The 72089-nt window shown below is 34.7% G+C and overlaps 1 protein-coding gene across 1 annotated transcript; it reads left to right on the plus strand.

Annotated features, from left to right (window-relative positions):
• Positions 1-44723: 44723 nt before the first annotated feature.
• On the plus strand, positions 44724-57102 carry LOC131164888 (lysine-specific demethylase JMJ13). Its single transcript, XM_058122422.1, has 11 exons — positions 44724-45228; positions 46880-47264; positions 48762-48918; positions 49001-49220; positions 50871-50924; positions 51019-51098; positions 51187-51464; positions 51625-52020; positions 52134-52549; positions 52705-52983; positions 56220-57102. Exons 1-11 carry the CDS (start codon positions 45226-45228, stop codon positions 56553-56555), a joined length of 2604 nt encoding a protein of 867 aa, XP_057978405.1. The 5' UTR covers positions 44724-45225; the 3' UTR covers positions 56556-57102.
• Positions 57103-72089: the final 14987 nt, after the last annotated feature.

The following is a 72089-nucleotide window of genomic DNA, read 5'->3' on the forward strand; positions in this document are numbered from 1 at the left end:
GAAGACCACAGTTTCATGTCAGCTGCCTCAATCCGTTCAATGCCAACACCAATGACCTGAGTAGAAGTCAGTTCAACAGAGCAGAGTTGAAGATAGTGCAACTTGACAGACGTGAAGTTGAAGAGATCCTTGTAGATATAAAGTTCATATCCTCAAGGAAGAAGCGGCAGAAGTTCCTAGTGAAGTGGAAATGCCTTGATGACAAAGAAATCAACTGGATTTCTACGAAAGATCTTCAACCGTTCGTGGACAAATTTGAAGTGTACCTACTGCTAAAGTCTACGAGGAAGTCGACCGCATAAGTGGGGGAGAATGTCACGAGCTAAGCTTGTTCAAGGCATTATGCTTTCCTGTGACCACTTATCTCATATGCTTGAGATGGATTTCCATCATGTAAATACTAGTGTAGGGTTATTTTCTACTAGTAGTGTCTTTGTATACCAAATAAGGCAGTATGACTCCTCGATCACTTTGATGTTTCCTAGTACGAGGATGATAATTACATAAAAACATCTTTAGGGGAGGGTGAGTGTTCATCGGTCTTTGTAAAACTCACTAGCTATTGTCAACATGTTTAGCATACTTGCCTCCCTCGCTAAGCACACAATGTCAACGGAGGTGTTGTTAATGAATTACGTTTGTTTCAATGTTTACTGCTTGCTAGCCATGACTTTCATGAATGCTTACTATTTCCGTTGCCATTTGATTGAATACTAATGAAAGTGCTTTGTGGATGAATGCTGGTAGACGATAGGCTGGCTAGTTAAACAAGAGTGCTTTAGCTAGCGCCACACGGCCCTTCACAAGGGTGTGAAAATAGTCGGACCGTGACACCTTGCCATGCTCGTTATCTATATTTTAAAAAATAATAATAAAATAAAAGAATAAGTAGATCTCGATTGTCCATGATGGTCCACGTGTCATCATCACATGGTGAAATAGGGCAAGATCCTAGTCGTTTAGGCTAGGTCATTGTCACGTTAGCGATCCATATGAGGGAGAGACCAGCCAATAAGATAGCGCCATATGGCACTGCAACATAGCTCGATTGATGTCAGCATGACATCACGTGCCACGCGCCACATTTGGGTTTTATATTAAAAAAATCAATTACCAAAGTTTCGAGGTGACACATAGCAGATCCTTGGGCATTAGATCTATGTATGTTGTGGAGGTTGGATAGTTACCATGTCAACTCTTCTCGGGAAAATGGGTGCACCAATGAGGTGGCGCCACGTGATGCGAACTTAAGAATTTGGGTGAAGTCACATAGACATCACCTATTCCATACGTCACTCTCGAGCCGCCTCTCGCCTACCCTGCATTGATCGAGTTGACTTGATTTAATTTGACCCAAGCCAACACAGTTGACTCATTTGAGCGGTCAACTCGATTCATTGATTGGTTCAACTGATTTGAATCATTTCGACCAAAGTTGAAACGATTTTTCCTTTTTCTATTTTTATTCTATGTTATTTTATTTTTTAAAATTGATTTTTTATTTACATTAAATCATAAAAAATAATTTTATTAAAAATAGTAAAAAATATGTAAAAAATAGAAAAAAAATTCGTAAAAGTTAGAAATATTTTTAGGAATTTTTTTAGTAAAAAATTCAAAAAATATATTTAAAAATACAAAAATAAGAATAAAATTTGAGAAAATTCATTTAAAATCCTTAAAAATTGCAAAAAACAAAACAAAAAATTTCGGAAAATTTAGGAAAATTTTAGGACCTCACTTGCATGGCTTTTTGGCACTTCTTGGTGGGTTTTGACTTGTGGGTGACTATTAAAAGTGTGTTTCACTTAATGTGTGAGTGCATGGTTGTTCATTTTCTGTATGTGTGTGCTTGTATGCTTGTGTATGAGTGTGCACCCTTATAAGGAGAAACTTAATAAAATAGGATTGTATAATCCAAAATTATCTCCTGAGGGATGGATTATCTAGCGGTGGGTGACTATTAAAAGTGTGTTTCACTCAATGTGTGAGTGCATGGTTGTTCATTTTCTGCATGTGTGTGCTTGTATGCTTGTGTATGAGTGTGCACCCTTATAAGGAGAAACTTAATAAAATAGGATTGTATAATCCAAAATTATCTCCTGAGGGATGGATTATCTAGCGGAGTCACTTTGAGTTTGTTCAATGGTGATTCTATTAGACTTACTGAATTTAATTGCACAGATTTCATTCGATCTTACTTTTGTGGTTTGTTCATGTGCATGTTTAATCTATATTTCTTGTTCACTTCCACGTTTGGTGTAGTGTTTCTTTCGCTAGTTTGGTATGCTTCTCGTAGATTCTATTGAGTCTTTTGCATCTCATTTATGTGCCCCTTTTATTAGTATGCTTGTTTTTTATGTTGCATGTATTTATGTTTAAGTTAAGCAGGCGTGCTACTAGGTATTATTATTGCTTTTATTCTAGTTTTCACTGTTTGTTTGAAAATGAGATAAATTGGATAAAATAGGGTGAACTGAAGTATTAATTGATTAAATCTAATAATCAGGTGTTGTCTGCTGGACGATTGTGAAGGGGTGTTAGTACTTCCCTTCACATAATAACCATACTCCCAAACCTATCAGGGAATGTGGACCTCTAACTATTAGATTCCTTGGACCTAGGTGTAGCTTAAAGACCAATGAAGTAGTAGAATCTGAAGGTGTTCTAACCTTACAATATATTAGTGGCAACTCTATCGGACCATGTATGGACCCATTTCTCACCATATGTTTTCGCCCCTCATTTGATTTTGAGTCCGCCACCCGATCAAGGCGATTCAGAGATTTAAATCCCTTGTTTTAGGAGTTGACTCTTTGGGACATTATGACAATTTGGCAAATCCACTAGGGACCACGTATTGACCCATTTCTCATCATATGTATTCCCTCATTTGATTTCGATTTTTCCACTCAGTTGAGGCGATTCAAAGATTTGACCTCCTTGTTTCAAGAGTTCACCCTTCGGGATGTTGCGAGACAACTTGGCGACTCCCCTAGGGACCGTATATTGACCCATTTCTCACCATATGTATTCCCCCTTCATTTAATTTCGATGTTGCCATAACCCTGTGTCAACAAGACCTCTTTCTTTCCCTGCCAAGCATACCAAACTATAGTCGTCAAAATTTGTACGATCATACGCAACCTCAATCTTATGTAGAAAGATAAAAAAGAGTTTAGATTACCCAAGATATACTCCTCTGGGTCCCTCTGATGCTCAAGTCAATGATGGAAGAAGTAAGGATGGAATAGCAACATATTCAAAGGATGAAATGTAACGCCTTACTCTTTTAAAAACTCAACTTGTATAAACAAAATACCCCTAAAGCATTTAATGTTGAGTTTCTTTCATTTGAAAGGAATTATAAAGCTTAAATTCTAAATGGTTATATCCCTTTTATTTCCCCTCCATTATTGAGGAGTTATATTATTTTACAACCTCCCTTAATTAGGTTTTATGTTATACTTTAAGTTAGGGTAGGGTTTCACCTCAATTGCATAAAAAGTAGGTTTTCATAATTTTTTTTTCAAACTTTTTAAGTTCTGAAAGACAATTCCAAATCTAAAGTATGAACTTTAACTTGATTTTGATGCTTCACTTTTATGATTTTTCATTTTTAATATAAGCCTTAAATTTTTTTTAAAATATTTATTTGTGTAGACACCCCATTTTGTCTAGGGTCTAATAGAAATTTTTTAAAGTGTCCATTCATACATATATAAAATTAGTAATAAGTCCACACAAAAAGTAATGGTAGTCCATTTACACTAGTCTAAATTTACGTAAGCGAGAAAGGTTAGGGTTTGAATTAGGAAAAGAGTTTGGGTAGAATCGATCAGTGGCCACTAAGGAAAATTGAGGATTCTCTTTTCAAGGGTGAAGGTGACACATAATTAGAGCGAGCAAAGGATGGAATTGCTAGGGTTTGTGAAATGAAAAAGAGACGAGTGTGAATAGGGTTTCTCTTATTGGGCATCTTTTAGCTTATATAGGTGACCTATTGAACTAATCAACCACCAGTCTGGCTGGTTGATAGGGTGAAGAAGATTTTAAATAACTTTTTTGAATAAAAAGATAATAAAAATGAAATTAAAAGTGTTAAAATTAGGAAAAATTAGTAAAAATCTGCAAAAATGAAATTGGCTTAAAAGTTTCGATTCCATGATAAAAAGGTTATTCAAAAGTAGATATTAAAAAAAATACTAAAAGAAAATATAGAAAGCCAATAGAAAATTCAAAATACATCTTTGTTTCCAAATTTTTTTTTTTTTTAAAAAAAAAAATACTGTTAAAGGGTCGTGTCTTGAGCATACCCATGGTAAATTGAAATTGAAAAAGGCCTTCACCAAACTCTTGTTATTTTATAGATGATAATGGCGATTGGGGAACACAATTTAGAATGGACGGCAAGCATGGGACAGTATAGGATTAAGGGTGGCACCCCCACCAGGCCCCAACCCTGGCCCTCACTTTTGGGACTTTGGGCTGGACTCTTTCTCTCCTTCTCAAAATTTAAATAATAATAATAATAATAATAATAAAAATTTCATTAATTTGTAAAATGCCTATTTTTAAAAATAAAGTAATTTTCTAGATTAATTATAACTAGTTATACAAGAAATTATGTTATTACTATAAAACAAATAATAACGTGAAATATTTTGAGTCCATGATAAGGAATAGATCAAAAATAAATATTTTTAAATTTCATCATAAGATATCTATTCCTTTCTTATTGCATATTGAGTGAAATAATTAGAAATATACAAGAAATAACTAATTCCCACATAATTTAAAATATATTCTATCTTATTCCAATAAATAGTTATTTCAGTGAATCAAATGAGTTGCACAGTTAAAATTTAGGCTCTTATGCAGTAGGTTTCGATTCAAATCTTTGAAGCGGTATAGAAAGTATAAAACGGGAGAGATGGTTCACTTTTTGTTGTATATAGTGCATGCTTGACTTCTAATTAATTAAAAAAAAAAAGATAGTGGGATTGTAATAAAATCATAATATTTATTAATGTGCATTCAATCCTACATCATCTCTGTAAACAATTCCAAAGTCAGTATAAAATCCTCTTAACCCTCTCTTATTTATACCTAGATTTTGAGGATGAGCTTTCTAACATGGTATCAGAGCTAAACCTTTGACTGTTTGACTCTTCTGTGGGTTAGACTTCTCCTCGCTTCATTTCCCCCATGAGCTCGAGGGGAAGTATTAATGTGCGTCCAGTCCCATATCGTCTCTATGAGTAGTTCTAAAGTCAGTATAAGATCATTTTAGCCTTCTCTCCTTAATGCTTAGGTTTTGAGGATGAGTTTTCTAACAATATTTAAGCGAAAAATAATAGGAGGGTATGAAGGTTTGTTATTCAATGAATTAATCGGGTGTTAAGATAGACTCAAAAAATAATAATAATAATAATAATAATAATAATAAAAGAAGAAGATAACGATGATGATGAAGAAGAAATAGAAGTAAAAGGAATGTGAGTGGAAGAAGGGGTGAGGTGTGAGTTGATTTGATTTGAAAATAATTAAAACCAACCAAACGGACCCTAAAAAGGGGGGAATAAGATTATATATGATATATATATATTTATATATATAGCCAGCTGGTTTGCGCCATGATTCCATTTTCTATGAGCTACTAATCCAATTCCCATTACCATTCCCATTACCCCTCCAGTGGGAACCCTTGTTTTGGGGTGTGGGGGTTGGACCAAAAAGGAGCTTAGCTAGACAACATCATGCTGGTCTACACATTGAGAATTATATATATAAGATGAGTAATTGCCAAACTAGTCGGTCTCATCTGGATTACACAGAAAATAAGATCCTCATATCTTTCATTGTCAGAATTGCCATCTGCCATTAAAAGGATTTAACACTTGAAAATGAGATTGAGAATTTCATATTGAAAATATTGAATTTTAATCTTATAAAAATAATAATAAGATCATTAAGATGGATAAGAATATCACGGGGGCCAGAGAGGGTTGCTTCTCCTAAGCCTTGTAAATTCTCCTTTTGTATACTATTGAGCCATTATTTTTTCTGGTCTTTTCTTTAACTTAGATGCTTCTCTATAATTTTTTTATAAGAGAAATTTATAGCTTGTTCCTTTAATTTTTATCTTTTAATTTATATTTTAGTGAAAACTTTTGATGAAATATATATTTGCATATAAACATTGAGAGTCCATCATTGGAGTTGGAAAGTATATTAAAGTCGTGGTGCAATGTAATTGTATATTATATGGGGGCACAATATAGTATGTTAGAGTCATGGTGCAATACAACTGTATATCATATGAGGGTACGATATAACATATTAGAGTCATGATTTTAATACAACTGTATACTATATGAAGGTATTTTTAGGGTTTCATATGAGGCTATGTACGTAGCCGAGATTTGAAATCAAGGCCCAAAGGCAGCTTTTCATTAATAGTGAAAATTGTACAGGGACTCCGTGGACGTAAGCATATTGTCGAACCACATAAATTCATGTTCTTCTTCTTCCTTTGATTTTTCTCTCCTCAAGTATTTGCTGTGTGTGTGCAAGCATAATCTAGGGGCCTTGTTTCTCAACAAATGGTGTCAGAGCCAATGGTTCCTAACTCTATGCGAGCAACATCGTAAAAATTGAGGTGTGAAGTTAATTCTCATAACATGCTAATAGTTGGGGGACCAAGTTTATGACCGAAACCAATAAGGATCATCTAAACCTGATAAATAGATCCGAATAGGGTTAAGACGTTGGAGGTATGATTGATTCAAAGGCACGATCACGTGGAATCCAATCTGAGGCACGTAAGGCACAGGGTAAGGCCAACTTAAACAACTATTAGAGAATTGGGGTCAGGTGTTCATGCATGTGTTCTTGCGAATTTTGATCCTGTAGAAGAGGAGCGGTCTATCCTATGGAAGCAAATCTTGTAGATGAGTGGACTCATGGTTTCATGCTCTTTCCCATGGTTGAGTAATGGCTCCAAGTTGGTTGCATGATGATTCGTTACTCTAGGCAAGTGATATCATAAAAATCAAGGCGTGAAACTAATTTTCCTAACGTGCTAACAATTGGAGAATCAAGTGTCTGACTAGGACTAATAAGGATCATATAGGCCTAGAAGATGGATTCGAATAGGGTTAGAAGGTTTATAGGGCTTTGACAGGAGAGAAATCAGAGAAGATAAGGTCGGCATAGGATTCGAAGGCGGATGCAGATGCGGTCGTAGTGGTAGTCGCAAGATTTAGAGACGGTGGTAGTCGTAGGATTTGGAGGCAGACGCAAGTGCGGCGGCAGAGGCAGTGGTAGTACGCTAGGATTTGGAGGCGGGAGTGGACACAGCATCTATGGTGGTCATAGTCGAGCAACAGGCTACGACGGTGGTGGCCGTGGTAGAGTCATAGTCTATGATAGCAACGATGACGCTAATGACACGATTCATAGGCAGAGGTAGACGTTGTAGTGATAGTAGCCACAGGATTTAGAGGCAGGCATAGATGTGGCAAAGGTGGTTGTGGCTATAGTGGAGTCATAGGCTATGGTGATGGTGGCTGTGATAAAGCCATAGGCCATAGCAGCGGGGCAGAGGTTGTCACAAGATTCAAAGGATGATGCACACATGGTGACTGTGGTAGTCGAATGATTTGAAGGTAGATGTGGACATGGCGGCAGACGTGGATGCGGCGACAGACTTAGACGTGGAGGCAGTGGTAGCTGCAAGATTCAGAGGTGGAGGTGGAGGTGGATGTGAATGCGGCCGTGGTGGTAGTGGCCATAATGGAGCCATAGGCTATAGTAGTGGTGGCTATGGTAGAGCAATAGGTCGTGGAGACAACAGCGGTGGTAGCCGCAGGATATAGAGGCAAACACGAACATGGCAGCAATGGTAACCATAGGATCCGAAGGTGAAGGTAGATGCTAAGGCAATGGTAGCCACAGGATTTGGAGGCAGACGCAGACACAATGGCGGTGGTAGATGCAAGACTAGGAGGCAAATGCAGACGTAGTGATGATGGTAGTTGTTGTGCAAATTAATGCACAGCGAAAACAAAAAATCTTACAACGCAGTAACCAACAGTGAAATATATAGAAAACTGCAATCACGCAGATTATATGAAAGTAATAAAAACAATGATACAATGAATTACGTGGTTCGGCAATGCCTACATCCACGAGAGAAAACGACAGTGATTTTTCACTATCTTCTGTCAAAAGACATATGAATTACAACATACAACATGTATATATAATCCTCCCAAAGGTTCTCCCCCCCCCCCCCCCCCCCCCAAAGAAACCTAACCTATAAAACTTCCCAATTCAAAATTTGAAAACCAGCATTAAGTAACCGAGCAACACCATCAAAAGTTTCAGACATACCGTCGATGGTTTGAAGCCGAGACCAAATAGTCGATGTAACACTGCATAACAGTCTATGTAACACTGCATAACAGTCAAATGTTTCTTCTAAACCTGACAAAAATCGTCGACAGTTTGGTCCCACAAACCAGCATATCTATTTTCCACCATGTTTTCTCTTTGTATATGTGTTCCACTCAACATATGAGCCGCATGTTACAACAATCTCTACCTTGGCGAATATACACCCCTTAGGAGAAAATGGAAATCATAACCCGCTGCTCCACCTTGGATAATAGGTTGGGACCGCCGCTTGTCTAGCAATTGGAGACATAAACCAAATCCAAGCAATGCTTGAACTTGTCCGTAATAGTTTTGGCTACTACCATATACCTCGAATCAATTGTAGATAGTATAACTAGAGATTGTACCCTGAACTTTCAACAAATAGACCCTCCCACAAGGGTTAACACATACCCTAAGTAAACCTCCTATCATCGTGATCCTATGCATATTCTGCATCCACATATCTCACAACTGATAGATCACTCTGTTGCCAACCAAATATAATGCCATAGTCTAAAGTACCCGCATTGACAACTTGTTCCAAACCCGGTCTTGTACTAACCATATCATACACTAAACACCCCACTGCACTAGCATAAGGGACCTTTTACATGTTACGAATGTCATCGTCCGTCCTTGGACACTGAGTGGTAAAGAATTTAAAATGATTCGCCCGTTGTACACACCGGTTTTTCATTAGTCATGTTAAACCTCTCCAACACTTTCTCCACAAAACCACCCTGTAATAACCACAGTCCCCTTGTAGCTCTGTGTTGGAATTGGTGTATTCCCAAGAGGGGGGTGAATTGGGTTTAAAAACATTTTTCGACTAATCTTAACGTTTCGCCGATTCACCACATATCATATCCCATTTTCACGTGTGTATGTAAATTAATAAAATGATAAATGTAGACATACACGTGCAGCATATCTCATTTAAATAAAAGTGTACATGCAAGTAATTATAACTATGAATAAACAGGCATACACACGCTGAATTTAAATTGCATAAATTAAATGAGATAAGGAGAGAGCGATACACGATATTTGTTATCGAGGTTCGTCCAAACCAACCTACGTCCCCACCTTGGGCATACCCCCTAAGGAGCAGAAGCCGTTTACATCCTCTCCTTATGGGGTGAGAAAAATCCCAGTTCAATTTTTGGGTTGAACCGAAACGGTCTCTCTTATGGGGCTGAGAGAGTTCAATTTTCGAACTGAACCGAACCGGTCTCACTTATGGGGCTAAGACTCCCCAGTTCAATTAATGGGATGAACCCAACTAATATATGAAAAACATTTTTGTACATATAAACATGCTTCTCAAGACAAGCAGAGATGTACACAATAAAGCTCATAAAATATACACTCTCTAAAGATATGAAATAATGTTTAGTAGAGAAATTGTGTTTTTCTAAATAATATTTTCGAAATCTTTGAACAAAAATATATATAATAAATATTTGAAAGATTTAACATAAAATGAATATTTCTCCCAAAAATATTTTTCAATGGAATAATCGGAGAAAACTTCAAGCTTACTCTCAAAAATTGTTTTTAAGAAATCAAAGCATATGTGAGAGTAAGTAATCTAAAAATAAATGCCAAAAACAAATAATCTCTCTTTCAAAATAATTTTTGAAATGAATAAAAGGGAATAGAGTTTTGGAGAGTTAAAGATTTTCCCCAAGAAATAGTTTTTGCAATAAAAATTAAGTTGGGGGAACTTTGATTAAGTGAAAAATTAGAGAGAAAATATTTGTTAATGAAAATTGCAAATTAGTGTTTGGGAATTTTTCAACCGTTGGGAACACGCTGGGTACTATTTTAAAATTTTAATTAAATTATAAATTCATTTTAGCATTAAAAAAAACACCCCAATCCAAGAGTTTCGATCGACCAAGCTATAGGTTTGGTCTCCCAAACACTCACAAAACAAAAAGTGCGTTTTAAACATTTGGGTGCCTAAAAATATGTTCAGTTGGCTGAATTAGGCAATTTTCAGAATGTCCGAGATTCGGTCGCTCGGACTCAAGTTTGGTCTGCCGAACTTGTATGTTCGATCATCTGAGGTCAAAATGACCGTGGAGTTCGAGCGCCCTAGTTGTTGGAAAAAGTCAGGGTTAAGTATTCAGTCGACCGAGAATGCTAGGTTAATTTTGGTTCAGACGCCTGAAGTCAGGTCAACATCCTTACTTTTCATCTATTCAGTCGACCGAGACATTTTTAACATGCCTGGTTCGATCGCCCGAACCCCTTTCAATTTTCAACCTAGGTTATATTTTACCCTTGTTATTTTCCTTAAGTGAAGTGCAAGGTCGTAGAGTCTCTCTAAGGTCTAGGGATTTTAATTTACCCTAAAAATCTGGCGTCGGTTGACTGAGTCAGCCCTAAGGTCTAACTACAGTTTTATCTTAACACTAAGACATATCATGTAGGATGTATGCAGTTATTATACCAAAATAGAAAAATTAAATGCATATACAACTGAAAACATGTCTTCTTCTTCTTCTTCTTGTTTTGCTCTTCCGTCTTCATGGAATATACCAAATAATGTGTTCTTTGAGCTCCTTCTGGCTTCCATCTCAAATCTCTTATGTGTGTGTTGAATTATAACATGTTCAATCACTAAGTACACACATAAGAAACATGTGTTTTGTTAGCATCAAAACAGAAATCAAACTCAAAAAGTCAACACTCTGTCCCTATAAATCTTTAACTCAAGAATCTTCTTGGCCGCACCCAAAATCTTCATGTCAAATTCTTTTATCAATAGAGTCTCTACATGATTAACCTTAGTCAAAGTCTTCCCAGAAGTTAACATATCATAAAACAACAAAGAAATCACTCACTTGCATCATATCGCCCTCTTCCCTTCTGGAAGCTCCACCAATTCCCACGTCTGATTCTTATGCAATGACTTCATTTCCTCCACCATAACACCCATTGATCTACTTTTCACTTGACTGTGCACCGCCTCTTGAAAAATAGTAAGAACATTACTACTAGTAATGAATGCATAAAACAGCAGATCATCAAATTCATACATGGGTTGTGGCTAATAGTGCATCTGGGTCCATTGTGATCTTGTTGGTCTCCCAAGCTAGAAATTGCTGCATTATGAACAATGTCATCTCTTCCCTGAGTCTGTAACTCCTACTACATCACAATCTCATTTCTATTGCATTTTAAACTATGATATTGCTTGTCTTCCGAACTAGAACTCCTTGCATTATGAATGTCGGCCTTATAAGGTTTAAAATCTTGTTTTAATGATAACAAATAAGATAAACTTAACATATATGGTTAAGTGATGATATTTCAGGATTCAAGTATGCGAACACAAGGTCAAATGCTCAGAAAGATCATTCAAAGCTTATGTTCCAAATAAAATGGTCAAATGAAGCTTAAAGAGTCAAAGCATGGATTTAAAAATGATCTAATAAAACTTGAAGATTATGAGAACATGGATGTTAAAGATGACTTATTAAAAGCTTAAAGTATTTTAAAGCTTGAAGACAAGATGGATCCAAAGCAAGACAAAGCAAGAGAGCTCAAAGAAAGACAAGCATGAAGACTTGAGATGGATCCAATGTTTACCTCCCAATATAAATGTCCATATAACGACCTCCTCATACCACTGCCAACATTATATGACGGTTATACCAGGTACGATATAACGACCTCCTCATACCACTGTTAACGCTATATCGTAATTTACATGAACCACATTCCAAATCAACATCAGTCAAACAATCAACATTTCCATAATTCTACCACAGTATACACCACATCAGTATCCACAATCAATCGGTATGTTCAACCAGGCAGACTTCACAGTCAAACAAAATTCGCAGTCTCAATAATTCCTCATTCCACATTAATCACAATCATTTAATTACCAAAAATGGTTTCAACCACATGATTTTTCCCAATATAATTTATCTATCTAAAAACATTATTTTCAATACCAGTAAGGTTTAGAAAATTATACCTGTATGTATATAAAAATTCATACTCAAAACTAGTTGTTTAAAATTATATAAAAAAAAAAAAGTCATTATACAATATTTCCCCTTACCTGCTCGTCAAAATTCGACCCAAGATCAACAAAACGAGACCTTGAAAATTAAAAATTCCAAATTCCTCAAATGTTAGCAAGACACCCTTATAATACTTCCTAAGCTCCAAATGACCATATTCACTAAAGAAATTCCAAAATAACTCATTTACCTTGGTTTTGGGATGTTTCCCAAACTACTCAAATCAAATATCTACTCTGCCTATATTGTAGAGAATCTTCCCAGGAGTCTCATGGTAGCTTCTTATCGTCGAACCAAGCTGAATCCGGTCTGGAATCGAAGAGAGAAGGTGGAAGGGCCACAATTTCTAGAGAAAGAGAGAAGACATGCAAGAAATTTGCACTGAAATGAAAGAATTCCACTTTTTATACACAGGGATTCGTCGACGAGACACGTCGATTCGTCGACGAGTCCTGTACAAAATTTGGCGACGAGATAGTGAACTCGAAGAACGAATTTCAATTTGTGAAAAACCTCCCTCTCGGTAGTTCCTCATCAACGAGACACGTACCCTCGTCGACGAGCTAAGAAGAACATTTGTCGATGAGACCAATCCGTTCGTCGACGAACGATTGCTACCCCCCTTTTTCCCAACTTATTCTTCCTTCCCTTTTTATCTTCCTTATTATTTCAAATTATTTAAAATTTTCCGAGTTGTTACACTTGGTATTGAATCCATTGGTCTTGAGGCTTATTTATGGATGTAGAAAATCATTTAACTTGTTCCTTAAGTTTACTTGGAGTGGTGTCCAAGTTTTAACCAAGTGTGAGCCCCAAGCAATCTAATTTTTCAAAAATTTGTCCGTTATAAAATTTGAAATTTTCCATGTGGCAATAGCCTGATGAAATTTGGTTAGGTGCTTGTCAATAAAATATACAAGTATTTTTCACAGGCAGTAGGGTGGCAGTCGCCTGTCACCTTGTGGTTAGGCGCCTCTCATTGAAATTCTCAGTTTAAAAAAAACAGGCAGTAGGGTGACAGTAACCTAATGAAACCTAGATAGGCTTCTCAGATTACCTCATCAGGCGCCTATCAAGGTCCAGACAGTAGCCTGACGACCTTCTGTCTGTGTATTTTAAAAACCCTTAAGTTGGCAATCAACTGACAAGTTTAGTCAAGCTCCAGTCAAGACACAATTCTGGTTTTCAAAATATACTTGAACCAACTCCCTTTGCTCCTCATTTCTTGGAATGTTAATTTGTTTTCTTTAAAAAATATTTTCCAAGTTTAGAATAAGATCTCTAAGTTTCTTTTGCCTAATGAGCTTCAACAAAAATTTCATACGTGAAATATACTTGAAGTAGTTACAAAGCATTTCCTAATGACACATTTAACTCTTCATTGCTGCTTTGAATTCTCTTTGTTTATGAGCTTCAATGATTCTTGTTCTTTCAATATTGAATTTGATATGAGCTTTCAAATCTTTATTGTTTTAAATTCTTAGCTTCATTTATCCTTGAGCCTTCCATATTGATCTCCTGAATTTGATATGAGCTTTCAAATGATTCCTTGTGAAGTATGCTAGGCTTCAATATATGTTTTTCAAAGCATTTCTTAATGACACATTTGACTCTTCATTGCTGCTTTGAGTTCTCTTTATTTCTGAACTTCAATGATCCTTGATCTTTCAATATTGAATTTGCTATGAGCTTTCAAATCTTTATTGTTTTAAATTTTGAGCTTCATTTATCCTTGAGCTTTCCATATTGATCACCTAAATTTGATATGAACTTTCAAATGATTCCTTGTGAAGTATGCTAGGCTTCAATATATGTTTTTCCTGAAACACCACAACTTTGAAGCAAATTAAATAACCTTACTTTGTTATCATCAAAATTAAGAGTCGTAAGCCGTGTTTAGGCCAACAAATCACTTATTCTATATATATTTCTATATTTTTTTAATAATATTAATTAAAATTATTTTTATAATTTTAGTGGAGAAAAATTGTATTGTATATATTATATTGAATACTTTCAAAATAATTCCAATCATTTATGCTAATTTTAATGTATATAATGTATGTAAACAGAATATAACATAGCATATATATATATATATATATATATATATTTCTATCTTTTTGAATAATATAAATTAAAATTAATTCTATACTTTTAGTAGATGTAAATACAAACCAATGATAAAGAAAGTAGGAGCTAATAATTTAAATCATTTTTCTAATATAAAAGTATTGAAAAAGAAAGTGATGGAAAATTGTTTGGCTGAGATCATTTTCTTAAAAAAATTATTTATTGGAATTCATTCATGTTAGGATTTTTAAATTTTTTTCTAATTAAAAAATAATTTTTTTATCTAATAAAAAATTAATGATATAAATGTACAGAGAGAGAGAGAGAGAGAGAGAGAGAAGAGTTTAATAAATTAATTAAAAAAATTTAGTGGGGCCCACATAAGGCTAAAGAGAGAGAACTAATGTATTTAATGTCTATAATTTATGTAAACATAAATATAACATAGTATATATATTTCTATATTGTTGAATAATGTAAATTAAAATTAATTATATACTTTTGATAGATGTAAATACAAACCAATGATAAAGAAAGTAGGAACTAATAATTTAAATCATTTTCATAATATAAAAGAATTAAAAACAAATTGATGGAAAATTGTCGAGTTGAGATCATTTTCTAAAAAATTATTTAGTGGAATTCATTCATGTTGGGATTTTTAAATTTTGTCTAATGAAAAAAGAAATTTTTTTAAATAATAAAAAATGAATGGGATAAATGTACAGAGAGAGAGAGAGAGAGAGAGAGAGAGAGTGGAGTTTAATAAATAAATTTAAAAATTTTTAGTGAGGTCCACACGAGGCGAAAGAGAGAGAAGTTTAAAAATAAACTAGAAATTATTATTTATTTTTTTTAAATAGTGGGGCTTACATAGAGCCCCTCTGTTGTGAGAGAGAGTAGATGGAGAGAAAGGACAAAAACATAAAATAAAATAAAATAAGGATAAAGAAGAAAAAAAAAAATCCAGTGCTACATGTCAGCACTAGATTGACTCCATACTTCAGAATTTATATATAGTTTAGATATGTATGTTTGTACTATTAGAAGTTAGATTACACCTAAAAAGAGACATGTAACATTGATTTGTGTATACAAGATGAGAAATACTTATCATGAATGGTTCTTTCATATAAGATTTAGAATCCACTAATCATAAAATGTTATATTAATGATTGGACCTACAAAAGAATATTAATGTTATATCTTTTCAACAATGACGAAGAAGACTGTCATTTGCATACATATCGATATGGCATATGTGTGTTTGTATAATTAGTCATTCAGAGAACAATCAAAATATGATAATAATATGTTGTTTATTGGTTGTCAGATTACTCATGATAAAGTGACACATAACATTGATGTGTATAATGACCAAAAATACTTGTAATAAATGGTCCTTTCATTTAAGCTAAATTTAGAATCCCTAAATCATAAAATGTTATATAAATTGTTGGACCGGTAAAAGTAACGTGGAACCCATATCACTGAGATCCAGAACAACTCATAACTCTTACTTGTATAGGTTCGAAATATCAAATGTTAACGTGACTTTTTACAATTGATGAATTCCAAATCCTATGTGCAAAGGATATTCCTTATAAACCTTTCTCATAAATCACTTTTGCCGTATCGGAGAGTAATAGGTTAAATTAGTGAAGTTAGCTTATAAGTTATGTAATCGAGTTTAGGTTTTACACTTTTGTAATACTATTCATGAATTTAGATTAAATTTTGTATTTTAATTTAATATTATATATTGTTATATATGTATGTCAATAATTAAAATTGAATTTAATACAATTGAGTTTGATTTTTTAAAAGAAATTGCTTCGAAATCAAACTTGAGTTCAATAATTTCATCCGATTATATCTAAATTAAACCTTGAAATTAAAACATTTTAAATTAAATTAAATTCAATATCTTCACTATCCCAAGCCTACCCAAATAGGGAAAAAGGACAAAATCTTATGTGCATAAGGTTGGTAAGATTATTAATTTGGATGGGGGCACTAAAATCTATGCATTACTCAATTAATGTGTGTTTGTTGCAGTGCGGTAGTTACGAGTTACTACTAATACCAAAAATATGTCCATCTGTCCCACTGCTCCCTATTCCCGAAAAAGCCGCTTTCACTTTTTGTGTTTACGTGATTCCTCTCATTACCACAAATACCCTTTTCTCTCTCTCTTAAAATTTTGTACTAGTTTTTTTTTTTTTTAATATCGTTGGATGTCCTGGGCTTACGCACCGAATTAATCCTACGCCTACGTCAATCGCGCACTCGATCAACACATAAGAGGTAAATCGCAGATGTGCGTTTTAGGTATTAGGGTTTGAATCCCAGATTTCATCTTTGTCTAAGACCGTCGGACGCAAGTCTTTACCACCTGAACTTATGTTCAAAGGCTATAGAAGTGTTTTTTATTAGAGACAAAAGATTGAAATGATGAGTAAGTTATTAATTGGTGCTTAAATTTCTTAGCAAATAATGAGGAGTTATGTGTAAGTGTCAGCATTTAAAATTATTTAGATATTATAAAGTACATCTATAATTTATTTTTTTATTTTTTTATTTTTTTACAAAAAAAGTATGTTGCAATCATGCAATTTGATGATGTTATAATATTTTTCTTTTTTTTTAATTTTTAAAAATGTTTTATGTAGTATATATACTTCAAATACCAGGATCAACTAAAAAAATTCAAATGTAGTAGTTGTGGAAAATACTTTTTAGTTTCTAATTTTATTTTTTAAAGAATTATAAAAATTATAACTTATTTTAAAAATTGAAATCCATATTAAAATGTAGAAAATAAAGAGTTTGTTTAAATGTACAAAATAATTTCTCATTTTTTTATTTTTAAATTTAAAATAATTACAAAAAAAACCTATTTTTAAAATTTTTCAACTTGAAAAATTTGGGACTTGAATTAGAATTTATATGAATTTAGAAGAAATTCTATGCATAATTCAAATAAATTAAACTTCAAAATCTAAATGTTATGCTCTCATATGCAAAATAAGAGCTGCAATTTTAGAAAAGTAATGAACAGAACATGACTTTCAATTTTTTTTGTATAATTTTTTAAAAAAAAAATAAAAATAAGGTGACATCTTTGTAAATTATTGAAAAATTAAAACTGAAAACTAGAACTATTTTAGCAAGTAAATATTGCCAAAATTATTCATTTACTTTTTACAAATGTATTAAAATAAAATTTAATTAGTCTTTTTTATTAAAAACTATTATAAAAAATAAAAACTATTATCTGAAATTAATTGGGCCTAAAGTTTTTTATGTCGAATCAATCCAACATAAACTTACCAAGTATCTTCTCGGCACATTCTACAATAACTTAATATTAATTAAACAATTAACCTTGTGTTTGGGAACATGTATTTCGGACCTTGAATTGGGTGGATGTGGATAAATTTCAAAATGATTTTGTATTCTATCTTATCCAAATTCAAATTCAAGACTTCTCCAAGCATAGGATAAGAGTTGGAGAGATTATTTAAAAAAATTGTCCCTTTACATGCCCATATTTTTTAGTTGTTAAATATGTGACGGTGGTTTTTACATTTAATTTTTTTTTCATGATCCGGGGAGTCCATCTTAATTGTTAATGCATCTGTTTTTTAGATGTGAAACATATAGCAAGTATTGTCCCTTATATAAACATTCAATGTTAATAAATGTGAAAATCGCCCAATCGAACTAGCTCAAGACACTATTGAACATGACACCAAACCCAGTGAGTAGGGTGAAAGCCGCTCACCCATTGACGCACTCTTAGTAATTCATCGATGTAATGCCTAAAGGGAGAATCGACCTCGTGACCTTAAGGTCATTAAAGTTACAAGTCACTTTTACCAGTTGAACTGACCCGACTGGATGATTTTCGCATTTATTGATATTAAATGTGTATATACAGGGCAATACTTGCTTGTTACATGTTTCGCATATAAAAAACGGGTGCATTAATCATTAAGATAGAGGCACACATCCTCATATAATTTTTCAAATAAAAGACAGTAATGAAAAGAACTTAATATTATTATTATTATTATTATTATTATGAAACTCAAGCAAGGAAGCTTGAATTGATTAGTAGAAGATAACAACAAAATAAAATCAACCAAGACATTGATGGAAAAGATAGGCTGCTCTAGAATAAAAGATTACTTAGGATCGTCTCTATGATGCAAAGAGTTGAAATGGCCTTCTTCCGGAAGATTTTTCATTCCTCTCCTTCCAAACTTCTACGTACGTACTTGACCTTTTGACCCGTTCTAACTTCAGCTTCCGCGGTGGGGCAGCCCAGCTGTGGTTTCCCACCGCCCACCTCCACGTCTCCCTTCGGCGCCGGCCAAGTCAAAGGTGCATGGGCGTGGGTGCTTTCACTTCTTGCCCGCCGCGCGTAGACGTAAACGTTACGCGTCGGCTATTTTGGTTTGCAGGCATCCATCCATCCATCCATCCATCCATCATCCCCATATACATATACAGTATCTATATCCCATTAAAATTCATTTCTCTTCACCTTCTCCCTAGCTATATACGGCTATGGTTACACGGCTGGCTAGCTAGCTAGCTAGCTGCGCACCTCCCTACAGCTGGCTTGCATGTATGCGCATGGAGAAGGTCTGCTGGCTAATTTTAGGAAAGTGATTTTGTGGGGGGCGTATATGTAGATGCAGGTCATTGACATATTCCAAAGCCATACCTGTGATGTATATATTTATGACCGTAGAAGATTTTGCAAGACCCAGACCCAACTCACTCCCATGCATGCATGATGCTTCACCTTCTAATTTGTAAGCTTATTATCAACTACATCTCATATTATATATATTCTCTTATTTATATGTTGTGAAAAATAAGAGTGATTTTTCCCAACAATGCGTAGCGAAATGAACATTGCATAAAAGATCACACATACATACTTGCAACAAACAAAATGATGATAAACAGAAAACATTTCACAACCATAGCAATATAAAGAGAGCAATAATAAAGGTAACGACACCAGAAATTATGTGGTTCGGCAAAGCCTACATCCGTGTGAGCAATCGATAAGAGATTCGCTATGAAAATCAAAGTCTCACAATACAATGATCTTATCTCCTTCTCTCGCCCTCTCTTACTCTCTTACATTTTGAAATATGTCCAAAATGACATATATATCAATCCCTCGAAGGTTTTCCTCTGAATACCCAACTACTCCAATGTTCAGATTCAAATTTTAAATTCTTTCTCGCAGCCCAACGACTACTTGTCGACGAGCCAGAGAAGGCTACTCGTCGACGATTCTGTCCACTCGTGGATGAGTCTTTGAATTATGAGATTTCCTGACTCTTGATATCTCATCGTCGATGAGTCTTTGTTGTTACCCTGCACCAAGACCACATCCATATGTTTTTTCCTTTGTTTATAAACTCCCAAAGTATAAAAGACACAGCATAAACAACAATCTCCAATTGGCGATTATATGCCCTTTAGGAGAACCCAAAAAATATATCTAACTGCTCCACCTTGAATTCTGAACGTTTGGTTGAGACCGTCTCCTTTCTAGCACTTGGAGACATACACCAAGTCTAAGCAATGCTGCTTGAACTTGCCGATGGCAACTTCAGCTTCTATCATCAACCCTGATACAGTTGTAAATACAACACCCGAAGACTTCACCCTAGGTTTCCAATAAAACCATCCCACAACAATAAACACAAAAGCTGCTGCAAGGCTTATATTACCAAAGCCCCCTGCATAGTCTTCAACAAAACTAACAACTGACAGTCTACTCTGTTGCCTGTTGAAATACTCCAATGTACAATCATGGAGGACCTTTATCCCGGACATTACAGCCCGTCCTTGGGTATCGAGCAGTAGACATTCCATATAGATTCTCCACAAAACTCCCCTGAGACAGCAAACAAAAGTCTCCTTACAATTCAGTCCATAAAGCCACCCTGAGATAACACTAATCTCCCTATAGCTCTATCCACAAAGCCACCCTGAGATAACACCAATATCCCTATAGCTCTATCCACAAAGCCATCTTGAGATAACACGAATCTCCCTGTAGCCCTGTCTACAAAACCACCCTGAGATAACACCAATCTCCCTATAATTTTGTTCAAGCAAATCAGCAAACTAAGATCCATCTTGGTCATACCCAACACATTCATGTCAAAACCTTCCAACAAAGTATCCAACTGATTAGCCTTAGTCAAAACTTTTTCAGCCAATAACATGTCATTCACACACAATAGATACATCACTCCATGACATCCTATCATCCTCTTCCACACTGGAAGTCTCACCAACTCACACACCTGAGTAGTGGTCTAATAATACACATGAGCCCACTGTGATCCTACTGATCTCCCGAGCTGAAAACTCCATGTAATATGAACAACATCATCTCTGCCCTGAGTCTGTTTCTCCATCTGCATCACATACTCATTCAAACAGTGATACTGTTGACCCAAGATAGAACTCCCCGCATTTCTGCCCTAAGTTCCTAACTCCACTTGAATAACATGATTGCTACTACTGCAGTTTTCTGGCATTTATTTCTCTTCCTTTACTTGAGTACGCTGCCCCATGACTTTATCACCAAAATTCATGTCCTCAATCACCTCTTTGTTTGCCATAGGATCACCTAACTTGCACCCACCTTTATTATAACCCAGAAAGATGTACTATCCAAACACAATACTAAGCCTAAATCCTCCATCACTAGAATAGTGTATCAGTGGACATCCACTCACAACCGAGTAGTTTACCACAAAACCTACCCACTATTCACCTACAACTTTCCCATCTAGTGATACCTTTGGCGATCGATTACACGAGAAACATTTCATACTCACTAACTTCACCAAGAAGTACCCTACAAGCCCTGCAGATAACCTGCCCTACTCACAAAACTTCTTAAACAAAACTAGCGTACTAGGCCCCAATGCTTGACTTGAGAATCTCTCTTTCGGTCTGGTTCTCCACCTCAACCACTGCATGAAGTACACTAAGACCCTTCATGATAATCCCACGAAAAACATATGTTTATCCCCTGATGCTATCATCATTGGTTTCCAAACATCTGAATATATGCAGTCACCCATATGCTCTAACCGCATATGCCATAAAAAACCTGACTTAGACTCAACAGTTGCAACTCCACCTACAACTGTAACATCTCATAGTGCAGTGATGTTTCCCACTACTTTATCCCCTTTCATCACTATCGAGTTACCACACATTTTCATTTCTTTGCATTCAAACTCGTAACAATATCCATTACGGTTTAAAATTTCTAATGAAAATATCATTCTTCCTTAAACCCGATTCATGTTTTACATCACATATGACAACACCATCATACATTTTGATTTTAACATTTCCAATAACAAATATTTTGTATGAAATATCATTTTCCATCAAAATACAACCAGTATAAACTGACTTGTAGGTGTCAAACCATTTTCTAAGATAAAAACATCCGGTGACTAAGATTCAAGAATCACCCGTGAGGCACTCCGAACTCGATAAAACATGTAGCATATCTCTAACACTATATTCTGAGTCTTTTTACTACACTTGCATAGTTTGACGAACCCTTAGACATATATCGTCATTCCCATTTTCACCAAACTAATGCCGGAGAATTTTCATCCATGACATGATACAACACATCCTTAGCCAAACAAAGACGAATGCTTGCTCCCATTTCATTCCAAGTTGTTGCATCCATGCTATCCGGTTGAAATTCTGTATAAACCTTCACCATGCCTTGTTACAACACGATATCCTTAAATTCGGAGGCCATACAACACGCTCTGATACCAATTGTATGAAAAATAAGGGCGGCCTCTCCCAACAATGCGCAGTGGAATGAACATTGTATAAAGGATCACACATACATACTTGCAACAAAAAAAATATTGATAAACAGAAAACATTCCATAACCATAGCAATATAAAGAGAAATAATAAAGGTAACGACACCAGGAATTACGTGGTTTGGCAAAGCTTACATCCACGGGAGCAATCGGCAAGAGATTCACTATGAAAATCAAAGTCTCACAATACAATGTTCTTCTCTCCTTCTCTCACCCTCTCTTACTCTCTTACATGTTGAAATATGCCCAAAATGACATATATATCAACCCCTCGGAGGTTTCCCTCCGAATACCCAACCACTCCAACATTCAAATTCAAATTTTAAATTCTTTCTCATAGTCCAGCGACCACTCGTCGATGAGAACAGGGCACTCATCGAGGAGCCAAAGAAGGCCACTCATCAATGAGTGTTTCGCACTCATCGACGAGTCTTTGCTGCTGCCCTACACTAAGACCACATCCACATGTTTTTCCCTTTGTTTATAAACTCCCGAAGTATAAGAACCACACCATAAATAACATTCTATCTTTTTAATATTTTTAACTAAAATTTTCAAAAACAAAAAATAATATTGTTAAAATAATAAAGTTTTTTAATAAAAATTTTCAATTAATATTTATGTTAATTTAACATTTTTAATATTTTTAATTTCAAATTTTTAATATTTTCTAGTAAATAAAACAATATAACTTTCTAATTACAAATAAAATCATTATTAATTTATGTTTATAATATTATTAATATAATATTATTTTTTCATTATTTTTTAATTGATAAAATGACCATCATGCCCATAAATTACTTAAATTTATAAGTTCGCCATCACCTATCAAATTATAGCTACTTATATATATTGCAATAAGCAATAAGCAATAAGTATGTATTTGGGTGTAAGTCGATCAAATGATAATTCAAAAAGTGTTTTTTATATATTTGGGCAATACCATAAAATTTTATTTTTTATACTTTTTTTCTTTACTAGGAGCATGTTTAATTGTAAAGGAAAATTTTTCATTTCTATTTTTTAGCTTTTCAAAGTTATAAAAATTTTGCATTCTCTTTCAATTTTCTGTAATTGTTAAAAAGAAAAACTAAAAACATTTATGCAACGTTCTATGATGGATTATGATCAACTCTCAACATGATGCGTTCATTAAAGTAATTAAGAGTTTACGAAATGTTCATGCAATTTAATCTGGAAAAGTCTTTTGTATACATTTAGTGGAACCAAACTAGAGGATTGAAAACATTGTCGCCCGTTTATTGACACATCCTCGATAATTCACTAGACAAACCACAAGTGAAAAAATGAATTTAAGACCTTGAGGTCACCAAAAGCCCAACATCGTTCTTATAACTTAAATAGACCTAACTATGCACGTTGCCCATTGATTGTTGAGCCGCTTTGTTTTAGAATTTGTTCAACGTATACAACATGAATTAAAAATAAAATGAAATAAACAATTGAATATAATCATAAAAAATTAAGTAAATTTGATTATATTTTTTCTAATTCCCTTTCTATTCCTAACGTACAAAATATTAATTATTGTAAGTCAAATGATTTCAAAAAATGATTCTAGCTTTTGTGGTTTGTACCGATAAGTCAGATTATTTATTTGTTTATTTATTTAAGTGGATAAAATAGTAGGTAGAGTGAGAAGATTATAATAAGACTATATGATATAATTGAATGATTAATAAAATGACCTTTGCTTCTTAAGTGTGAATAATGGCTCCTTAATTGAATAGTATTTCTTAAGGAATCAGCCACCCAACATACTGACAAAACACTCTTCAATTAAATGGAGTTTTGGACCATTTTGATGTGGGTGTATACATATATTAATATGATTTAAAATATAATCTTTTGTATACAAATTAAAATATGAAATTAAAATTTAAAATTATTATATCTTATCGTATATGACAATTGAACAATAATAAAAATATCTTTTAAAAGATTGTTGCTCTTTATTTTTTTTGAAGTTTCACCCAATTTTTATTTTTTATTTTAAAACAATCAAAAACTGATAATAGAAACATAAAATTGGTGATGTAATTTTCATAATTTTTTCTTGATGATATATAAATGAAAACATAAAAAATAAAATAGAAATGCTACTCAGTATAAACCCTTAATTTTTAAGTTCAACCGCAAAGAGTTTATTCTAAAAATGATTGAGAAAAATGAAATGATTAAGTAGAAAACGAGGAGATGGCACAATTAAGAAATTCATGTTCATGCACCATCGAAAAAGTCGTATAGCACTTTTGTTTTTTATTATTCTTTTTAAAATGCTTTTGATACCTTTTTTTTCTTCTTCTTCTTTTGAGACCTTTGGAACAATTTTGTTCTTTTAAAACTCTTCGAACTAGAAGATGTTTTTCTTTTTTCCAAATTTCTAATTTTTTTCCCGAGTTCTTTAAAAATAGGTTCAAAATAAGCAGGTCATTTTCGAGGAGAAGCAAAGGGCAGTTCAACTCTGATTCCCCTAACTATTAACGAACGAAAATCATCTTTTTGCCTTTTCTTTTTAATTGCATCTCTACTTCTATTTACAAATATATATTTTTAAACGATTATATTTTTATGAATTTATTTTGTACCCTGCTACACCTTAACTAAAAAGTTTCTTCCATCTATGTATAGAAGCAACTTCCACCATAAAAAATAATAATTTTTCTTCTTAAAAAAACCTAAAATAGATATTAAAATAAATATTTTTAATTTTTACTTAAAAACATATTCATCAAATCAAACAATGCTAATTAATGCGTAAATTAAACATAAACTGCAACAACATAATTATTTCATCTCCATTAATCATTCATATATATATATATATATATATATATATATATATATATACATATACCCATTAGTTTGACCTTGGTGTTTTGGTTTTCCTTTTCATAGACTTTGTTCATTAATATTTGTTTTGCTTACCAATTTGCATTGGCCTTAACTTGGTCAAAGACCCATAATAATAATACCTTGTGATTATGGTACAATTGATCTTGCCAACAAATGTGAACATGTAGGCCATGCCCAATCCATTTCAAGCCTAAATCCTTTCCTTTGGGCGTCGACCATAGCCAAGTAGGCATACCCACATAAGATTTTAATTAGTAAGCTTCCAACTTTTTAGGGCTTTGAGGGTGTGCACATTCACAAGTTGGTAGGTGTTGGACATTAGGTATATATGTGAGTCCCATCACCTTCATTGGGTTTGATATTTGTAAGAGAAGAGGATGAGTTCGATGAAGCACAAATTTCACTTTTTATACACAAAATAATTCATCTTTTTTCGGTTTATCATAAGACCCTTATGCCCACGTCCCAATCGACCCCCTCCGGAGGAAAATGTGCTTCTAAAATATTTTTCATATTGTGTCCAATCCCAAAATTAAACACGTGCATGCATGTTTTTTTTTTAAAAAAAAAAAAATCTAAGGTAGCATTTGAGAGGAATTTTGTGTAATACGTTTTTGCTAATGCTACTTTTGATCAATACTTTGATTCTATTGGAATCATATTCTTAAAGTGAAAAAAATACACGTATGTGGTGAACCTAAGTTTTTTTTTTTAAAAACCCTCAAATGTTTAAATCATTCTTGTAGCTTCTTAAATTCTTTCATCTATCAAACAATGTATACTTTTTGGTTATTCAATTTTCAACATATCTCATTTTTTTAACAACCAAAAAAAAAAAAGCATCTTCGTGATGTTTGTTTCATATGATCTCTCAAAGATTTTTTTGAAAGTGAAATGCTCTCTAATCTTTATTTTGGAGTTAGAAAGTGATGTGGCGACAAAATCAAATTTTCAATAATAAAAAATCCACACAAGAATCTCATCTATACTATTATAAATATGTTTCCCCTATTTGGTGTCATCTTTTAAAAGTATCAAATTTATTCCTATAACTACTTATGTTTATTCCAAAATACTCTTTTAACTATAAACAACTTTAAAAAACACCATTACATTATGTCAAATTTATCCTTATAACTACTTTACTTTTTTAATGGGCAGACAACTTTCACCCTACTAGATTTGGTGTCACACCATAGTGTTCAAAGTGGTGCGATGATAGCTGGAGTTCTAGGGTTATTAAAAAAAAAAAAAACTACTCTAAAATGTCATTATACTATTTAATTTTTTATTATTTTACTTACAATTTTTTAAAATTTTAAAAAAAGAAGGTCGAAGAGCGAGCACATAGTGCGTGTCCATGTCTAATTATCACTTGAGGATACAATACATTTTTACCGACATATTATTTTTATAAATTAAATTGTCATATAAGCCTAATAAAAAAGGGATTTCTTAAACTTGTTATAATATTTGAAATTTCCAAGACACCTTAATAACAATCCGTAAGTATCTCCTAATCAATTGAAAATATTCTTCAACTATTGTTTATTTTTATATAATTGTTTATTTAAATCAAAAGTAAATTTTTTTGTAGATGCATGTCTAGTAGCACATTATTATTGTATTTATAATAAAAAATATTAAAATCAAAAAATTAAAATATATATATATATATATATATATATAATAATAGGATGTTATAATAATATGATATTAAGTTAACCATATCATTATGTTATAATATAATAATATTTTACATTACTAATTACTACTTTTTTGATAGTATATTCTTGAAATTATATAGTATTATACTATACCGCATATATCTACAATAATAGATCATTAAAAATATTAAAATATAATTAAATTAGGTTATACTATAATAATGCAAAATTATTATATCAAAATTTCATAACATAATGGATTGCAATATTATATAGTACAATTTTTTAAATTATGAAATGTGATTATTTTTTATATATGCACATTATAACATAAAAAAGTCAATAATGTTTTAGCGATCTTACAAAATACGTAGATGGTGTTTGGTAATTGGGAATTAACTCTAGATATCGGAATCGAAATGATTAATTCCCATTTCTAACATTAGTTTTAGAATAATTTTATTTTAATTTTCATTCCATGCAATAATGGAATTCTACCTTTTGCATATTTTTTTGATTCTTGACTTTTATTTGGAAATTAAATCTTGATTCCTCGGAACACAATATTTAATATAGTATAATAATTTATATACTATAATATAATAAATATTCCATAAATTTAAAAAATAATAATTTTGTGATATCATTATTAATATTTAAAATATTATTGTATATTTTAATATAAATATTAAATCATCGTATTAATATTTTTATTATATATAATAATATCATAGTATATAAAAATTAATAGAAAAATATTAGATGTCAAAATATTTCAATATATTTATAGTATGATTATTGGTTTATTATATTATTATTTATAATCTTAAAAATAAAACAAAATGAAATAAAATATTTATTGTTATAATCAATTATAAATATATAATAATAAAACTTAATAATGATATAGATTATAAAAACATATAATACTATTGTATATTAAAAAATATAATGCTTATGTATATTAAATATACACAAGCACATATATATTATAATGTAATACTATCTATAATATAGTAAAATTTACATTACATAAATATAAAATTAATATTAATATTATATTATATTATATTACGTAAATCTAAAAATATATTAATATCATAGCATCATTAAATATAAGTATATAATAGTATAATATATATTATAATATAAAGTATTTCAACAATTATTATTAAGATTTATATTAAATATAATAATATTATAACAGATAAAAAGTAATAGAATAGTATTAAATTATAAAATACTATTATGTAATTGTGGTATGATTATTTATCTATTATATTATTCTGTATAATCTTAAAATAAGATAAATTTAATATTATTAATATATAATAATAAATTTTACTAATTATATAATATAAAAAAGTTTAAAATATTATTGTGTAATAATACTATTGAATATTAAATATACATAGAAACATATATATATATATATATATATTATAATGTAATATTATATAAAACATAATAAAATATATATTACATAAATATAAAAATAATATTAATATACTACTATATTATATTAAATAAGTCTAAAAAAATATTAATTTTATGATGTCATTAAATATAAGTATATAATAATATATTGTATATCATAATATAAAGTATTTTAACCATTATTATTAATATTTGTATTATATATAATAATATTATAAACATAGAAAGGAATAGACTAGTATTAAACTATAAAATACTATGATGTAATTGTGGTATGATTATTTATTTATTACATGTATAACCTTAAAATAAGACAAAATTATTGTTAATGATATATAATAAATTTTACTAATTATATAATATAAAAAAAAGTGTAAAATATTATTGTGTAATGAAATATAATTTTGGTTCTTTTACGATAGTATTATTTTATATTAAATAATAAATAATGTTATAGTGTTATAATATTAGAGATTTTATTTAAATTTAATAAATTATATAATAAAACATAATACTTATAAAATATAAGATAAAATATAGTATTTATAATATAATTAAAAAATAACAATAAAAAATATGACAAAATATAATACGCAAAGTATAATCAAGTATATGATTATCAAAATAACTTTATTGTAAAAATTATTTATATACAGCTTAATAAAATAATATTATATAATAATTATATATTCATAATATTATGATTTCATATTAAATTAATTGAATAAATTTTTTATATTAGCTAGACTCAATTCCAATCCCAGTGTCTATATATACCAAACACTATAATATAATTTCAATTATGATTCTATGACGAACCAAATATGAAGAGGAATCTAATCTTCGGATTTCAATGAATATCTATTCTGAATTCCAATTCCAATTCTAATTGTGAATCAAATAATAACCTAATGTAATTACATGTCAAACCAAATTGCAATATTATTGTAATTCAAACTTGACTTTGTTGTAGGTCTTGAAAACTTGAGTTTGACTCAATTAAATTCGATTTGATTATAAATTAATATTGCAAATCATAATATATTTTAAATATATGTTTAAAATATATTATTATATGACTTGCATAATATAAAATAAAAAATTAAAGATTCCAATTAAACTCGTGTTGCATTATAAAATTTGAAGTCGTTTCAATAAGAAGAAGAATGTAGCGTTTTGGGTCCGAGTAGGTGGGATGAGATGGATTCCAAATCCAGCGAGCGGAAAAAGCGAAAGATCGGACGGTGGAGGACGAACCAATGATTCAGGGTTTACCCAGGGATGACTTGTCCGGTCAGGCGGGCCTCCGGGGTCCCACCCGCTCCTCCCAAATGAAAAAAGCCTGAAAAGGCGCATTGTATATTTGTACCCTCAACGCAGCATAACATCCGCACACCATTAAACGAAAGGCGTTTCCGTTATTCCGCGTAATTGGGCGGGCATTTTCGTCAATTCTAGAACTTTCCGGAAACAAACCACCGCGACACTCGCCGGTGATAGCAGACTCCGAACACTCGCTTTCGTGGACTTCGGTACGCCCCTAAACTCGTTGATATGACAACAATACCCCTACTTTCAACAGCTGTCGAGCTCTGAAGGCGAGTTCGCGGAGCTTTACCTGCACGAAAAGCAAAGAAGAAGGCAGGTTTGTGTGGTGTTAAATGCGTGATGCAAGGAGGCTTTCATAAGCGCAGTTACTTCAAATATAAAAAAGGTATCTTTTGTCACTTCATGCCCCCAATAAATAACTTACTTTTCCTTCCACATTTGCCCTTGCAAAATATATTTATAATTTTATTATACTTGCAAAATGTAATTATTTTACTAAGAAATATTGAAAATAAAATATTGTTAAAATCCTATAATTTTGATTTTAATACAAAATATATAAAATGAATGAAATTTAGTAATTTTGTTTAGATTTTGTGTAATTTTACATAAGTAAAATCCAACTTTATATTTCAAATGTAATGTAAGAGTACCATTGAGCTATTTTTTTAAAAAATATTTCTACATTTAATGATGTTTTTCATTAAGTGTGGCAATTTTTTCAAACAAATATATATATTTTTTTAAAAAATAATACCAAGTTCTTATTTTGTATTTGAAAAAAAAAATGAAAATTAAAGATTTGAGAAAATTGAGTAAAACTTTATACCATAACTAGCACGTGCTCCATGACACTTCATTTTTTTTTTAAACTTTAATAGATAATTAAATTATTTGAGGGTATTTTGGGATGATTATGAGCCGATATAGAGATAAATTTAACATAATTATAAGAGTGTTTTAGAATAGTTAAGGATACTTAAAAAAGAGTATTTTGAAATAATTATTGGTAATTAAAAGAAGACTCAAAAGAGAGAATTCGTTATAGTATTAGAAATATAGAGATAAATTTGACATTTTTTAAAGAAGACACCAAAGGGAGGAGAATCCTCTTTAAAGTATTATTCATAACCATGAGCACGCACTCTATGCGTGTTGTACAACTGTATGTTTTTAAAAACTTTTTAAATTTATAAAAAAATAAAAAAAATTAAATAGTTTAAGGTTATTTTGGTATAGTTGTAGATAGTTATACGAGTTTTTAAAAATAATTATAAGTAGTTATAGGAATAAATTTTATATAATTATAAGGGTGTTTTGAGATAGTTGTGAGTAGTTAAATGAGTATTTTATTGGTAGTTATAGGGATATATTTGTCATTTTTAAAAAAATGATATCAAATAGAGGAATCCCCTTTATAGAAGTATAGATACATAATAATTAAATGAGTATTTTGAAATAATCATTATTAGTTATAGGGATAGATTTGTTATTCTTGAAATATGAAACCAAACTAGGGAATCCCCTTTATAGAAGTATGGATACTACAATAATCTCACATTATAAAAAAAATAAAACGTTTCCATTCCTTTAATTTTTGTCATGTGTTATTCTCCCTGAAAACGTAGCTCTTACACTTGATTACTCACGAGCAATTTAAATGAATATGTTGATAAATGTAAACGTGTATTTTAAGTGAATATGTAACACCCCGACTCGCCACATGGGGCTCAAGATGTTACTTTAGTGACGTCTGTGTACCTGATATCATATTCAGCATATAAAAATAGCGAAAATAAATTATACATTCTGCAAAACATTATTAGAGTCCTAAACTGCTAACATACATAGAAGTCTCCCAATATATATATTACATCTCAACCAAAAGAAAGAAAACTAACTCAGTTCTTATGACCATATTACATATTCAAGGACTCCAAACATAACTTAAATACATTAGAGTTTTTACAGACACTCACAAAAACTGAAACTAGCTATCACCTCGTCCCGGAGTTTGCTAAACTCGATCTCGAGATGGTCATAAAAAAAATGATTTGTATATTGGGGTGAGACACTTATACTTAATAACAGTGTGTGGCCAACGTGAGTTTTAATGTATAAAAAATATCATCGGTTGTTAATTAACCACAGTTATAAAATCATTCTCAAACCATACTCTCTCTCTCTCACACACACACACACACAATTATTTATAAGTGAAATTTCCCGAGGATAGGGGAGATTACACGTCCATACGTGTAGTTTCCCTCTACTCTAATACGTTATGCAACCTAGTATGGCTATAATTGATACCTATCAGGGTACTCGTCTTTCTCAGCAAGCCATCGGGCGGAGAGTTTACTTCGTCATAAACATTCATGCATTTTAATTCGCATACATGTACTTACACCTTTACAATTGAAAAATATGCATTTTCTTCCTCAATATAAACCAATTCAGTAAATAATAACACCATTTACATAAATCAACATATATGCATAAAAGACACTTCCTGGGACTAACACACCATTTACTTTCCGCATGGTATGGGTTGTGTGGCCCGAAGGCTGGACATATGCCTTGAGGGATCAACTCAGATACAGTCTAAGTAACCATCTACAAGTGTGTCTGTAGGCATCCACAACCCAGTTGCAGGTATGATTGCCTTACCACTTCCTGGTCCAGTCCCTAGGGAAGGTACTTCATCCTTACGCAAGCTAATCAACTGAGACCACCTTACACCTCGTAGTACAGTGTGGGCTCACATGGACAAATAATAATTCTTTAACAATGGTATCGTACTCACAATACAACTGGTCCTCATGGTTCTTAAACCATATCATGCAATTTCGGTAATAAAAACTGTATTATAAACTCATTTCGTATAAAACCTGCCATTTAATAAAACCTGGCCTCCGATCGTCAAATAAAACCCAGTCCCCAGCCGTCAAATAAAACCCGACTCACAGCCTTTAAATAAAACCCGACCCTCAGTTGTCATATCAAATCCCAGTATTTTGCAAAGGCAGTTTTAGTATTTTCTCAAACAATTCAATATTTTTACAACCATACCCAAATTCGGTTATACAATAAACCATACCAATTATTCACCTGCCACACAATTTCATTATTTGAATATAATCCCATAAGCAACCAAGAAAATATAGCATATTTAGTTCACAAGATAAAAGCCAGATTTCCACCATTCATATCATTCAAAATACCATACAATATACCATAATTTATAAAACCCCACTTTGAACGATTGGTTTTTGAAAGAATCCTTGAAATCATAAGTATATTTCCCAAACCCAAAAACTCCAAATAAATTATTAAACTCCCAAAAACATCAAATTTGCTTAATTTCCTAAATCTTAACCTAACTTTGGAGTGGTGCCTGGAAAAGCCCAGTTCAAAAATCTACTCCACTAGACTTGTAAAGAAACGCTCCTAAATCATTGTGGTGACTTCTGATCATCGATTCGGGTGACAAACGACGAGAAATTGAAGAGAGAAGAGACGGGGTTCGTGGGTTAAAGTGTTCATCGATGAGTTGTAGAAGAACATTCATCGACGAAATAAGGGATTCGTCGACGAACTTTAAGCTTGAGATTTCCTGGCTCTCGGGATTTCTTCGTCGACAACGCTAGCACTTCGTCGACGAGTCACGGAAGGGCACCGTCGACGAAAATAGGGGATTCGTCGACGAGTCCTGCTACTTTGCCATTTTAAATTTTTCTTTCTTCTTCTATTATTCATTTCTTTTATTTTGCAAGTTTGGGTTTCTATAATCGCCCCCTTATGAAAATTTCGTCCTCGAAATTTGCTAACTGTTACCAATCACATCCTTAACTCACGATCCATCTCTACAGAAGAGTCGATAGCCACCCACATAGCGACCCCATCCCAAGTTTATTAACTACCCTCACTTATTACGGAGGAATACCATGGTTACACACAATGTCTCGAGAGATTAAAATATCATACAAAACTCTCTCAAAGACCATTTATATACAAAAAACCGTAAACAACTAATAAAATCATATAACCCTACCCTACATAACCTATATACAAAACTAGACACCTACTTGTCTAGTATCGAACCTCTCTGAAATGCTATGGGTACTTATGATGTATTTTTGTTTCCAATTCCCAAAAAGCCTCCTCAACTGCATGATTATGCCACAACACCTTCACTAACGATATTTTCTTAGTACGCAGTTCCTGTATTTTTCGATCCAGAATTTGAAGTAGTACTTCCTCGTATGCCAAGGCATACTCGATCTCTAAAGGCTCTTAACTTATCACGTACGAAGGATTTGGCACGTACTTCCTCAATACTGGTACGTGGAAAACATCATGAACCCTAGACAAAGTTGGGGGTAACGCCACTTGATAGGCAACTGGACCAATCCTTTTCAGGATCTCAAATGGCCCAATGTACCTAAGACTCAACTTGCCTTTCTTTCCAAAACTCACCACCCCTTTCATCGGATTAATTCTTAAGAATATCATATCACCAATCTTGAACTCTAGCTCCTATCGGCGAGTATTCGCATAACTCTTCTGCTGACTCTATACTATTTTAATCCTCTCCCTGATAAGCTTGACCTTTGCAGAGGTCTACTGAACAAGTTTCAGTCCTAAAATCTGCCACTCGCCTACCTCATCCCAATATAACGGAGATTGACACCGACGATCATACAAAGCCTCATATGGTGCCAATCTCAGTACTGGTCTGATAACTGTTATTATACGCAAACTCAACAAGCGATAGATAATGAATCCAACAATCCCCAAAATCTAACATACACGCCCGCAGCATATCCTCTAGAATCTGAATGGTCCTCTCAGACTGCCCATCTGTCTACGAGTGAAATGTGGTACAAAAAGTGAGTTGAGATCCCAAGGCATCCTGCAAACTCTTCCAGAACCGAGAGGTGAACCGTGGATCTCAATTTGAAATGATGGAGACTAGGACGCTATGAAGTCATACAATCTCCTACACATAAAGCTCTATTAGGTTATTCATAGAATAAGTGACCTTGATTGGAATAAAGTGTGTAGTCTTTGTCAATCGATCCACTATTACCCAGATGACATTCTGTCCATGCACCGCTGAAGGCAACCTCGATACGAAGTCCATCGAGATATGCTCCCACTCCCACTTTGGGATATCAAGTGGTTGTAGCGGTCCCATTGGTCTCTGGTGCTCTGCTTTTACCTGCTGACATGTCAGACACTATTCTAAGAATCTGGAAATCTCCCTCTTCATGTTACTCCACCAGAAGGATTCTCGTAGATCTTTATACATCTTCATACTTCCTGGATGAACAACACACAGAGAGCGATGAGCCTTCTCCATAATCGTCTTTTTAATCTCCGCGTTGTTAGGTACACACAACTTGGTGTGAAATTTGAGGACTCCATTCTTAGAAACATTGAAGTCTGGTTGTTGCTCGCTCCGTACTTTCTCCACAATTTCCATAAACTCCACATCTCTCATCTGAGCGACTTTAATTTTTTCCTGTAAGGTTGGCTGCATGATCAAATTGGCAATGAACGCCTGATGGTTTCCTTCCACTAACTCCACACCCAACCTCTCCACGTCCATCCTGATATGATGTTGTACAACAACTACTGAAACTGATGCACCCACTAACTTCCGACTCAAAGCATCAGCTACAATATTAGCCTTTCCTAGGTGGTAACTAATGGTATAGTCATAGTCCTTAATCAACTTAAGTCATCTACGCTGCCTCATGTTCAATTCCTTTTGGGATAAAAAGTATTTAAGGCTTTTATGATCAATAAAGATCTCTCACTCTTTATTGTATAGGTAGTGCATCCTGATCTTTAACGCATAAACTATTGTTGCCAATTCCATGTCATGCATCGGATAATTCTTCTCATACTCCTTAAGTTGGTGAGAAGCGTATGCAATAACCTTTCCTTATTGCATTAAGACACGCCTGAGTCCTTTGTGAGATGCGTCACTGTAGATCATGAATCCACTCTCTCCTGACGGAATGGTCAACACTAGGGCAGTGACTAGTTGTTGCTTCAATTCCTAAAAACTCTGCTTGCACTCACCAATCCACTTAAATTTCATGTTCTTTCTCATAGGCTGCATCAGAGGACCAGATAGCCTCGAAAACCCCTCAACGAACCGGTGATAGTATCTTTCCAGACCCAAGAAACTTCTAACCTCATGCACGTTTTTCGGTCTCGCCCAATCAACTACCGTCTCTACTTTGCTTGAATCCATTGAAATTTCCTCCTTGGACACTACATGTCCCAGAAATGCAACCTGTTCCAGTCAAAACTCACATTTCTTAAATTTAGCTAATAGTTTCTTTTCCCTAAGTACCTGAAGTATTAGTCTCAAATGAGCTTCATGCTCTACAGGGTTCCTCGAATAAACCAAGATGTCATCGATGAACACCACCATGAACTGATCTAAGTTCTCATGGAATACCCTGTTCATCAAGTCTATGAATGTTGCAAGAGCATTGGTCAAACCGAACGGCATAACCAAAAACTCGTAATGACCATACCTAGTACGAAAAGCCGTCGTTGGTACATCCTTTGATTTAACTTTCACTTGTTGATACCCGAATCGCAAATCAATTTTGAAGAAAACCTGTGTTCCATTTAGTTGGTCAAATAGATCGTTAATACGAGGTAATGGGTACTTGTTCTTCACTTTCATCTTATTAATTTCCCTATAGTCGATGCACATTCTCATCGACCCATTTTCTTCTTTACAAACAACACTAGCGCTCCCCACGGTGATACGCTCAGTCTGATGAATCCCTTGTCAAGTAGTTCTTGCAACTGCTCCATTAGCTCCTTTAATTCAGTCGAAGTCATTCTATATGGAACCTTGGAAATGGGTGTTGTCCCTGGATTTAATTCAATGGCAAACTCCACCTTGCGATGAGGAGGCAATCCTGGTAAGTCGTCAAGAAAAACATCCGAGAACTCCTTTATCACTAGGATATCCTCCAAATTAAGTCCCTCTTTCGGTGTTTCTTTTACAAATGCAAGGTACCCCTGGCTATCCTCCGGAAGTAGCCTCTTTGCCTGAATTGCTAAAAGGATCTATGGTGCAAAGCACACACAAGCCCGACGAATTTAAACTCCTGCTCCCCTGTGCACTCCAGTATACCCAGTAGTTCATATATTTCCTGAATCCAATCTTTAGCTGCGATCGAGTTTGCTCCTCTTGCGAATGCCGACGAATATGTCAAGGTAAACTGCTGAAAAGTGCAGCCTCGATCAACCGGTGGCTGATCCTGCTCTCTAGACCCTCCGGTTCTCCCTCCTAACTTGCCGCACAACATTTCGCAGCATTGCCGAGGCATCCATATCATCCTCATTGGAAGTCTCCACGTGATTATTCCCTCCAGCCACAATGTCCTTTCCCCTGGAATCCATCCTGAAGATAGGATAGAAACCGATTTAGAAATTCCATATTTATCATGTTGGATGCAAGTATTGAACGAAGAAGTAATATAACATATGAGTTTGTAGTTAAAAAGAAGCATTTACGCAATCTTGCCACAAAACTGTCGACGGTTTTTCTAGAGGGTCCCAAAACCATTGACAGAAAACCTGAATTACAGAGAGCTTCTTTTGAAGCAAATCGGCAACGATTCTATATTTCCCCCATGAAACCGTCGACAGTTTGCCTCCTGCAAACCACACTACCCTCTGTTGCTCGTATAAACTTAGTCAAACCAAAGTATTGGCCTCTAATCACAACACCAGGACCGACACATACTCACCCGACCTAACATTCCAACTTGAATTTCCAAGTTTTAATCTCTCAACCCATAAACGAAACCATCGATGAATTTACCATGGTTTTCCTAAAATCGTCATTTTAGGAAAAACACAGAAGACCATAAAAGGATCACCATCTCTAAGCTTCCAGACCAAGACTCGCCTACTCTACCCACTCTTATCCTTATCTTATCTCAACCTATACTCTGGTAATCATCTACTATCAAAGTCTATATAACCTAGCAAACCTAGTCTTTGATACCACCTGTAACGCCCCGACTCGCCATATGGGGCCTAGGGTGCTACTTTAGTGACGTCCATGTACCTGATACCATATTCATCATATAAAAACAGCGAAAATAAATGATACATTCTGCAAAACATTACTAGAGTTCTAAACTGCTAACATACATAGAAGTCTCCCAATATCCATATTACATCCAACCCAAAAGTGTAACGACTAGCCTATTTTTGCTATATAATATTTTTTCCACATAACATCATTTATAATAACCCTCGTAACCTGCTAAAACTGAACTAATCATGATCAACCCGGATCCATGGAAATCGGGAATATACCTGTCATACATCTCTGATACCTAATCAGCGGATAACATAAATTACATACATGCCATCCAACGCCACACACAATACCAGAATTCTACTAAGTCTGTCATATCCCTAGCTCAACTACTTACCCTTCTGACAGGGTAGCTCGGTCAACTTCTACAGTTGCAGGGCTCTATCCGCCCTCTTATCTAGATTTCCTGAAATGTTTGTAATGCTGGGTGAGACACCTATCAGTAAGAGAGATAAACTAACATCAGTGTGTGGAAACATGAGTATTAATGTGACATAAATATGAACTGTACTTAATTGTATAACATGTAAAACCGCGTATATAGTTTCTAAATAAAACATGATTTGACATAACATACTAAATTTATGTACATGTGAATCATCTTATATAACTGTACAATATTGAAATAATTCTCAGGATGGATAACTAGCGGATGTCATGTCTTACCCCTCACATGACAGGGTTGTGAGGCCCGAAGGTGGGACCTAGCAATGGTTGGCTGACCACGCTAAGCCAACATAAGTCTGTAAGTACGATGGACTTGCCCCACCTAGTCCAAATAGCCAATGGGACACTTGCACTACCATGAAGCCACATCGACTGTCATCTCCCACACTCTCTCTTTGTGATGTGTGGTAACACTAACATAAACATAATCTTGAACATATAGCTACGGTACTGTGCTTCGTGAAACTAAACTAAGCCATCCGGGTTCTGATAACATATAATATATTTCAAAATACTGATACATAACTGTTTCCTATTTCATAGAAATATCTGATATGATCATATTTTCATGAATTCTAACATAACATACATATTTATGGCATCTACGTCGACATAAATCATGACATCTGCACCGACATATCATAACATATAAATCACGACATCTGTGCTGGCATATCTTATCATATAAATCATGGCATCTGCGCTGACATAAAACATAACATACTGAATCTTGATATTTTGCACTATTAACGTATTATTTAAAAACCATAGTTGCTGTACTATTTTTATGATTTTCTTGAAAACTATTATAGCATGCTTATTTTGGGAAATCATAATATTTCAGTATAACATAACTTTCATGGAAAATTATACTTATGCCACACCAGTACAATTAATATTCTATATATAAAATATGATCTAAAATTATATTTCCTGATAAAATGTATTAATTCCAATTTCTTGTTAAAAAACAATATTCCCAAGCACTATACTAAACATATATGTTTTATGAAAATAAATGCTGTATAATAATAATAATTCCATGAAAAATACTGACTTAGTTTATCCCCTTACCTGACTTACTGAGAAGCCCATAAAATTAACCAAACTTGCTACTGTGTGTGTTCTCAGCTCAACACCCTGAAATTCACATTTTCCCCACAAAACTCCAGTATTATCTCACCTAATACATTTTCCTTGGTCCAGAAATATCAAATACCTTATAAAAATAGAAAGAACCAACTTACCCAAATTTTGAGATGGTACCCAAATTAGCCTAACCAACAATCTACTCTAGCAGACTTGTAGAGAATCTTTCCAGGAGTAGTGTGGCGGCTTCTGATCGTCGAACCGGTGAAGAACGAAGCCGGAAATCTAAAGAGAAGGAGGGGGAGACAAATTTTTAGAGAGAGAGAGGGAGAGAGAGAGAGAGAGAGAGAGAGAGAGAGAGAGAGAGAGAGAGAGAGAGAGAGAGAGAGAGAGAGAGAGAGAGAGAGAGAGAGAGTTCTGCATATGAATCCCTTCGCAGAAAGTATGTTTTTGGCCTTATATAGAGTTTTGTTCATGTGTCCTCGTCAACGAGCCATGTCTCCTCGTCGACAAGACCAAGAAGGAGGTTCGTCGATGAACACTTCACCCTCGTCGACGAAATTCAAGCCCTGAGAATAACCCTCTTGGTAAATTCTCATCAACGAGACACGCGTCTACGTCGACGTGGCCAAGAAGGCTTCTCGTCGAAGAACACTTTGCGCTCATTGACGAGTCCCTGCTGAGTCCCCCCTTAGAATTTTTCCTTTTCTATGCTTTCTTTTATTATTTAATTACTCTAATTCTTCGGGTCTTTACAAAAATAAAGAAAACTAACTTAGTCCATATGACCATATTACATATCTAGGGACTTCAAACATAACTTAAAGACATTAGAATTCTTACAGACACTCACAAAAACTGAAACTAGCTATCATCCCGCCCTGGAGTTTGCTAAACTCGATCTCGAGATGGTCCTAAAAAAATGATTTGTATATTGGGGTGAGACACTTCTCAGTAAGGCAGATTAAGTTAATCTTAGTGTGTGTCCAACGTGAGTTTTAATGTATACAAAATATCATTAGTTGTTAATTAACCAAAGTTATAAAATCATTCTTAGACCATACTCACACACACACATACACAATTATTTATAAGCGAAAGTTCCCGAGAATAGGGGAGATTACATGCTCATACATGTAGCCCTCCTATGCTCTAATACGTTATGCAACCTAGTATGACTACAATTGATACCTATTAGGGTACTTGCCTTTCTTAGTAAGCCCTTGGGCGGAGAGTACTTCGCTATAAACATTCATACATTTTAATTCACATACATGTACTCACACCTTTACAGTTAAAAAATATGCATTTGCTTCCTTAGTATAAACTAGTTTAGTAAATACTAACACCATTTACATAAATCAACAAATATGCGTAAAAGACACTCCCTGGGACTAACACACCATTTACTTCCTCCATGTATGAGTTGTGCGGCCCAAAGGTTGGACTTTTGCCCTAGGGGATCAACCCAGACATAGTCAAAGTAACCATCTGCAAGTGCGTCTACAGGCATCCACAACTCAGTTGCAGCTCTGATTTCCTTACCACTTCTTGGTCTAGTCTCCAAGGAAGGTACTTCATCCTTATGTAGGCTAATTGGCTTAGACCACCCTATACCTCTCTGTACAATGTGGGTACACATGGCCAAATAATAATTCCCTAACAATGGTACCGTGCTCACAATACAACTGACCCTCAGGGTTCTTAAATCATATCATGCAATTTCGGTAATAAAAACTGTATTATAAACACCTATCATTTAATAAAACTCGGCCCTCGACCGTCAAATAAAACCCGACCCCCAACCATCAAATAAAACTTGACTCACAGCCGTTAAATAAAACTCGGCCCTCAGCCGTCATATCAAGTCCCAATATTTTGCAAAGGTAGTTTTAGTATTTTCACAAACAATTCAGTATTTTCACAACCATACCCAAATTCGGTTATACAATGAACCATACCAATTATTCACCTGCCACACAATTTTAGTATTTGAATATAATCCCATAAACAACCAAAAAAATATAGCATATTTAGTTCACAAGATAAAAGCCAGGTTTCCACCATTCATTTCATTCAAAATACCATACGATATACCATAATTTATAAAACCCCACTTTGAACGGTTGATTTTCGAAAGAACCTTTGAAATCATAAGTATATTTCCAAAACCCACAAACTCCAAATAAATGATTAAACTCCCAAAAACATCAAATTTTCTTAATTCCCTAAATCTTACCCTAACTTTAGAGTCGTACCTGGAAAGCTCAGTTCAAAAATCTACTTTGTTAGACTTGTAGAAAAACGCTTCTAGATCATCGTGGTGACTTCCGGTCATCGATTCGGGCGACGAATGACGACAAATCGAAGAGAGAAGAGACGGGGTTTGTGGGTTAGGGAGAGAGAGAAGATTTTAAAAAAAATCTCTTGTGGATTTTTTTATAAGCAATTGACCCGGCCACATTCGTCGACAAATTTAAAGTGTTCGTCGACGAGTTGTAGAAGAACATTTGTTAACGAAATAAGGAATTCGTCAACAAACCTTAAGCCTGAGATTTCCTGGCTCTTGGGATTTTTTCGTCGACGACGCCAGCACTTCATCGACGAGTTACAGAAGGGCACTCATCGACGAAAATAGGGGATTCGTCTAAAAGTCCTGTTGCTTTGCCCTTTAAAATTTTTCTTTCTTCTTTTTTTATTCATTTCTTTCATTTTCCGGGTTCGAGTTTCTACAGAATAATTGAGGCATTCCATAGTTATCCCACTAAAAAATAAAATATTAAAAAAGTAAAAAAAAAAACATTTTTGGTAATTCAAAGCTTTTACCTAGACAAGCCCTTTGAACCCATCAAGTGACACCAACTTAGCATAAAGAATATTAAATAAAATATTATCCGCAATTTGATCAAAAAGCTTAATATTTGATCTTTTAAAAATTTTAAAATTATGTAAATTGAATGGAGCTTAAAAATTATGGTTTAATCTTTTTCAATTCTATATAATTTCAAACTTGAAATTTGAAATTTATTTAAAATATAATATAAAGATGTTTTAAGTGCAGTGGATTTGGTATTGATTATATATTTTTAATATAACAACAACAACAATAATAGAGTTCTTATTTTACCTTTAATTTCAAGTATAAAATTAAGAATTTATGGAATCTGAAAATATTTAATACTGTCTTATATTTCATTTTAATATAATTATATATTACAATAATAACATATTGCAAACAAGGAAATGTTCTATATTTTTTCAATTTTTGTCGCATGTCTTTTGCTCTATGTACATAATTACCTTTTAAATTTGATGAACTGACACTGAGAAAAAGTACATTTTTGTCGGTGCTTAATTTAATTTAACATAATTATTAATTTTAAATAAAAAAATATAAAAATACGAAAGACTTTTGGACACTATAGACCACATATCAACATCTAATGATTATGTTTTTCATTGAACTCATTTTTTTGCCTATTAATTGTGTGCTCGTTTCAAGTATATTTCTAAAAGCTAAAAAATTATAATAAATATGACTTGTAGATCTTCTAGAGTTTTGTTTTTTTTCCTCTCTTTATTTCATAAACATTAATATTACAGTCACCATTTTTTAATTTATTTTCCTTTATCATCATTATGATTATTTCTTTCACCATACTTAATAATTGCCGTAATCATTAAAAAATATTGTAATTATTATGCTATATTTGATCACGAGAAAATTCATGTACCTTAGATTAGTTTAGTTAAAAGAAATAAACAATTTAAATAAGAAAATAGAAGATAGCTCACATTTCTTATTTCTTTAATATTTGACTTTAAAAATTTAATTTAATTTTATTAAATTAAGTAGCATAAATAATTTTAATTTACTTAAAGTAATTAATTATTTAAATTTACTTTAAAATTCTTTTTGCAACATGAATTAATTTTCTAATTTTATTTAAATTCACACAATTTTATATTAATAATGAAAAAAATTGTAGTATTTCAAATAAAAATAGAGCCTTTAGACATTAGTCAAAACCGGATAATGACAAAAATAAATAAATAAATAATTAAATAAAACGGTAGAGTAATAGAAGCCGGCTCAAGCCAAGCCAAGCCAAGTTATGCTGAGCGCAGCCGGGCGGCAGAGCCAAGTAGCCAACGACCAGTTGGAATTTTGACCTGAAACTGTAGCGTGCTTAGCCGAGCCGCCAAAGACCCATTACACGCACACTCACATATCCCTTCAAAGCTTCGTTTTCGCTGACTGTTGAAAGCTAATCATTAGACCAACCTCCGCGTAACAAAAGCAAACATATATTAAATAATTAAATTTTAAAAAAGAACAACCAACCAATGGGCGTTTAGATAAATACGGGATACCGGATACCGGCCCCAACGGTGAATCTGTGGGCCTGTTCCGCCTCGTGAAACCGAAAAGCTGGCCGGTCACAGTGGGCGTGATACCTGCTGTAACCGCCAGCTATTTCCGTTCTGGCAAGTGTCGCGCTTCCGCCGGACTCGACACTGCTACAGTAACCTATGCCTGCATACAAATTTCCACAACTCCTGTCATCTCCTCCTGCCACGTGTACTTTTCTGACCTCATCTCCACCACGCGTCGCCTCACGATTCCCTCTTTCTGGTCGCGACTCAGTTCCTTAACCCATTTTGTTCACTGGCATTTTCGTGGATAGGGGACTCTTAATGCCGAAAATGCCCTTCTTAATCACACTACCGAATGCGAGCAACCGTGGGCAATATCGTCTTTTCGGACAACAACTCTAACTAACCGTAAGGTAGGCGAAAATAATCTGTTGGGCAGCAGCAGTTTTACCTCCGAAGTACATTGCGACGGAGATTCCAGATTCCGTGTGCGAGTCATTATCTAGCCGTCCAAAAAAAGAGATTTAAAAGACGTACGGTGGGATTTAGTTGACTCTAGAAATGAACAGCGCACGTACATACACTCGAAAATTCCATCCTTTGAACGCGAAGCGGAGCTCTTTGATGACGCCGTCATACGAATTGACCAAAAAACCCTCCGGATAGCCAGTATTGTCACCCCTCTACGTTGCCCATCGATGTAAAATAAATATTTTTATAGCAGTATGGTCATAATGGGGAAAACGGTGACTGGCGAAACGCGAGAAGAAAAACGCGTTTTGGACGGCAGCGTTTGGTTGAACCACCAAACAACCACCACTTTCCTTCACACTTCTTCTTTCCTTTCTCTTAATTAAAAAAATTAAGAAAATAAATATTCATTTTACACTCGTTTTCTTGCCCTTTAAAGAAATAATTTTTTTAAAGAGTATAAAACTATAAATTATCCTCTCTCTCTTCTTTTTCGGGTTTCTAAAGCCGGTCCTCTGGATTTCGTCTACTGTTCTCTCTCCTTCCCTTCCGCCGGAAAACCTCCTTTCCCCGCCGGAATACCGCTGTATTGTCCGGTTACTGCCCATCTGAATCTCGCCGTGAGCCTGCTCTTCTTTATCTCATTGATTTTATTCGCGTTTCCGCGTTGGTTCCGTGAGCCGGTTGAAGAGCGGTGTGGATCTTTGCGTGCTACCGGTTCCGGCGCGGTTTGTTCGTTTTCGTCCTGGTTCGCGAGAATGTGGCGAACCTGAAGTCCTGTTGCGGGTCGTTTATGGAGGAGATCGTGATCTAGGGTTAGGTGAAAGGTTTTTCCGGTTGTTTTTTGTGGCGTTTTTGGTTCCGCGAGGCGTGAGAGGACGGAGACGTACAGAGGAAGAACTCGGAATGACATGGTGTGTGATTTGAAGCCTTCGATTCTTTTTCTTTTCTTCTTCTTCCTCATTTCCCATCAATGTTGTATTGCTTTTCTTGATTTTTATTAAAAGGTTCATGTATAAAATTTTCAATCGTTTTTCTTTTTTTGGATTGTTTGGATCTTGGGTATCATTAAGGGTATTTCTCGCCTGAGATTAATATTTTTTTTCGTACTTTTTTTTTTCATTATGTATGTGAGTTTTCCCCCTATTTCATTTTGAATTGGAATTGGAATTGTCCTCGTCTGGTCATTCGATCTGTCCCGTTGAAAGACTCTCAATTATGTTTTGAAAATATCGTTCCTAAGCTATCTGTCTTCCCCCCCGCCCTACTATGTTAGAAATTGTACCCTCAATTTTATCAAGCACTTATTATTTTTTATAAAACGGACCATTTTTTTTTTTGGTAATTATAAAAAATTTATTTATCAAATTGCTTTATTTTTCGGTTCAGGCTAAGACATTATAAGAATTAACATGTTTATTTTTACTCAAAAGAGGCATGTATTTTTTTTGGATGATAAGTCATATAATTAATCACTTATAATTTTTACATTTGTTTATTCAGTATTTGACTAATATCTCTGCTTTAATGATGTGTTTACAATTGTGAAGGTCCTCTTGTAAGGTTTTCTTTTCTTTTAAATTTTTTTTTATAAGACTTTGGTGAACTGGTCAACAATGAGATGGTTTAATTTTCCTCAAAAAGAGACGGTTTAATTTGATTGTGATTGGCCTTGTTACATTTGTAGGTTGGTTGGACATGTTTGTTTAAAAGCAGGGTTTCAATTGAATAATTTGTGGTAGGGAAGATCAATGTCCATACAAGATACATTTGGGTTATGCTGATGCATTTGAGTGTGATACCCTTGTTGAATTGGGTTGTTTGCATCCAATCTGAAATTTTTAGATGGGAATTTTTATCAGGAATGAGATGATATATATTGTTTAGGCTCATTTACAGCTTGATTGCTTTGAGCTGCTAGCGTATCAGAATTTGTGAGTGTTATGCACTCATTCTAGATGGCATTAATTGCCATTTTATGTTTTGGAGGCTGAAATGGTCATACACTGTTGCACTTTTGGTGTATAAAAGTTTATGGTTTCAGTTAGCAAAGTGTTGAAAAAGATTTGTGTTTCATCTCATCATCTCATGGTTGGGTTTGTGTGAATTTGATGTTCATTTTCTTGAGCACCTGAATGCGCTGGCACATTTGATATGATGTGTTATGGCAGTTGCTTTTTCTTAGTTGACACTCATTTGTTGTTATTTGTGAGTAAAACATTTTTTGGTTAATGTTGCAGTTTAATCTGTAGACTCTGCAGTGATTTTCTGGAAATTTATGTAAATTTTTTTTAGACTTTTATTTATATTATATTATGCTGTTGTGCCTAAATACCTTGTCATTTTTTGTGAACTCATTTCAATAGGCTATTCAAATCACATATTTCTTAGTAGTAACTTAAGGATTTTGCTTCTCCTCCTCCTTTAAATCAATGCTATTTCAGGTTTTGCCTATCCATTTTGGTTAAATGGAACAATCAAAAGGAAATTTGTACTTTTATTTCTTAGGCATCAGTTCCTGTTATAAATTTGCTAATTTGGGTTTTATATGTTGGTTTTGAACAGGTGGAAGGAAGGGTTTGTTTGTCCAGAGAGGCTAAAAATGGGTTAGAATTTTTGAAGCGTAAAAGGCTTCAACGAATGAATTCAGTAACTGTGAATGATAGTGCATATGTCACAAGCACGATGAACAGAAGTGGAGGAGATGCTTTAAGAGCTTCAGCATCGTGTGGTATAAGATTACAGAATAATTCAGATTCATATTCTGGATCTTGTGGCATTTTGAATGGGAAGGATGCCTTTTCAAAGCGCAAGGTTGACAAGTTTGACATGACGGATCTAGAATGGACTGAAAAAATTCCAGAGTGTCCTGTATACCACCCAACAAAGGAGGAGTTTGAGGATCCTTTGGTTTATCTACAAAAGATAGCTCCTGAAGCCTCAAGATATGGTAATGTCCCTTCCAAATGTTTGCCTGCAGTGAATTGAAATTATTCTTCTGCTGCTATTTCGCTTTCTGCATTTCAAAATTATTAAAATAAATTAATCAATTTTATTTTTATCATACCTTTTGGTACACACATAAATGCTTTAAATTAATTGAAGAAAACTATTGCACTGTTTTTGATTGGGGAAGAAACTGAAAGAAAAAAGAGTGAAGAGTCACAAAATAGGATATGCTATGAGGTATGAGAAAAGTTTTGGAATGGTTGACTGAAGTTGGTTCTGGGTTCTGGGTTCTTACATGTTGTGCTTGAATTGAATGGCATCATATATGCATTCAGGTATTGAGCTAGTGAGCCCAGTTGTTAATGCCCTTTCTACACCTTGCCATAAGGGAGAAAACCCCCCGGCTCCGCCCCAGTTTCCTAGTGTGGCCTTAACAATCCTGTTAACCGAATGGTTTATGTGCTTTTAGTAGTACTACAAGAAAAAGGGAAGACTGCATTAGTTGTTTCACATCTCTTTCATTGCTGTATCCTATAAATAAGTACTTAAAATCCTGTTGTCTTACATTATCTGGTGTCTTCTAGTAAAATTTAAACATGCACTACTCATATAATAGCTGCAGGCCCATGCCATACAGGGGGAATTTTCTGACATTCTTTCTAAATATAGGACTTGTAAAACATGCAAACTAATCGCTACTATTGATAGAAGGAAAAAGAGAGGCTGGTTTGGATATTCATTTTTCCCTGTGTTATTTCAAAAAGGGCCTTTTCCTCCCACATTTCATATTTAAAATAAAATTTTCAATTGATTGATTTGTTAGTAAATTGACAAATTTACAGACAACTGTAGAAATTTATGTTTTCCTTTTTTTTTTTTTTTAAACTCCCACATTCCTTCCCATGACTACTGAAAACTCTTGCCCTTGCCTATCAAAAACTGTAGAGCATTCGATTTGTGCTGCCATGGCTAGCACTAATTATAGCTTCTATCATAATAAATTAAATATACAAACCAATGCCCTTTCTGTATGTTGTTGACCAAAGTTTCTTTTAAGACAGATTTTGGGCACATGTTGTCGTGCTCATGACATGAGTCCTTTTGAGGGAAAAGATAGAGAGAGAGAACGAAAGTCTGAAAGAAGGGGAGGGAATTGTGGAAGTTACTAAGCAGTTTTAACTTTTAATAGTGGGCTGGTTTTGGCTACTAATGTGGCATATAAATTGAATTTCCTGTTAGATGTGAGCAATTCAAATTGTTGAAATTTCATTGCATTTTATGTAAGTGTAAATTGTTAATTTCAGTTGCACAACAAAAGTGTTTCCTAGTAGTACTGTAGACTCCATTCATATACATTTTCAGATAGGTTACATGTCCAACCTGAGTTCATTTCAAACTTAGTTAAAAGAAAATAATTTTATTACATTCCACAATGAGAGAGATACATCTCTAGCGATTAAAATTTTTTATTTGATATTTATGGTCTTAATATTGTCAGGTATTTGCAAGATTATATTGCCGTTGAGTGCTACTGTTCCTGCTGGGGTTGTGTTAATGAAGGAGAAAGTAGGATTTAAATTCACAACTAGAGTACAGCCTCTCCGTCTTGCTGAGTGGGATACTGATGACAAAGTCACCTTTTTTATGAGCGGAAGGTGATTTGTTTTGTTTTCTTTGAGATATCAAAATTTTCTCTTAATCTTTTCTTAGTATTTGATTATGAGCTTGATTTTTCAGAAACTACACATTTCGTGATTTTGAGAAAATGGCGAACAAAGTTTTCTCCCGAAGGTATTGCAGTTCTGGATGTCTTCCTGCTACATATTTGGAAAAAGAATTTTGGCACGAAATAGCTTGTGGAAAGACAGAATCCGTTGAATATGCATGTGATGTTGATGGTAGTGCCTTTTCATCTTCTCCCAGTGATCAACTTGGACTAAGCAAATGGAATTTAAAGGTGCTTATCCCACCACTGTTTTTTCCCTCTGTGCTTTGTTTGACAGAAGTTTTTATGCTTAATATGAATATGTGAAAAATAAAAAAATTATAAGAGTTTTATTTAATTGATTGTATCGGGAGGCCTTTGTCCCTTTTACAATTGTGTGAATCGGAGAATCATATTTTTCTAGCTTTCACACTCTGCTGTTGCTATTCTTTTGGAAAATAGTGCATTCTTGCACACTCCTTACCGCTAGTATTTTTTATTTAATTTTTTACTTTGTGGTGAAAAAGATGTCTTTACTCTCTAGTGTGTTTACTGTTTCCATAACAGTGACACTGTAGGAGTTAAAGGGGGTCCGACCTAATTGGACATGTAGAGTTTTGTATCTCATTGGCTCCTGGCCATGATTTATTTTCTTTTTCATTTATGACTGCTTTTGTCCTACAAGCCTGCAATGTTTTCCTGGATAACATGCCCCCTCATGGGGTATCCTAGAGATAAGGGTGAGCTGTCAACTTGAACGTCTTGGTTTGGTTCCTCACAAGAGCAAACCTGTATTTAGGTGGGCATTTGCAGTGGTGGTGGTGGTGGGGTATTAGAGTTGGGCCCCTCCTATCAATATATACTTACGTAATTTCCTGCATATTACCTATCCATCTGCCTCTTTCTCTTTTCTCTCTCTCTATTCCTGCATTTTTCTTTTTATTCTTTCTTCTTTTTACCCTCCTTTTCAAAACATTTCTATCTGCCCCTTCAAAGAAAAGGAAAAATCCTCACCCTTTGGCATCATCTTGAAGCATGGACACCAACACTAGTCACGGGAACAACACAATACAGATATGGGGACTGCAAACCCTAAATGTACAGGACATGACATAGGAGGGACATTCTAATTAATAATTATATTGTAGATATTTAATAGTTCATTTATGATAAATATTGAATTTTTATTTTTTATGGATGATCTGTATTTAAAATAAAAATGGCAGCCCGGTGCACAAAGCTCCTGCGTGTGCAGGGTCCGGGGAAGGGGCAGACCATAATGAGTCTATAGTACACAGCCTTACCTTACATTTTTGTAAGAGGTTGTTTCCATGCCTCGAACCTGTGATCTCCAGGTCACAGAGCGACAACCTTACCATTGCGCCTAAGCTCCCCTTCGATGATCTGTATTTAAAATATTTAATCTAAATAATTGTGCATCTTCCTATTTATTTTTTATTTTATAAACATTCTCAATATACACTTTTTCATTATAAACTTTGACAATTTTACAAGAACACAACATTTCCCAACATTTCAGTAGTTTTTTAAAATAGTAATTATAGTTTTTTTATGAAACAGAGGAAGTTGTTTGGCAGTTTGCCATTATATGTCTAAAGCCTGTTGAAAAAGTATGTGTCTAATAAGTGGCAAATAAGTGTCTGACATTAAAAATATACTTTAAATTTGTTGGCACATTTTTGAAGTGTGAGATATGTGTTGTAAGAGTGACTGAGAGATGGACATGACGGGGATATGACAGCCTTGTAGAAGTATTGGTGCTGCATAGTTTAGCTTTTAAGTTGTTTCTATTTAGCAATTTTTCATAATGCAATTGAATCTTCATGCCTCATTTTCAATTTATCTAATTCCTTTTTATTTATTTTCCTTTTGTGATTTCAGAGACTTTCTCGGTTATCAAATTCTATATTGCGCCTTCTGGAAACAGCAATTCCGGTACTGAGACAACTATTATATTTCTTCCTTCTGTTCAATTCTAGTCTATCCATTGCTTCTCTTCTGACTAACATAACAATGGAATGTTGTTCAGGGAGTAACTGAGCCCATGCTTTACATTGGAATGCTGTTCAGTATGTTTGCCTGGCACGTAGAAGATCATTACTTGTATAGGTATAGTTTAGTATTTAATGTACCTAACAATATTTAATTGGTTATGTGCTGAGGGGAAATTTATTTATAACCTTTTATCCACTGGCAGTATTAATTATCATCACTGTGGGGCATCAAAAACTTGGTATGGCATTCCTGGTCATGCTGCATTGGAATTTGAGAAGGTTGTTCGTAAGCATGTGTATACCCAAGATATTCTTGCTACTGATGGAGAAGATGGAGCTTTTGATGTGCTTTTGGGCAAAACAACTTTGTTTCCTCCAAACATTCTTTTAGAGCATGATGTGCCTGTCTACAAGGCTGTGCAAAAGCCAGGGGAATTTATAATCACCTTCCCTAGAGCATATCATGCTGGATTTAGTCATGGTAAGTACAACATTTTTGTCCTATGTATTGCACACTACTTAAGGACTATTTAGTAGTTGTTTTATGGAATAATTTTACATTTTTTTCCCATTTGTATAATCATACTGTAAAAGTAATTTATTATTATTATTTTTTTTACCTTTTTCCTTGTAAACTTTAGGTTTCAATTGTGGCGAGGCAGTAAACTTTGCAATTGGTGATTGGTTCCCGCTGGGGGCAGTTGCTAGCCGACGTTATGCGCTTCTTAACAGGATGCCTCTCCTTCCACATGAGGAACTCCTTTGTAAGGAAGCAATGCTTCTTCACATGAGTTCAGAACTAGAAGATCCAGATTATTCATTTTCGGACTTGCCCTCTCATCATTGCATTAAGGTTTCTTTTGTTAACCTGATGCGATTTCAGCACCTTGCTCGGTGGTTTGTAATGAAATCAAGGGCATGCACAGGCGTTTCTCTATATTCTCATGGAACAATTCTCTGCAGTATATGCAAACGTGATTGTTATGTGGCATATCTAAACTGCAATTGTTCCTTGCATCCTGTGTGCCTTCGCCATGGTATTGTGTTAGCTCAATATCTTACTTGAAATGAATTTTTTAGCGATGTGTTTTTTACTTTGATATTGTGAATCCTTTTGACGGGGTTTTGTAATCCTGATTGACAATTACAGAAATCGAGTCTCTTGACTTCTCATGTGGGAGCAGTTGCGTTCTCTTCTTGAGGGAGGATATTGCAGACATGGAAGCTGCAGCGAAGAAATTTGAGAAGGAAGATGGAATATTACAGGAGATTCAAGAGCATATTAAATGCGGTGATGATTTATTTGGGCTCTCAAATTTGTTGCCGAATGCTGAAGAGGACAGATACATTCCTTACTGTGAGATAAGCTTTACACTGAACTCTGCGGTTGTCACTACTTCCCAGGATAAGTTACGGCAGCTAAAGTGCAATTCAAGCAATCAGTCAACACTTGGCAGTACTAGAGAAAATTCTAGAACTGAAGTGTCTGATGCTTCCTTTTCTTCCGCTGCATTGACTTTTTGTTCCTTCTTGGAGCCAGTTGAAAGCTCTTCCTTGCCTAACAATGTAAGATCAAATACATAAATTAAATTGTATAAACTTTAAAAGCCCATTTTATTTGTCATATTTTAATTAATTTCATCGTGCACTGGAGTAGAACGAGTATCATAAATTGTGGGTGAACTGAAGCACAATTCTTACTTTCCATATTTTCTGAGCAGGTACAGGTGCATGCTAACTTTAATATAGGCAATCTTGTTTCTTCAAAGTATTCTGATGAAGTATCTCACACAACATGCGGATCTTCTCTATCTTCTATTTCGTACGAGAAATGTTTGAATGCCCTTCAAGGCAATCAAAATGGATCGGAGATCAAGCCCATCATGGATCAATACAGTGATAGCTCTGATTCAGAGATATTCAGGGTTAAGCGTCGTTCTGTGAAAGTGGAGAGAAGAAATCTGAACACTGCTGTGTCTTCAAAGCATGTTGAACAGCAGGTATGGTGCTCCTAACTGAATTTCTTATTATGATATTAGAAATGAATTACAATAAACTAATTATTGAAGCTGTTGTTTTCCATTGGTAGCATACTATTGCTTGGTGCTTAAAAACCATGAAGTTGGGATAAAGTGATAAATTATGCCCAACTTGAAATGTAACAAATGATTGAGAAGTTTAAGGAGTTTCAGTCAGGCTCTTTAAAAGAAAAATGTCCTCTTTTTCCACATTTTTCTGGGGGTTCTTTTCCCTATGGCTTCACTTGTCTAATACGATGTACTCTGGGCACAGCCTTCCCTCTCCCTTCTTTAGGGCTGTTTCAACTTTATTTTGGTGGTTCCAACTTGCTGAAACATGAAAGCCCACTTCTGATGACTTGTTAAAATAATTTGCATCATGCTCTCTCATGTTACTGTCAGTGGAGCACAACTGCACTGCATTACATCTCTAAAACAGATGTAGAATTAGTTTCTGAAGTCAGAGACTTGGATATAGGCATCTCCGCATCTGCCATGGCTGTCTCAAGAAAAAAAAAAGAAATTTGATATAATTATGATGATCAATTTTGTTCCACTTGATGAAAAATCTACTGTTTTGGAGATGTAATGCAGTGCAGTTGTGCTCTGCTGACTGTAAACTATGTATCCGTCATGGAAAAACCAAATTGGAATACTGGTTTAATGCAGTTCTATGCACTGTATTCCAATAGGAAAATCAAATTGTGAATGTCCAATGCTATAAAATGGATATCGCTTCTTGACAATTATGGTATACCTATGCATTTTAAGCGGTCCTGGAAAGTGAATATGTTATGATAATGTATCGCTTTCTGATTCTTCTAGTCCCTATGGCTTGTACCATGGGGTGACAGTATTGTCTATTCTAGTCTTGGAGGAGTAGGCATCTGTTGAAAGATTTTTTAAGGTTGTCCTTAAATATGCCTATGAAACCAATTAGGTTCCATTAGAACATGTTCCACAGGGTAGCCTTTTTATTTATTTATTAATTGAAAGTTGATTCTCGGGATGTGTTTTCTTATTCTAATTTTGACTTTGCATTGGCTTAAAAGATGAATTCAGTTTTGAACAATATTTTATCAAATTCCTTTACAAAAAATTTCTATTTTTTATGGCCTTTGATTAGCTAGTGTTTATTTAGGGTTTTTTGAGTCATTTTAGTCTTTTTGGAGCTGAAGTCTGCAAAATGTGTTACCAATATTTTTCTCATTTCCATTTTATCTTTATCATTTCTTAATAAAATATTTGGTTAATGTGTTGATAGTTGTCATTCTGATGGATTTATTCTGTATGTTTCCAGCTTTTCATTAGAGGATTGGTGTGGGTTGGTTTATGATTCTGCTGGCTGTCCTTGATTCATTTAGTCCTAAATTAGGTATCTAGTAAGTGAGAACTCCAAATGGTTGGATATGATATGCCCTTTTGCAATATATGCATTTATTGAGGGCTTCAACATGTTGTAACACTCACTGACCACATTGGTCAAACCTCCTTTTAAGTAACGTTGTCATAAAAAAATTCATCCTTCACTTGGCTGTGGAAACTGGAGACATGCTTTAGGCCTGCGTACTGCATAGTCATGTCAATGACTTTTGTCTTTTGGGCCATTCCTGGGCAAGGAGCGGCATAAGTGATGACTTCGAATATTTGGCTAGACTCTTACACAGAAGACAGCAGCTTCGTAAAATTGTGTGACCTCTAATTTGAGTTATTTGTTCTCAAGTGAGGACTGACCCACTGGTATATATTTCACACATAAAGAAGGGCAAAATCCTCTGCACTCCTTGAGGGTATTCAATTGTGACAGCCTGCTTGCCTGGGATTTTGAAAATGACATTGCACCTCTTATTTATGAGCATGAGTGACATAAAGATCCCTTATATTAGTCAAGGGTTAATAACTCATTTCAAAATGGTTTGATGTCAGGAATCTATTTTCAGGAAATTAAATTGCCCTTCCTTCACAGTTGTGAAACCTAATAATTGGGAAGATCAAGGCACTGTGTCCAATATCAAGTCAAATAAAGCTCAATTTCTATAGTTCCAATTGCCCAAACACGTATTAGTGAAAAGAAATAGGAGGTGGAACAAAAAAGAAAACGAAAAAGAGAAAATTTAACATGGTCTTGAGAAAAAAAATATAAAAAACTCAGCCCCCCTCACAATATGGTTTACCATTCTCTAGTTAGTCTGGAGCTTGATTGTGGTGCCATCCCTAACAGGCGAAGTAGAGCATAAAACAATGGCGTTATCTGAGACATTAAAGGTCACTATGTGCTATAGCATCCCTGACAATGGTGTTTAGTATAATTTTTAAAACCTTTGGGGGGTGGGGATGTGCTAGTTTATTTTTTCCTCCAAAAAATAATGTGTTACAATATAACAGTTATATCTAAGGCATTGAGTAAAATAAATTAATATAAATTCGGTCCGGGTTTGGATGTTCTGGGCTGGAGCTTAATCTGAACCTAATTGGATTGTGTTTATCGAAAAATTATTAGGGAAATAGCTTGCAGGTCAACTGGTTTAAAGTGGCATAGCTGAGAGGGTGAAAAATGAAATTAGATCCTTGAATGTTATTAAAATATGGAAAAGAATTTGGAGAGGAAAATTTGGTTAGACCATAAGAATGAATCAGGTGATGACCACACACAGGTCTCCAGGAGAAGCAAGAAGAAAAATAAATTAAGATTAATTGTTGGTTAAACTTCTTCTTCTTCCTTCTCTTATCCCTCTTCTAATTCTGTCTCTCACCTCTGTTTTGTTCCTTCCTCATTTCTGTTCTTTCCTGCTGCTGCTGGTTCTCCATCACATGGTCTGCTCAACTCCATGAAAGGTTGAAGAAACAAATTTATTTCCCTTCTTGTATTCTAAAGCATGATAACCATGTAAACAAAAAGATATGCTTATTTACATTTTCCATTCTATTTTTCATTGCACAGAAATTGTAGAATCAAATAGTTAGCATGCTGAAAATGTTGCTTGTAAAAACTATTGTCTTATGAGTTTTACTGTTTTAGATTCTTCAATTTAAGTGGATTTTTTTCCCCATATATATATATATATATATATATATCCTTTTTTTAAGAAATATTAGTTACATAATTCAATCCAGTGTAGTTTAATTCTAGTGGATCTAAATACTTATTTTCTACACTAATGATTGCCTTTAAATTTTTGCCCCTCAAAAAATGTTCTGAGTTGTTGTACTGCTCTCAGGCTCGTAGGCGATTGAAAAAACTCCAACCTGGGGGAAGATCTGGACAATTGTCTCCGCCAGAGTGCTGCATATCTGATGAAGAATATCATTGTTTTAGCCGGGATGCTATTTGTCCCAAAGAAGCTCCAGATCGTGCAATGAAGGATAGGCTCACTAGAGGAGCTGCTGCTCCCGTCTCCACTAAATTCAAAAAGATGAACACTGAGGAAGCAGTGCATCAACAGAGAGAACACCATAGAGAGGATAGGTTTCAGCACAACTTGGTAAAGACGAGAGAACCACCGTCGATAGAGATTGGGCCGAAGCGCCTTAAGGTCAGAGGCCCATCATTTTAAGGGTCAGAGTGCAGGTTAGATTGAAGATTAGATTGCCAGAGGCCAACGAGAAAATCTGGTTGACCTTTCTCTGGAGCATCATCAGGAGCCTGACTTTGCTAACTTGTTTTCTCTAATGGGGTTCTAACGACAGGGAAACTAGGAAAAAATTGATTCTTGGAAGCAGCAACAGAAATTAACCCAAGTTAGGAGGATAAAAAATTTATATTCTTTGTGCAGGCCTCAAATTGGGGCGATTTGCATGATTGGTGGTAAGTCTTGGGGTTCTCAAGCCGGGGTGTTTTTCTGTCTTTGGCAGGAGAACCTTCCTGCAAGCAGAAATAGGTTTTTGGTTAGTGACATAACCATGTAAATTTGTTGTTTTATCATTTTGATCATTTCTTGTCAGGAAGGTGGAATATTACCTCCTTCCCCCATATGTAGTTCAGACTGCTGCTTCCCCCTTATTAGGGTTCTTTATTCTTTTCTGTAGCAAATGGGGTTCTTTGTACCTTGGACTACTTGAATAAAATGTGGAGAAAAAAATGCCCTTTTTTTCCCTTCAGCATACTTATTCTGGTCTCATTTCTCTCGTTCTTGTGGAAATCATTGGCTTCTCACTACATACGACATTACAATTTCCCCCACCCTCTTCTTTCATCTGGTGTCAATGCTGAAAGCACAAAGTTTATGCAGAACCAGTGTGGAATGGAATCTGACAGGCTACGTGAGATTGAGATGGATGGATTCATCTAATTATAGATGTTCTGTAGAAGGCAATGCAACGAAACCATCTCAATGTGAGGCCCCAGATGGGGGTTTGAACTTTTAACTAGAAAGGCGTACAATACAAATAATCAATCACTCTAAAGGAGGGAGTTTTCAGAAAGCAACTGTTGGCAACTGCAATTGGTGTGCGTAAAGGCAGCATTGGGCCCTGGGTGCCCAGCAGACAGCATGGGCCGTTGCTGTAATATGAAATTATTATTATTATAGGCATGACAAGCCCAAAGTGTTGGATTGTTGGGGCTGGCGTTGGCATTGGCATTAGGCATTAGCATTAGCATTGACAGAAGATGGATCTCAGACCCAACACTGGTAAGCCGGGCCAAGGCAAGTCAAGTGGGAAATAGCTTTCCTTTTTTTTTTTCGTAGAGAGTGGGGTTGCTTGGTTTCATTACTGGTCTGGGCTTCTCATGTTGCATAGCAAGCTGCACTGAAGGACTAGACTAGACCAAGGACCACTTATGGTGGGGTAGGGTGTCCTTTTGTTTTTGCAATAATGCAGAGATGGAGGAGCACTCAGGTTGAGGAATGTGGGGCTTTCTGCAGGTTTAGGCCCATATAGGGTCCTGTATGGACCCACTCGTGGGTTTCAAAATTGACATCCTTCCCTATTTCTATTAGGTCCATTCCGTAGTTCTGACTGGGATCTGGCGTCCCTCCCCTCACTTCATTTGTTGCAGTTAGATAGCTTACTGCCTGCAAAGATTTTGAAGGGTGAGCATTCCTTCACAAATAGGGATGGACATTTCTTTGTGAACTGAAAGAAATGTGCCAAATGGTTGCCTCATTGTTATAGAACTGAATGGTCGTCCCTCCATGCTTGTCCCTTCCACCAAGGTGGTTAGTTACCAAGCAGGTGGTTCGACTCCCATACGAGAAGACACGAGGTTACCATACTAGGGTTTAGGAAAAATCCTCTAATGCTGGAGTCCATAAAGTTACCTTAGAAGAATGCACAAAGGCACTAGAGTTCATAAGGTTACCTAAAAGGAGAAAGTATAATAAAATTTAAAGATAAAATGATCAAAGAACCATAGAGGATGAGATAGATATAAATACTCTTTGGAATAGATTAGCTAACTCTATTAAAAAGATAGTAAAAGAGATTTTAGGTGAATCAAAGATAAGATTCTTGAATAGTAAAGAGAGCTGTTGGTGGGATAAAGATGTACAAAAAGTCATAAAGACAAAAAGAATTTGTTATAAAACATGGCAAAAATGTAGAAACAAAGATAACTTTGAAAAATATAAGGAGGCAAGAAAAGATGCAAAAAATGCCGTTAGTGAAGCTAAATATAGATAATTTAGTAGTTTGTATGATAGATTAGGTACAAAAGAACGGGAAATAAATATTTTTAAACTTGTTAAAGTTAGAGAAAGGAAGAGTAAGGACTTAGGAAATGTAAAATGTATAAAAAGTGAGGATGATATTGTCCTGGTTAAGGACAGAGACATTAAAAAAAGATGGCGAAGTTACTTTGATAAGTTGTTTAATGAAAACCAAATAGAAGACTTAAACTTAGAATTGTTAAATGAGGAAAAGACTAAAAATATGAGATTTATTCCCAAAATTAGAATTAAGAAAATTAAGTTTGCACAAAAAAAGATGAAAAATGGGAAAGCTATGGGATCAGATAACATCCAAATTGAAGTTTGTAAATGCTTAGGTGATAATGGAATTATATGGTTAACTAATTTATTTAATACAATTGTAAAAACTAAGAAAATGCTAGATGAATGGAGGAAAAACACTTTAATACTTATATACAAAAATAAAGGAGATATTCAAAATTGTAATAACTATTATGGAATTAAACTTATGAGTCATACGATGAAATTATGGGAAAGGGTAGTTGAACAAAGATTAAAGTTAGAAACGAAGGTCTTAGAAAATTAATTTGGTTTTATGCTTGGGAGATCTTCCACAAAAGCTATTTGTCTTTTAAGAAGATTAATGGAAAAGTTTAGGGAAAAGAAGAGAGACTTGCATATGATATTTATTGACATTGAGAAAGCATATGATAGGATACCTAGGGAAGTTCTATGGTGGGTTCTAGAAAAAAAAAGGGGTGCATGTAGTAGGTATACTGATGTCATTAAGGATATGTATGATGGAGCAATGACTAGTGTAAAAAACTATAGATGGAGAAACTGGAGATTTTTCTAATCACCATAGGTGTACATCAAGGATCTGCTTTGAGTCCTTATCTTTTTTGCTTTAGTGATGGACTGACCAATTGACTAAGAGTATTCAATAAGATGTTTCATGGTGTATGTTGTTTGCAAATAATATTGTATTAATTGACGAAACTAGGGATGAAGTAGAGACTGAGTTAGAATTATAGAGAGAAGCTTTTTAATCTAGAGGCTTTAGGATAAGTAGAAATAAGACCAAATATATGAAATGTAATTTTAGTAACGATAGGAGAAATATTATAGACAAAGTTAAACTTGATGATGGATAAATAAATAGCACTTGTAGATTTCGATATCTTGGATCTATTATGCACGTTGAAAGAGAAATTGAAGATGATGTAATGCATAGAGTTAAAGCAGGTTGAGTAAAATAGAGAAGTGCTTCAAGTGTGCTGCATGATCATAGAATACCTTTAAAATTGAAAGAAAAGTTTTATAGGACAGCTATAAAACCAACTATGTTATATGGATCGGAATGTTGGGCGATGAAGAAACATAATATCCAAAAAGTAAAAGTTGCCGAGATGAGAATGCTTAGATGGACGAGTGGTATAACATTGAAAGATAAATTAAGGAATGAACATATTCATGGTAAGTTAGGTGTAGCTCCTATAGAAGATAAGATAAGGGAGGGACGATTCAGATGGTATGAAACTTGCAACGTAGGCCATATAATGCACCTGTGAGGAAGAGTGACTTAGGTACTGTGGGGGGCAGTAGAAGGGGTAGGGGTAGATCTAAAATAATTTGGTAGGAGATAGTGAGTAAGAATTTAATATTCTTGAATCTATCAAAAGATATGGTCCATAATCACATAAATTGGAGGAAAAGGATTCATATAATCGACCCCACCTAGTGGTACTAAGGCTTGGTTTTGTTGTTGTTATACTTTTGTGTTCGGTTCTAGCTTTCCTATGTAGCAAGATGTGTGTAACTGCTTCTTAATTGTTCTTCGATTTCCCTCCATTAGTGGTTTATGCGGTTACCTATGTTATTTATGAGGAGACTATCCAGTACTCCTTCCTTGATTTCTTAACCATCATACTAGCTAGTCTTCAATTTGTGTAGTTGACATCCCTTCCCATCGAGTGTGCCCCATCCCTTTTTGCACATTTTCCCTCATAAAATATAAAATTAGTGAGGCAAATTACTGTCTTTTATGGTGAATGTTGTTGACTTTTTGAGTCAATATTCTGTTTTGATTATGACAAACCACAGTATCTCATATGTGTGCTAAGTGTATGAAGAGGTTTACTTTTCTAAGCACAGATGATAGATGAGAGATGGAAGCCGAGAAGCACGTAAACGAGCACATATTTTCATGGAATTGCAAAGGAGCAGCGTATGAAGTTTGACTTCCTTTTCAAGTTGTATTGTATTTTTATATTTCATTTTATCATTCGAGTATGTAATTATAATCCTTGGTCCGTAATAATTAATGTATATCATGCATGTAGGACTATAAGCTCAAGACCGTAGATGGACCTTGGGATGTCGACCGACGCCAAATTTTTAGGATATATGCGCAAAGGCCTTAGACTGACCATAGGACCCACAATATTGCATGAAAAAGTCCCCCATAATCTTTTTATTGATTATTATGTGAATAGGGGTAATTTCATAAGAAGAGTAGGGCCGAATTGCACAAAAGTGGTGTGTTCGGTTGACTGAACTCTAATACATAGTCCTTCTTAGTCGACTGAACTTCCCTAGGGTCAACAGTTTGACCCTTCGGTTTACTGACCATAGAATAAGCTACAACGCCCTGGTCGACTGAACTGACATTTGGGGAGATCCCTACTGCCTGGTCGACTGAACTTATAGAAGGAAATTAACTTGGTCGACCAAACACCCAAGTTCGGTCAACCGAACTCAAGTTTGGTGGATCGAACCTCGGAGGATCAGAAATTGCCTTAATCTTGGTCAACCATCTTTTCAGTTCAAATATACCCTGGTCGACCGAACTGAGCACCCCGGTCGACTGAACCATAAAAATGGTCGACTGACCCTCTCGGGTTGCTTGAATTTTACCGATGTTAAAACGTTGTTAATTTTCATTAACCTTGTGTAATCTTTTCCAAAAAGACTCCTATGTCCCTTAACGGTTATATTTTTGTGAATGTCTATAAATACCAGTTCATTTGGAAAGATTAAGCATGGATTAACAAATATCATTAGCCAAAACTCTTTGAATTTCAAAATCCTTGTTTTATCATATACAAGCCATAAATCCATCTCTTACTTATCCTCCTTGCTAAAATCTTTTGGTAAGAATATTATTGAGATTGTTTATATTGGCTTACCCTCTCATTGTATGTGTTTGATGTTGATTTTTTGAGAGTAAGTTTGTGAGTTCCCTTGTGATTTAATTCATAAATCTTCGTGGGAATACTCTCTAGAGATTGTGAATCTTGCATTATTGTTGCAAGTATTCAAAGGTTTGTTCTTGTGCTTTGTAAAATATTTTTCAAACAAGCTTGATTTCAAATGTCTCTTGTGCTAGAATCTTGAGAAAATCTTCTTAGAGATATTTTGATTATATTCTTTGAAAATCTTTGAAACCTTACTTGTGGTTGTAATATATTTACATATTGTTTCAAAGATAGATTAGCAGTACACTCTTGCATTAGATTGCTTATTGACATTAGATTGAGTGTTATTGCACATATCTATACTGAGCTTATAGTTCTATCATTTGACGTTCGTTGATTATTGGTTGAACATATTGGTACATAATTTGCTTGTATTAGAAGCACATATCATTTTACACAAATTTGTATTTCATTACTGTATTCCAGGCGTGGCCTGAGGGGGGGGGGGGTTGATCTTGCCCATAAGGATCATTAGGGCCTTCTCCGCCCTGCAAGGAGAGTGTGTAAAGGTTGAGGTCAGCCCTGGAAATTTGACCTGGTTGTAATCGGTGTCGCTTCACCCGTGAAGTGAGCCCTATAGTGGAATCCTTGTGTTGGCGAGTCAAGGCGGGGACGTCGGCAATATTGGCCAAACCCCAATAACATATCGTGTGTGCACTGTTTATATTTTCACAATTTATATTTCTGCACGTGCCTCTTATAGTGTGAATACTGCGCATAATTTAATTTCCGCATCTTACATTTATCGGCACATTTGGGTTTATATGTATATAGACAGACCCTAGGTTGCGAAATACTGTTTGTGGAACTGAAATCAACTTAGGAAGTTTTAAATACCCAATTCACCCCCCCTTTTGGGAATACACCAATTCCAAAAAATGTAATGACACCTTGTCAATAGTCATTTTTGACAAGCAAGCTGAATTACTTAAATTTTTAAGATAAATAAGAGAACATACAAAATTTCCAAAGAGAAATTAATCAGTCACTCTTAGATGGTTGATTGGTCGTTTTTCCTATGAGTTTTGTTCACACATGTGGGAAATGGTTGGTGCCATCTCGTGGGTGGTTACTGGCAAATCATGTGTTTTCATTTGATTTGGTAGTTCCTCTAACTTTGCCATATTTCTCTAATTTTTGATAGGTGTCTTGCAACTGTCAAGACCATGGTAACTATCCTGTCTTGTATAGGGTAGTTGGTTGGGATTTGAATTTGAAATTTAAGTTTGAATTTTTTTCCTTGATTTGAGTGGTCTATAAATAAACCACTTGTGGAGCTTTTACATGCACACACATATAGGAAATGAACCTTGAGAAGCAATTAAAACCAAAGAGAATGTCCACAATTAGATCCTTTCTCCCCTCCATTTGTTTCTTGTGCATTATCTCGTTTATCATTCTTCATTCTTTCCACTCCAATTCTTCTGTATTTTCTATAAGTTTTTGTGTGTATTTTCCATTGTCCTTTCGTGGTATCTTTACTTTAGGTTAGTCCTATAATTTTCTATTTAAAGTTTATTGCACTTTTCATTCCATGTGCTTCATGAATATGCATCTTGTGTTTATGTATTGTGCATGTGTATATTTGTGTGTACAAAATTCTTAGAATGGTATGTTAGAGTTCAATATGTTGTACGATGAAGCATGCATTTGTTAATTCAAAACATATATATATATATACAAAAAAATAAAACATGTTTTATGAAGAAATTTGGATGTTTTTTCAAAATGATTTTACGTTTACATGTCTGCACTTATAATTGGCATATCATCTACGAGTGTATTAGTGTTGGGGATGTAACTCATATTCTGATTGGAACACATGCACCAGGAAAAGCATCTTGAAGAAAGGAACAAGGAGAGGTTTGCAGGATGGTTGGATTATGGGCAAACTGTCGACGGTTTGGGTGTAATTGTAGACGGTTTCAAGTAGTGTTGTAGGGTATTATTCTTGGCTTCATATCATCAATGATTTGGCCTAAAACATTGATGAATATGCTTATGGATGTCATGAATTTTTGAATCGGAGATTAGTAAATTGGGAGTTTTTGGAGGAATTTTCTTCGGGGGATTGCTACAGAAGTGTTTTAAATATACTAGAGGTCTTTTGTACGCATTAGATTAGTATATAATCATTATTATGAGACCCTAGTTTGATTAAGATTCTTTAAGATTTTTAAGCTTCATTATGATAGTGAAAAAAACGTTGCTCTCATGAACGTAGGTAAATTTCCAAACCACGTAAATTTTTGTGTTTTTGGTTATTGCTTTCATTGATTCTCATTGTTGAGTGATTGCTTGTCTAGTATAGTTCATCATCGAGTGCTTGCTTGCTTGTTCCATTGATTGTTTCATGAGAGTTCATGTGAGGTCTTCTTCTACGCACACTTGGCACTGACAATTCGTATCAGAGAGCCGATTGTTGCAACAACAATTGGTATATGAGCTATTGGTTTGCAATGGCTCGGATTTCTTTTGCAATGTTCGAGGTTGGTAAGTTCAATGGAATGGGAAACTTCGGGCTTTGGCAGAGGAGGGTGAAGGACTTACTAGTGGAGCAAGGGATGGTAAAGGGTCTATACGGAAAGAATCCAGCAGGCGTAGATGATGCAAGCTGGAAGGAGTTGAAAGCGAAAGTTGTGTCCACTATCAAGCTATGTATGGTTGATGACGTGTTCATGGATGAGGAATCGCCGGCTGTAGTTTGGCTGAAATTGGAGTGTTGGTACATGTACAAGTCATTAACGAACAAGTTGTATTTTAAGCAAAATTATATTGGCTTAAGATGGTAGAGGGTTCGTACTTGACTCGGCACATCAACACATATAATCAGATCATTAGTGATTTGATGCGAGTTGATGTGAAGCTCGAGGAAGAGGACAAAGCGTTGATGCTACTGAATTCCCTACCTACATCACCTACATACGAGGATCTGGTTACGACGCTGGCTTGGGGGAAAGAAACCATAGAGTTGGACATCATGAGTGCATTGTTGGGGTTCCACTAGAGGAAGAAGGCCAGCGATGAGGATTCATATGGTGAAGGGCTCGTGGCGAAGGGTAATCAGGATCATGGGAGAGGCAAGTCCTAGAGTGGATTAAGTAGTAATAAAACTCAATCGCAGCTCAGGAGGAGAAAGGACGTTTTTGTTTTAAGTGCGGAAAATATGGCACATAAAATTAGAGTGTTTAGAATGGGAGAAGGGGAAAGGAAACACTCAAGAGGGTTCGTTAAAATCCGAGAATGTAGTGGAAGAAGGAGACTCGAGGAGCAGTGATTGTGAGATGCTTTCTATTTTATCAAGTTTAGAATGCCTTATGGATTCTTGGATCCTAGAATTGGAATGTTCTTTTCACATGACGCCCAAAAAATCCTGGTTCACCACTTACAAATTGGAGAAATTTGATTTAATTCTGATGGGAAACTATACAGTATGCAAAGTTATCGGAGTAGGGGATATCAAGATCAAAATGTATGATGGTGTGGTAAGGACATTATGCGGTGTAAGGCATGTACCTGATCTACGGAAGAATGTGATATCATTGGGCACTTTGGATTGTAACGAGTGTAGTTACAAGTCTAAAGGCAGGACGATGATGGTGTGTGAAGGCATCTTGATGGTGATGAAGGGACATAAGATAATAGTGAATCTCTATACACTTCAGGGTAACATAGTTGTAGGTGGAGCTGCAGCTGAGAGTTTTGAGTCAGGTAATACCATTTTATGTAACACAACCACACATAAAATGGAGGGTATTCTTAACTACATTGTTATGGATGTTTGGGGATCGGTGAGGACAGCATCACAGGTTGGACATGGGTACTTTTTGAGGTTATCATGAAAGGTCTGGGGGTATCTTATGCAGCACAAGTTAGAGATGTTTGCCAGGTGTAACTTGTGGCTAAGGTGGAGTACTAGACCGGGAGAGAGTTTCTTAGGTCAGATATTGGATTTGAGTATGCTGGTGTTCAAGGAGTTTTGTGAGCAGGACATGGTGTATACATGGCTTGTAAGAGACTTGGTAAAGTCAGCGAGTATGGTGAGTTTCTCAGTTAATTAATCGCCAAAGGTATCGCTAGATGGGAGAGTTGCAAGAAAGGCTTGGACAGGTTATGCGGTAGACTTCTCTGGTTTGAGAAAGTTTGGAGGTCCAGCCATGCACGTTTCTAGTGAGGTGGGATCTAGGCTTGATGTGATGTTCGGATGATACATATTTTTGGTATATAAGAAAGATGGGTTCAGGCTGTTGATCCATTGGGAAACAGGGTGACGATTGGTGGAGACATAGTTTTAGGTGTTAAAGCCATGGGACATCGTACTCAGGTAAATAAAGAGAAATGGGTACCAGAAAACTGCAGTAGTAGCAATGAGCATGTTGTGCAGGTGGAGTTGGAGACTCAGGGTAGAAGTGCAGGGAGTTCTAACTCAGGAGACATGTAGTATCACAATATAAACTGGAGCAGAAAGGAGATTATGATGAAGGTGGAGTTATAGACTTAGGGCAGAGATGACATTGGTCATAATGCAGGGAGTTCAAGCTTAGGAAACCAGCATGATCACAATGGGCGCAGAAGCACTATTAGGCCACTGCCCAGGTATAAAGATCTGATGTCTTATGCATTCATTACCACCAAGAAGGATTCTACTATCTTTCAAGAGGCAATGCATGACAAAGAGAAGGGTAGGTGGACACGTTCCATAGTGGAGGAGATGGAATTACTTGTTGAATCAGGTGTAATCCCAAGAGGGGGGGGGGTGAATTGGATATTAAAACAAAATTTAAGCCACTTAATTTCCTTTTACACACTTCTTATAAATTTACCAACTACTTCTTGTTGCTCAATTATGTATGTGTGTGGCAATCCTATCTATGCATGCAATATACTTAATTTAAATACAATGCAGAAAATAAAGAATAGAGGGAAGAGAGAAGAACGAGGTTCAGCCGACTTGGCCTACGTCCTCGCCTTGAGCAACCACTTAAGGATTCACTAAAACCCTACTCCTTAAAGTGGGACGAAGCTTCCCTTACAAACTGCTGCTTACAAGAGGTACAACTCCCTCCTTATCCGCTGCTCACAAGAGGTACAGCTTCCTCCTCACACCCGGTTCACAACCCGAACCGTGTTTACAATGAAATCTGAAAATAACACTCAAAACAATGCTTCTAATAAAAGCTTGTGAGTACAATTCAATTTCCTAACACATTAACATATGATATAACTTGAAGCTCGTGAATGTATGAAAACGATAAACTCGTTTTATGTATGATATGCTTGAACACACAAATTCCTATTTAATCAAAACTTCCAAGTGAAAATATATTTGGAATGCTTTGGAGTCAACTAGGGTTCTTGATTCACTTTGTAAAGATACACAAGTATGTTTGAAGTGAGCTATTTAACAAAACTTTGACTTGAATACAATTTAATAAAAATCACAAAGTTTTCCTTCAAGTTTCAATATTTTAATCAAAATAGGTTTTTCAATAAGAAGCCCTATGAACAATATATATGTGTGTTTATATACTCTTGAATCAAAAATCAATCAACCAAGCTAACAAGTTTTTCTCAAGACATGATCTTTTCAAAAATCAGTTTTTATTTGTGTATACGCACTTAAGATCAAAACCTCTTTCTAATGATAAACATGTAATGAGATGAGAGGTTCTTGAAAAATAAAAACTTGAAAGATCAAACCTCACTAGACGATTGAGGTACAGTTGAAAGAGATAATGAAATCCCTTTAATTTTTCGAAAAGATTTGCCCAATGAAGATGGAAGGAGTGCAGAAAATCAGCTCTAGGATTCAAGTCTTGCAATCAGATGTATATTTTTATTGTTGTGTGTCTTAGCTTTCTTCTAGGGTTTAGACATTTAGTGTATATAGTAAATGACCCTTAGGATTGATCTCAGCCGTTGGATCAATCAGATGGCTCGCGAGTTCACTTAATAAAAATCTAGTTTTTAGCAGCCCCGCGACTTCAGGTGCTTGAGGGTAAAGGTCCAGGCGACCGAAGTTCCTTAAGCCTTGAAAAATCACATTGGAATATAGGGTCAGGCGACCGAAGTGGTGACTTCAGGCTCTTGAAGTGACTTCAGGAGCTTGAGGTTCCAAGGTCAGGCGACCAAAGAGCCTCGGCCAGGTTCTGTCTTCTCCATTTAATTCTTCAGGCTACTGAATTTAATCTTTAGGCAACCGAAGAAATTCTTCAGGCACCTGAGGTTTGAGTCCAGGCGACCGAAGTCCCCATTTTCTCAAATTTTCATTTCTAATTAAAAATCTGCTTGACTCCTTTTCTTGAGTCTTTCATAAAACATATTTTTCATGATTTTGAAAACATTTCAAGGTCCATGAGAGTTTTCTAATGATGTACATGAAATGCATGAATCCTAAAACCATTCTAAGTTATAATGAGTCTCAAATTAAATCATACGAAAATATAAGTACATGAGTTCTAAATACCCTTTCCCAAGATATTCTTGAACTTTGCCGCTTGCATCTTGATTCTCGTACCCTTTGAGTTCCATGGATCTTGCCAAGATTTGTTAACTTTCCGTGCATGCTTAGTGTAAGTCCTGTTCACAAACTCAATGCATAGATCAAATATCGAGTGATTTGTCATTATCAAAACAAGATTGAACTCGTAGAGTCAACATTACTGTATAAGAATCAGATGTGGGGGTTGGTGGAGCTCCCATAGGGGGGGAGGGAGATAGGATGCAAGTGGGCAATTATTCTATTGTTTTATATGAGTGAGATTCCAATTACTAGGAAGGTTTCGACTGAGGTAAACCAGTCAGAGACTCTGTTGAGAAAGGAGGTTGACATGAAGGTTTTGGGTGCTGCCAAGAGTATTCTTAGGTTTGAGATTCGCAAGTATAAAGTTGTAAAGAGATTGGGAGGGGTGACTCTGTGGTCTTAGCTGTAGGGAGATTGGGATTATCTCAAGGTGGCTATGTGGACAAAACTACAAGGAGATTGTGGTTATTTCAGGGTGGTTTTGTGGATTAGGTGTTGGAGAGATTTAGCATAGTTAATGTTAAACTGGTCACCGGTACACTATTGGCGAATCTAAGTAAACAGTCTGCCGCTTAGTATTCAAGGATGGATGGTGATGTTCGGGATGTGTTAAAGGTTTCCTACGCCAATGCAATGGCTTACTTCGGCAGGCAACAGAGTGATATGTCAGTTGTGAGGTTTGCAAATGCAGACTACCCAGGAGACTTGGATTGTAACGACCTAAAAAATAAAAAATATACATGTAAGTGTAAAAAAAATAAAAATAAAAAAATAAAATAGAAATAAAATAAAAAATAAAAAATAATTAAGTAAATAATAATTATTAATTAAATAATATAATATAATATAATGATATATTAATATAATATAATATAATATAATATATATATTTAAGCTCTTGAAGGATCAGGAGCCTTCAGGAAGCTTAAATTTTCCCCCTTTCTGTTCTCATTTCTCTCTCTCTCTCTCTCTCTCTCTCTCTCTCTCTCTCTCTCTCTCTCTCTCAATTTCTCTTTCATTTCTTGGCCAAATTAAAGAACGTACATCATTCTCGGGTCCCAATTCCAATCCTTAAAGATTTGATTGGGGAGATTTCGTCTTCTGCACGTCGTAGGCATTACTCCAGGGCTAGAGTAAGTTGGCTAGATTATGTCAGAATTTATTTTAAAATATGCCTGATTTAAATTGAGTACGAGAATTTAATTATTTCCATGCTCAGAATTTATTTTAAAAATATGTCTATTTTAAATTAACTACGTGAATTTAATTATATTTATATATTTGATTAAAATTAAGTTTGTTAAATTAATTATATTGGTTTTATTCAAATATATACTTGAATTAAATTAAATTACGCGGATTTGATCGATTAAATTTGAGTATGTGAATACAGTTATATTTATTTTATTTAAAATATATTTGTATTAAATTAAATAAGTGGAGGTGATTATACCCGCATTTTTATTAAAATATACTCGAGTATATTATTATACATTTTCTCCAATGATTTATGAAATTATAATTATTATACAAATCATATGACATAAGTTTAATTTATTTTATTGTATAATTGAGCAAGTTTGAAAATTTTACGGTATTATATTTATTACATGTTTATTGTGAATTTTACGGGGTTATATTTATTACGTGTTTGATTGAGAATAATGATGAGATTTGGTTACAAATTATATGTTGAGAAAATGATGAGATCATTATACTGTATTGTTGCATAAATTGCAATATTATGTTTTAAGAACCCTGATGGGTTGATTATGGTGGATGTTCAGTACCGTGGCTACATAGGAGTATTAGTGCAGCCACATTGTTGTGAAAATGTTGGCGGTGGATATTGGATTTGGTTTGAGTAGGGGAGTATACACCTGTTTCCGGACTAGGATGTGAGGTAAATCGCACTTACAGACATAAACTTTTGATTTAGTTTTGGTCGGCCAACCAACGCTAAGTCTAGTCTTCAGATCGCACAACCCCGTCATGCGGGTTAGATGTGACATGCATCGGCCTATAGAAGTTTTTTTTAATATATATTTGGATATTTATGTGATTATGGCCACTTAATGGGCTTAATGTTGTTTTGAAGAAAAAGTACGTATATTGATATATGTGATCCACAGGTTACAATGAAATTTTTATTATAGAAAATATATGTGGTTCTCTATTTATAAATGTGGTTTTAACAATTGAGTTATTAAATTAATTATTTTTATACCACAACTCATTTTAGCCACACATTGATAATAATCTAGTCCTTACTTATTGAAAGGTGTCTCACCCCAATTTTTATCAAACATTTCAGATATCTTGAGGAGCATAGCCAAAATCAGAGTAGTGTAACGGAAGCGTGGGTGGGGTTAGGAAGCGAAGTTTAGATTAGATATTAAATTTGTTATTTTTGCATATTCTAGAATTTCCAGGAATGTATTAAATTTGATATTGAAGATATTGTTTTAATGAGGTTATATAGTACTCTGGTATAATGAATTTGTGGTCTTCCACTGCATAAAATTCGAGCTACCACATGGATGACATGTGTAACGCCCCAAACTCGAAAGTGGGTCCAGAGGGTTATTCTAAATACACAGCGGAAGATCTCCATAACAAATTATCAGAGTACTAAATTATCCTGATATACAAAACAATAATAGATCTAAACTTATCAAAAACATAAATAAAATATCAACAATATATCCAACATCAATTTAATACACCCTTAGGAATTTCAAGATTAACCAGAATAACAAAATTAACATTTAATCTAAACCTCTTTATCTAGTCTCACCCACGCTTCCACTTCGCTACTCTGATTACTGTTATACTCCACATGACATCTGAAAAATATTAAATAATCATGGGGTGAGAAACCTCTCAGTAAGAAGGAATAAATTATTATTAGTGTGTGGCCAATGAGTTTTAGTGTATCACATATAAATAACATTCAATACATGTATCATATAAATAACTCTCTATACTGTAGGTCATGCTAACATAAAAAGCAATCTATCCTTCGGTGACCACATTTGGTGTATATCCAGGCACTCGCTGACATTGGACACTCTTCTAGCACCCTACCCCGTACGGTAGACCTACTCAGTAAGCCTTCCCAATCTAGGAAGCCCTCGAGCTAAATCTCGAGGATCAGAGCATTACGTATCGCCGTCCTCCTCTGCCTTGATATCACCAAACATATCCCTAAAATATGCAATTGTATAATACCACGGTTCCATAATCATAATGGTCTTCCCATACTACTTTCAATAATTCACGTGATCCTAACAAGTTTAATTTATACAATAAACTGAAATATTTTCATGACACATATTTAAATGATAAATCATTCTTTGATAACATTCATATAATAATATACCTCATATTATAATCATATATTCAGATTTGAAACCAATATAATATTCATACACTCATATTTCATACTTTAATTGGTTTCTCTTTTAAAACAACTGACATAATTTATTCCCCTTACCTGATCCTGAAGATATGCCTAAAACGCTCGGAGGATAGAAACCCTAGCTTTCGAAACCGCCACAGGAAATGATCCGGCAAGACTAGAGAGGAGAACCGATCGGAGACCAAGCTGGAGTCCTAGGAGACCTTAGGAGGGAGAGAGACAGGAAGAAGAGAGAGAAATCAAGGGGAGGGTCGAAA

The sequence above is a fragment of the Malania oleifera genome, chromosome 9, assembly GCF_029873635.1.
Source record: "Malania oleifera isolate guangnan ecotype guangnan chromosome 9, ASM2987363v1, whole genome shotgun sequence".
In the NCBI taxonomy this organism is placed as follows: domain Eukaryota; kingdom Viridiplantae; phylum Streptophyta; class Magnoliopsida; order Santalales; family Ximeniaceae; genus Malania; species Malania oleifera.

Excerpts from the sequence above, each read along its gene's own strand:
- LOC131164888 (XM_058122422.1), top strand. Across the intron at positions 50,925-51,018 it reads TTCTGGAAACAGCAATTCCG|GGAGTAACTGAGCCCATGCT; the intron begins GTACTGAGACAA and ends AATGTTGTTCAG. Across the intron at positions 52,984-56,219 it reads CAAAGCATGTTGAACAGCAG|GCTCGTAGGCGATTGAAAAA; the intron begins GTATGGTGCTCC and ends TACTGCTCTCAG.